This window comes from Prosopis cineraria, unplaced genomic scaffold (assembly GCF_029017545.1).
Source record: "Prosopis cineraria cultivar Desert tree isolate PC_DT_omini unplaced genomic scaffold, ASM2901754v1 PC3, whole genome shotgun sequence".
In the NCBI taxonomy this organism is placed as follows: Eukaryota; Viridiplantae; Streptophyta; class Magnoliopsida; order Fabales; family Fabaceae; genus Prosopis; species Prosopis cineraria.
The window spans coordinates 26,397,951-26,470,039 of NW_026555334.1; the positions used below are offsets into that span (position 1 = coordinate 26,397,951).

Genomic DNA, 72,089 nt, shown 5'->3' on the forward strand with positions numbered 1-72,089 from the left:
GCCCCAATAATCAATTGAGTACAAATAGGGCTGTTGGATAATTTTCTCTAAAATTGATTATTCCTTTACTCCAAACACCCTGTAAATCGTACTCCAAAATCATCTGAATGTAAAATAATATAAATGTAGGAAAATGGCCAATATATAGGCCAATTTGTCAAGACAATTTTTTTTTTTTTTTGGGTATCATGGAGATATATGATAACCTTACTATCTCAATTCATATAAACAAATGATAGTAAACAAAATAATGTGTGCATACCTGAAGAATCCACAATCGCTTACTAGAGACCCCTTGATTATATTGAGTATAGATAAAGGCACAATCCATTAGACCCCTTTAGTCTTAAAGCTCAAAGATAATGGAGTAAATGAAAGCTATTGTCTGCTGTATGGTTATCGACTGATCGGCTTATGTGGATCAAATCAATAACTGCTATATTAAATAAATTTATTAATTATCTTCTATTATCTCTGACTCGGTTAGTTAAGAGATAGGGAATAACTAACAACTATAGGGTTGTAGGTTATGCCTCTATCCATGGGGCTCACTTGTATGGTCCACCTATCACGATCCACACAATATCATAAAAACTAATATATTTGGACTTATTAATTAATGTAAATTCATAAATAAATATTCCAGCAATCTCCCACTTGGATTGTATTAATTAAGCAAGTTGTATAAACAAGCCACAGAAAAATTCAATAAATGAAACTTCACAAGATTACTGGATCCTATAAGAAAGTAAGTGATATAATGTCTCATAATCTAAATAAAATATGAAAGTTTATTCCTAACACAGCTCAATAAGATAACATCAATAAATCATTGATTCCTATAAGGAAATAAGTAACATGCAGAGCATACTATAACAAAATCATTGAATCCTATGAGGATACAAATGATATGGATGCTTCTAACTGAACTAAATATAACTCACAGAGGAAAACAAAGCCTAAAGAGAAATTGTAATACAAAAGATTATCAGACTTCTAATAAACTAAGGCATTAAAAGCATTCACAATACCCATACAAGTTACATGATTTTGAAAAACTTCTACAAGTAAACCTTTGGTCAGAGGACCTACAAGCATTTGCATGCCAGAAATGTGTACCACACAGGTCTAAGACTCAACAATTTTCTTTTTCACAAATATAAGTTTGATATCAAAATGCTTTGTACGATTGGAATTTTTATGATTGCTAGTATAGCATACTGCAGATTTATTATTATAGTAAATGGTTAGAAGATATGATATTGAGTCAACTAAGTGCATGCTAGATATCAACTTATTCAGCCATATAGTTTGACGTATAGTCTCAAAACAGGCAATATACTTAGCTTCAATAGATGAAACTATTGTAAGTGTTTGCTTTACACTTTTTTAAGAAATAACTCCTCTATACAACATGAAAATATAGCCAGTTGTGGATTTACAATCATTCAAATAAGAGCTAAAATCTAAATCTAAAAAGCCAATAATTTCAACATCTTCTTATCCTTTAAAATCAAAATCAAAATATCCAACAACTTTAAAAGAATCTAACCTTTTGTAGGTCAATATATAATCCTTTGTACCTTAAAGATACCTCATAACTTTCTTTGCAGCTTTCGAATGATCCGAACCTAGATCATTTAACTATCAACCCAGTACTCTAATAGCAAAGGCTATATCTGGTTCAATACATATTTGAACATATATAAGGCTACCAACAATGAAAGCGTATGGTATCTTTCTTATTTCAACTCTCTTCTCATCATCCTTGGGATACTGTAATTCTGTCAACAGTTCACCTTTTTGAACAGGAGCAAGTGAGGGAGAACATGAATCCATTTTAAATTTCGTAAGTACTCGCTCAATATAAGTGATCTGTGATAAACTAAAAAAAAACATAAGATTTATCATGATAAATCTATAGCCCAAGAATGAAAGAAGCTTCACTTGTATCCTTTATGTCAAAATGGCTAAACAATAGGTGTTTTATCTCATTGAGAAAATTCATTGAATTGCTAACTAACAAGATATCATCAACATAGAGAACAAGAATGGTAAAATTGTTTCCATCAAACTTTTGATAGATACACTGATCTAAGACATTCTCAATAAAACTAAGTGAGCTGATAACTTCATCAAACTTCAAATACCATTGCCTAGAGGCTTTTTTTAGCTCAAGATATATCTCTTTAATCTGTATACTAGATATTCTTTACCAGATTCAATAAAACCATCAAGTTGTGTCATTTAGACTTCTTTATAAAAGTCACCATTCAAGAATGTAGTCTTGACATCCACCCGGTGAAGATTAAGATCAAACTATGTAACAAAAGCCATTACCACTCTAAAAGCACCTTTGGTTGATACTGAAGAGAAGGTCTCTATGTAATCAATACCTTCTTTCTCGTTGTAGCCTTTAGCTATAAGTCTGGTTTTGTATCTATCAATTTCACTTGTAGCTCCTTGTTTTGTTTTAAAGACCCACTTGCAACCACTGAATCAAAACCCTTTGGTAGCTCTACAAGCTCTCATACATGATTATGATACATAGAGGTGATTTCTTTACTTATAGCTTCCAACCATTTAGAAGAATACGTGCTATAAATAGCCTCTTGATGAGATATTAGTCTAAACAACCAATTGCATATAAATCAAATTCCTACAAATACACTATATAATCATCTAGAATAGCAGACTTGGGAAACCTTTGAGACTGTCTTGGTTCAACAAGCAGATCCTTATCACCTTTTAAAGGTGGTTCATCTTCAGCTTCATCCTAATCTACGACATCATTTTGTCAACATGAGGGGTTGTCACAGTAGGCATAGGCAAAATATTACTTTTGTTATGTAAAGTAATATGCCTAGACACAAAGCTCCCACTGTCTAAGGCATCTTAAAAAAAAATAAGCTCGATCAGATTCAATAACCCTAGTAGTGTGATTTGGACAATAGAATCTATACCCACAGGATCTGATACAATATCCAATAAAGAAACCATCAACAGTTTTAGCATCAAGGTTCATCTATTGTAAATTGTAGGGTTTTACTTGTGCTTTACAACCCTAAACTCGCATATGCTTTAATGTAGGAGTCTTTCTCAAATACAACTCATATGGAGTCTTTGGAACTAACTTGCTGGGAACTTGATTCAAAATATAAACAGCGATTTTAAGTACATCACCTAACAAGAATTCTATCAGTGAGGAGTGATTGATCATGATTCTAAACCATATCCATGAGAGTATGATTTCACCTTTCTGCAACCCTATTCTGCTATGAGGTGCCAAGCATAGTATACTGAGCTTCAATGCCATTTTCTTGAAGGTACAACTCAAATGGCCTAAGGTGCTTGTCAATCTCAGTATATCTCTTGTAAAATTCTCCTCCTCTATCAGATCTCACACATTTGCGCAACTTACTAGATTTCAATTTGGCTACTATCTTAAAGGTCTTGAATGCATTAAGAGGCTTGCCCTTTTCACGTAAGAGTTCAACCCATCCATGACGAAAGTAATTATCTTTGAAGGTGATAAAATATCTAAAACCACCCATAGGCGGAGGTGTCATAAGTCTACAAATGTCAGGATAGATTAAGTCTAAAATATTTTCAAACCTTTTTACCACTTTGATTCTAGCTTTCACAGGGAATTTTCCCTTTATGCAATCAGCACAAGTGTCAAAATCTAAGAAATTAAGGTTTTGTAAGACATCTTGCTTGGCCATATGTTCCAATCTCTCTCTAATGATATGACCTAAATGACGATGCCATAACATAAAGGAATTATCATTGGGCCTTTAACATTTATGCTAATAGCAGCATTAATTTAGAGGTTAGGAAATTCAAGCAACCAATCATTCAATCAATATAAATAATATATCAAGAAAACACAACTGACATTAATGGAATCAAAATGAATATCAATTTTCACATTTCCTTCGAAGAATGAATAACCACAAATATCAAATGCAGAAGTTGAAATTAAATTCTTCTTTGTAGAAGGTACATAAACAACATTGTTCACATTTAAAATATGTCCAAAATTTAAACATAAAGAAATATAATTCTAATGCATTCAACTGATGCCTTGCTCCCTGCTATGCCAAAAATTAACCTCTATGCCTCACTTGAAACCTTCTATTTTTTTAGCCCTCATAGAAAATTCACAACATGCACAGCAGTGCCAGAATCTAGCCACCATAAGTCAAAGGAAGTTTCAATGGTGTTAGATTCAAAACAAACTAGAGCTAGAGGGGTAGTTTGAAGAATTGTACCTTTACTTTCTTATTTGTTCTTTAGTTGGATGCAATTAGCTTTAATGTGGCCGAGTTTCTTGCAATAATTGCATGACCCTTTTAAGGGTTTCTTTTTTATCTTCTCACTCTTATCACCATCCTTCTTAAAAGTTGGATTATTAGGCTTCGGGGCCTTTAAGGCCTCAGGCATCTTTCCTTTTTCTTTTTCCTTATACGACCCTCCAAATTTACTACTAGAACCATGAGAAACATAGTTTATTGAGTAAGATGAATTCTTTTTTATAGCTTCCTCTTCTTGAGTGACTATTGATATCATTTAGTCAACAGACCATTTAGCTTCTTGCGAATTGTATGAAGTCCTCAAGAATGCATCAGGTGGCAATGATTGAAGAACACGATTAACTAAGGTACTTTCATTCAAGTTAATTCCATATGATTTAAGCATGTTGTAGTAATGAATAAGTTTTAGAATATGCTCTCTGACATCAGGTACTCCATCATATTGAGTATTGTCAAGCAATGACAAATAGTAGTTCTTTTGAGTCTTGTCAAACTTCTTTATATTTGTTACCAATAACTTTTAAGTATTCCATTGTAGTATTTTTTTCAAGAATACTGTCCCTAATTTCCTTTTCAATTGTGTACTTGATGATTGTTGACAGATCTAGTTTCTGACTCGATTTCAAGGTCTCTTGCAGCCATACTACACAAAACCTAGAGCAACACCATGAGCTAAGGGAAGGTGACAATGCCAGCATCCGAAGAGCTATAGCAAATCACAATGTTGGCAACATAAACCAATAGCCCTCTCCGATGGTCCTGGAGTTCTTTCTGGTGATGGGAGCAAAGCAGGAGAGAATGATGCTTACAATCATAAAGACTCAATCTTCGTCCGACAACACATTCGTAGCATATTGGAGAGAGGTGTTCTAATGAGAGAAAAATACGTCCAGTGATGGCACAACAATAACTTTTGTAGAACCCAAATAGTGCTGTTTTTAGTGACAACACAACAAACGCAAAGACGCCATCTTGTTCAATGAAGAAGATGCAAGGAGGGAAAGAATAATGAACACAATAATAAGTCAAATTTTATATTTGATTGCAACAGTCCCTCAAACAGAATATTATGGTACATAGATGAATATATTTAAATCTCATATTCATACTCATCTTGAATAACATGAATATAAGGAAAAATATTAATATATGAGTATGAATCTCTATTAATATATCATTATATGCATTAGAATAATTGAAATATATAAATTTAAAATTCACAACCAGGCTCTAATACCACGTGATAACCTTAATATCTCAATTCATATAAACAAATGATATTAAACAAAGTAGTGTGTGTGTACTTGAATAATTCATGATCGCTTGCTAGAGACACCTCAATTACTTTGAGTATAGACAAACGCACAACCTACTAGACTCCTGTAGTCTTCAAGGTTCATAGATAATGGAGTAAATGAAAGCTATATATAGTTATTGACTAATCGACTTATATGAACCAGATCAATAATTGCTATATTAAATTAATTAATTAATTATATTTTATTACCTCTGACTCAGTTAGTTAAGAGATAGGAAATAACTAATGGCTACAGGATTGTAAGTTGGGCCTTTATTATTGGGCTCACTTGTGTGGTCTACTTATCACAGTTCACACAAGATCATAAAGACCAATTTGTTTGGGCTTATTAATTAATATAAATTCATAAACAAATACTCCAACAATATATAGTCTTTGCTCATGTTGCTATATTTGATCTAAAGGGTCCTGATTTCACAATATATTATTTTACATTTTAATTTTTTAATCTAATAATTTTGGCTCCGCCATTGCTCCTTGAGCATTCTAAATCAATCTATATGATGTATTGTTCGTTGCAATATATATTAGTATTTATTAGTTAGTTAGTCCTTCTTTCTTTCTCCCATTATATTTCAATATTCCATTTTGTGTATGAATCCTTGTGCATGTTTGGATAATACAAAAAATCAATATTTCAAAGGTAAAAATTGTGATGTTATGACACACACACACATATATTCTAATATGATATCTCTCCATGTCAAAATCAATTATAAATTTAAAATAATAATTTTTAATCCTCATCAAATATTTAATTTACAATACTCTATTTTCAAGGTAGCTAGGTTCATAAAGCCTCCTTAATTAGGTCTAACCAGTAACTACTATCCGTTTAATATCATTCAATTAATTCTAAGTTGTACATTCAATGTGAGCCACCAAAACCAGGGCAAGCAGGCCGCACTCGGCGTACCGTATTAATTATATGGGAAGACATTAAACTCGTCAACTCAGGTTGCTGATATTTTGGTTTACATTATTGGACAGTTAAGTAGTGATTGGCTAATAATAGAAAATAATAATAATAATAATCTTATTACTTGTAAAAAATATTTATCACAATAAAACTTTAGCACTAATTTACAAAGTTCCCCTAAATTATTTAACGTTGTTGTATATAACTTTTCTTACCTTTAAACATTAAAATTAACCTTCATAATATTTTATTTTTCTTTTCAAAGCCTCTTACCATTAAAAACTCACAACTTTAAATTTTTTGTCTTCATTTTAAACCTCAACTAAATACAAAATTTTAAACAATCTAAACATAAAATTTTAAATACATTAAATTTTAATTTAAGATCTAAATTAAATTCCAAATTCATAACACCACCTAAGAATTGTGCACTTTTGACAGGAAGTAAGAATGGGCCATGCCCATAAGGATTTTTCAATATAGAATTCTTGCATTCTTTCTACATAGATACTTCTCCGGCTCCCACTGAAAGCCCAATAAAAGCCCAACATAATGAGTTTTCTTTTTTCTTTTCCCTCTTACCTTTTCATTTTAATTTAGGGAAGGAAAACATATTAAACTTTGAATTTAGATTTGGTAATTATAGGTACTGAATACCTATATTATTTGAATCATTAAAATTCATATTAATGGTTTAGATAAACCCACACATTTATTAATTTTAAGTGGAGCATAAATTTAAAGCCATTGAATTGAATTTCAATGATTTTAATGATACAGGCACTTAGTGCATGTATTAAGCACGATCAATAAATTCAAATTCACAAAATTCTCAACTTTTCTCTCTATAATTTTCTAAATTTAAGAGAGTTGTTGAATAAATCAAATACCATGATGCTTCCACGTTATTAAGGATTCGGGACTATTTTTATATGGGTTTCTTTTTCATGCTTTTTTTTAACACTTGTAGCCTTCTCGATGGGTTTCTGATCATGGTCAAGTTTATCGGAGTTTCTACCGTTGTCAAAATGGACGAGGACCATCAGAATGATGAGGCTCAATCGTCCTCAAAAATTATATGAATGTAAAATAACATAAATGATTTTGGACCATTTATATTTTAGAGAGTAAAAAATTATTTTGGAAAAGCTACCTATAAAAAAAAACTAGTGAGAATGATGCGAAGTAATTAAAAAATAAGTTTTAATGCAAAGTCATTAAAATATCGTTATTAAAATATAAAAATTCCTCCTAAAATGGCGGTGGTCTTAGCAGTGAATTATTATGTTTCTCAATAATTCATACAATAGTATGTGTCCCGTCGCTGAAATAATAAATATTGATTTAAATAAATAACAATATACTCGCTCCGTTTAAAAATATACGGCATTTTTTGAAGAGTTAAATATTAAAAAATGTAATATTTTTAATTTTTTAAGGGGTAATCCTTGCCTTTGTTTTAAAATTTATTGATAATGATTTTATATTTATTATAGGCTGTGATAGGGGACGCGGAAACAACTCGTGCCAGTTTAGGGACAGAACCCTGAAACAACAAAAACACAAGAACAAAAAGAAAGGGACGAAATTTATGACAGAAATAAAGAAAGGTATAAAGTAAACAATATGATAATGATCAAGGAGAATATCCTCTAGAGCACTTGCCTCTAGGAACCTCAACCTTTGAAGACACCACAAGAGTTTATCACACTTTTGATTACGTCTGTTTCTCACACGGGATGCCACCATAAAGCACTATGGCTCACAAGAGTTATAAACTCTAAAATGAAAAATTTCATTCAACTTCTGTGTTGTTTACAATAGGGAGCATGCCTAATTTATATAGGCTCATAGAAAAAATATTTTCTAAAATTAAAACCCTAATTTCCTAATACTAAAAGGAGAAATAATATAAAATAATGATAAATATTCAGCCACATAATTTAGGAGATGTGATCCTAAAATTATGGGATTACAAAATTTAAAAATTAATACTATAATTAATTCTAACCTTTGACTAGACTCAAAATAAAAATCAAATCAAAGAATCATTAAAATAGGAAATAAGTTAGGAGACAATCAAGGGATCATAAAGATTTAAAATTACGCCACCCTTGACTTCTTTACTAGAGTTTCATGCCTCCTTGCTTGCAAGAGGCTCAACTTGTAGTCTTCCTTGCATTGGGCTAAGGTCTGCATCTCTTGGGCTTGACTTTTCATGAGTTTAGATCTTAAATACATTATACACGTATAGGTGCTCTCTTTTGGGCTTGAAAGGAGTGTCCCAATGCTCTCTAAGCTCTTGAACTTCTTGCACAAAACTGAACAAGGCTTGCTTCATGGCTTTAGTTCGGGCTCTTGTCATTGGACCTTCAATATGTTGTAATGGGTTTTAGGTACGTTGGATTGGAAGTATTGGGCTCCTTCTATATCACCATGCTCATGATTACCATCCTCAAGCTTCATTGCCATTAATGCCATGTCACCCGTGCCATGGTGTCCATCATTCCCTCCCAGTTGGAAAGGATTCGTCCTTGAATCTGCAGAATCATATAAAGATAATCAGAAATATTAAATGTGGCACTAACATTGCCATAAGAGTTAGGAAAATCAATCTTGTAAGCATTATCATTAATTCTTTCCAAAACTTGGAAAGGTCCATCTCCTCGAGCTTGAAGTTTGGACTTCCTTTGATTAGGAAATCTCTCTTTCCTTAAATGTAACCAAACCCAATCTCCAAGCTCAAAGATTACACGTCTCCTGCCTTTATTAGCTTGCTTGGCATATTGCTCATTGTTTCGCTCTATGTTTGCTTTAACCTTAGCATGTAAGTCCTGCATAAACTTAGCTTTTTTCTTGCCATCAGTGTTAGCAAGCTCAGAGAAAGACAAAGGTAAAATATCAATAGGACATAATGGATTGAAACCATAAATAATTTCAAATAGAGAATAAGAAGTAGAAGAATGAACAACCTATTGTAAGCAAATTCAATATGAGGTAAACAATTCACCTAATTCTTCAAATTCTTCTGAATTATTGCTCTTAATAGTGTAGTCATAGTTCTGTTAACTACCTCAGTTTGACCATCAGTTTGTGGATAGGAAGTAGTGAAAAAAAGTAACTTAGTCCCTAATTTATGCCATAGGGTACGCCAAAAATGACTAGGAAACTTCATATCTCTGTCACTTACAATAGTCTTAGGTAAACCATGCAAACGAACAATCTCTTTAAAGAATAAGTTAGTAATCTTAATAGAATCATTAGTCTTAGCACAAGCAATAAAGTGTGCCATCTTAGAGAACCTATTAACAACAACAAATATGGAATCTTTGCCTGCAGAAGATTTAGGCAATCCATAGAGATATGTTCCCAAGGGTGAGAGGGGACGAGTAAAGGAGAGTAAAGCCTATGAGGTTGGACCTTAGATTCTGCTTGTCTACATTTAATGCATTTATCACAAACAGATATGACATCTTTCTACATGTGAGGACAAAAGAAATGATCAGACAAAATAGCCAAAGTTTTCTCTACACCAAAGTGTCCATCAAATCACCACTACGTGCTTCCTTAGTAAGCAACTCACGCATAGAACAAATAGGAATGCATAATTTATTTTTCTTAAAAAGAAATCCATCAAATATAAAGAAATCACCGGATCCATGATTTTCACAAGATTTCCAAATATTTTCAAAATCAAGATCAGTTTTATAAAAAATTTTTAGAATCTCAAAACCAAGTAATTGAGCATGCAAATAAAAAAGTAATGTATACCTTCGAGATAAGGCATCAGCAATGACATTATCTTTACCTTGCTTATGCTTAATCATATAAGTAAAGGTTTCAATAAATTTCATCCAGCGAGCATGTCTCTTGTTTAACTTACCTTGAGACTTGATAAACTTTAAACTTTCATGATCAGAATGAATGATGAATTCCTTGGGCCACAAATAATGTTGTTATGTTTCTAAGGCCCTCTTTAGAGCATAAAGCTCTTTGTCATAGGTGGAATAATTCAAAGCTATGCCGTGAAGCTTTTCACTGAAGTAAGCTATAGGCTTAGAATCCTACATTAAAACAGCACCTATACCAATACCAGAAGCATCACATTAAATTTCAAATGCTTTAGAGAAATTAGGCAAAACAAGTAAAGAGGCATTAGTCAATTTATCCTTTAGGGTTTGGAAAGCCCTTTCTTGTGTTTCACCCCATTTAAATGTCACATTCTTCTTAACAAGTTCATTAAGAGGGGCAGCAATGCTGAGAAATACCTAACAAATCTCCTATAGAAGCTTGCTAAGTCATGGAAGCTTCTCACTTCACTTGCATTCTGAGGGGTTGGCCATTCACGAATAGCCTTAACTTTCTCCTCATCTACACGAATTCCCTGTAATCTAACAACAAATCCCAAAAAGATAACAAAGTCCATGTAAAAGAAACACTTTTGAAAATTAGCATATAGCTTATATTCCTTCAAGATGTCGAACACATTTTTAAGATGACTTATATGATCAGTCAAAGATTTACTATAAATCAGAATATCATCAAAGTAAACCACAACAAACTTGCCTATAAACTTTCTAAAAACATGATTCATTAATGCCATAAAAGTGCTAGAAGCATTAGTCAAACCAAAAGGCAAACTAACCATTCATATAATTCAAATTTAGTTTTAAAGGCAGTTTTCCATTCATCACCCTCTTTCATACTAATTTGATGATAACTACTTCTAAGATCAATTTTAGAAAAGATAAAAGCACCATGCAATTCATCAAGCATATCATCAAGTCCAAGGATAGGGTAACGATACTTTACAGTGATTTTGTTGATTGCTCTACAATTAATACACATCCTCTAAGATCCGTCTTTTTTTGACACCAAGATAATAGGGACAGCACAAGGGCTAAGGCTCTCACGCACAAAGCCTTTCATTATCAATTCCTCTACTTGGCGCTGGATCTCCTTAGTCTCTTCAGGGTTAGCCCTATAAGCAGGCTTGTTTAGAATAGCAGCTCCAGGCAAGAAATCTATCCTATGCTCAATTCCTCTTAAGGGAGGAAGTCTATCAGGAATTTCATCAAGGAATAGATCTCTATAATCCTGCAACAAAGAGACAACACTAGAAGGCAAAGTGGGGTCAAAAGTATTAGTAGAAAAATAAATATTCTTGGGAATTACAATAAAGGCTTGCTCACTCATCAAAGCCTCTTGAATCTTACTTTTCCCACACAATAATATTTTCTTTTCACTATTTTCCTTCACTCCCACCATTCTATTTTTTCTTTTCTCACCTTCTTACCACTCTTTTTCCTCTCTTTTGATTGATTTTCAAGTAAAGTAATACTCTCTTTCTTTTCTCTCTCACTCATGCCACAATCAAGGAGATCTCTCCTTTACTTGTAATCTTGAATAATCTTTAGTTGATCTTCATAGGCTTGGATGAGCCTAAGAGGATTTAATACAATAGTTTTGCCTTTAAAAGGCACCTTGTAACAATTTCTAAAACCATTATGAGTAGCCTTACTATCAAACTACCAAGGCCTACCTAATAACAAGTGTCCAGCAAGCATAGGGGCTACATCACATAATAAATCACAAGTATAAACTCCAACAGAGAAAGTAATCAACACTTGCTTAGAAACCCTAATTTCAATAAAATCATTCAACCATTGTAATTTGTAGGGCTTAGGGTGTGGAATTAAAGGTAAAGATAATTTATCTACAAGTAAAGTGCTAGCGACGTTAGTGCAACTACCACCATCAATTACCATGCTACATACTTTCTCTTTGATGAAGCATCTAGTGTGAAAAATATGCTCGCGTTGCTCATGCTTATCATCCTCCTTTGGTTGAATATTGAGAGCTCTTCTTGCCACTAAGATAGAGTCAACTACATCATTGCATTCAAGCTCATCATTTGATTCATGGGAGGTAGAATCATATCAACATTATCAGCATCATCTTTATCACTTTCATGCACACTATCATAGCCACCATCATCTCTCAAGGTCATAACCCTTTTATTGTTACAATCTCTCGCCATGTGACCCACACCATGACATTTGAAACACTTAATAGGAGAAGTGTTAGATAAATAAGAAGAAGGTTTAGGTTTAGAAGTTTTACCCTCATAGTTGGTCTTTATTTCTTCCTTGGCTTAGGATGTATCTTTGGCTTAGGAATCCTTCCATTTGGAAGTTGTCTTGGAGTCTTTCCAAGAGGATTTGGAACGTTTGTTCTTATTTCTCTGCTCCAACTTTATAGCCTTGTGTATGAGCTCTTCCTTGTCCACAAAAGTGTACAAGTCAAGCTTATCTCTCAACTCTAGCCTCAAACCATCCATAATTCTTGACATTGCTTCACATTCATTTTCTTGAATGTTTGCACAAAACTTCAAGATATTCAACTCGTGCACATACTCCTCTACTATCATAGATCCTTGAGAAAACATTCTCAATTTTCTATTCAGCTCTGTGTAGTAGTAGCTAGGGACATAAACCTTTCTCAAGTACCTTTTAAGCTTCTCCCATGTTTTAATGGGTTTTTTCGCAAGTTGGCTTCTTTTGTACTGCAAATCTTGCCACCAATAAATAGTATAGTCAGTGAAATTTAAAGAAGTAGTTTTTACCTTCCTTAACTCAGACAAATCAAGAGTCATGAAGATTTGGTCTATCTTCATTTCCCAATCAAGGTATTTTTCTGGATTGTTGCTACTTTTGAATGAAGGATACTTTACTTTTTGGTTCGATAAGTTAACACCACGCTTTAAGGATTTCTTTCCCTTAGGAGAAGGGGGTTCTTCATACTCCTCATTATCGCTGGGGATCTTATGCTTCTTTTCTTTAGAAGAAGAAGTCTCCGGCTCATCTTTATCCTCTTTATGGAACCTATGATCAAGTTCCAAGCAAAACTGCTGTAACTGTGTTTTGATAAGTTCTAAAACAGAGTTCATATCAATACTAGGGGATTCATTCTTATTACTCATGTTCACAGAAGCACTAGAAACCATATAAGATAAAAATAGGTCCTCACACACGCAAACTCACGTGTTTACTCTCAAGATAAATAAAGTCACTCGTGTTTTACAAAAAAAAAATTAATGGCTCTTTTTTTTTAATGATGAAAAACATACTTGCCTTTTATCACTCACAAAGCTTGTGGATAGAATCCAATGGTGAAACCAAACACAAATTAAGAAACTAAGAAACAATCAAGTGAATATCTTCTAAATTAAGAAACTAGAAAACAAGCACAAGATGAAAAGAGGATTTTTTTTTTGTAATTTTGAAACAAATAGAAATTAAGCTTGTGAAAGGAAAAACCACATGTGACAACAAAAATAAGAAAGAACGAAATAAAAGTCAAAGAGTCAAATACTCAAAGACAAAAATAGAAAACTAAATAACATAAGAGAGTAGCACAAATAGCAAATAAGAGAGTAGAGAATTTGAAAAGTGCTACCAAAAATTAAAAATAAGAAAGTGATCAACGTATAAGACTTTCTTATCACCAAGTTGACTTTTCTCTTTAGGAAACCTCTTGGTGACTTGAAGTTCAAGAATAGCTTTTTTCTACAGTTATAACTCACAGCAATATTTTTTTTGTTAATTTTTTTTTGAATTTTCGGATTTTTTTCTCTCTTTTTTTTTTTCTCAACACACTAACACTTTTTTTTGCCTTTTTTTTGCACGAATTTCTAGATATTTTTTTTCTCTTTTTTTGAGAAGGCTAATAAAATGAAAACTCACATAAGATAAAAAGTCACAAAGATGAAGAAGAAAAAAACCAAAAGATAGAAGTAGATGGGGTAGATAAGAGATAATCACAAAAAGAAATAACTCAAGATGAAAAAGAAGAAAGGAGGACAAGAATTTAAACCAAAACTAGCAACCAAAGCTCTGATACTAATTTGATAGGGGACGCGGAAGCAGAATCATGCCAGTTTAGGGATAGAACCCTGAAACAACAAAAACACAAGAACAAAAAGAAAAGGATGAAATTTATGATGGAAATAAAGAAAGATATGAAGTAAATAATAGGATAATGATCAATTAGAAGATCCTCTAGAGCACCTGCCTCTAAGAACCTCAACCTGCGAAAACACCACAAGAGTTGATCACACTCTTGATCACGTCTGTTTCTCACACGGGAAGCCACCATAAAGCACTAAGGCTCACAAGAGTTATAAACTCTAAAATGAATAATTTCATTCAACTTTTGTGTTGTTTACAATAGAGAGCATGCCTAATTTATATAGACTCGTAGAAAAGAATATTTCCTAAAATTAAAACCCTAATTTCCTAATACTAAAAGGAGAAATAATATAAAATAATGATAGAATATTCAGCCACATAATTTAGGAGATGTAATCCTAAAATTATGGGAATATAAAATTTAGAAATTAATACTATAATTAATTCTAACTTTTGACTAGATTCAAAATAGAAAATCAAATCAAAGGATCATTAAAATAGGAAATAAGTTAGGAGACAATCAAGGGATCATAAAGGATTTAAAATTACGCCACCTTTGACTTCTTCACTAGGGTTTCATGCCTCCTTGCTTGCAAGAGGCTCAACTTGTAGTCTTCCTTGCATTGGGCTAAGGTCTGCATCTCTTGGGCTTGACTTTTCATGAGTTTGGATCTTAAATACATTATACACGTATAGATACTCTCCTTTGGGCTTGAGAGGAGTGCTCCAATGCTCTCTAAGCTCTTGAACTTCTTGCACAAGACTGAATAAGGCTTGCTTCATGGCTTTAGTTCGGACTCTTGTCATTGGACCTCCAATATGTTGTAATGGGTCTTTAGGTACGTTGGATTGGAAGTATTGGGCTCCTTCTATGTCACCATGCTCATGATTACCATTCTCAAGCTTCGTTGCCATTAATGCTATGTCACCCATGCCATGGGGTCCATCAGGCTACTTTAATTGGGGTGAGATTTGGTTAAAAATATCTTATATTTTTAAACGGAGGGAGTATAAGTTAAATTATAAAATTACATTATTGTAAGAAAATCACTTTTAAATTAAAGTAATTGGTGTTTAATTTTTTTTCATTAATAATAATGAGTTAAATGTAATAATTATTTAAAAATTTTCATAGAACGTCACATTGAATGAATTTAAAAGCTAAACCAAATTTTATAAAGCATATTTAAATTAACTCATTCTCCTTGAATCGCCATATTTAAAACAATTTTACAAAGGTAAAATGAAACATCATATTTCGTTTTTATAAAACATATTTAAATATGTTTTATAAAAATAAATTTAAATTATAAATAATATATACACATTGCACAATCAAATTAGAATTAAGAATTAAAATTAATTTTATAATTAAGATTCAAGGTGAAGATTATGTACACAATTTTCTCCACTAAAGTACAATTTAGATTTAAAATGTTATTAAATTCTTTTTATAACAGAATATTATTTAATATTTTTATTCTTATCATAAATTATTTATCTTACGCCATGATCACTCAGTTTTTAAAATTAAAAATAAGAGTAGTATGATGGGAATTTACAGTGATGGGAGGGTCTGTGAAATAATGGGAGAGGAATGAGGAAATAGTATGAATTATGACAAATCTATAAATCATTTTAAAAATATATCGAGTGAGAAAAAAAATATTGGAAGAAGTGAGAGTCTGATAGTTGTGGAAATCATATCAGGAATTATGATTTTAACATTGTAATATTTGAGAAAATAAAATAAAAAATTTGATGTGGCACATTGAAATTGTAAATTTTATAAAATGATAAATTATATGAATATTCTATATAATTATATGCAAATTTTTTTTAGAATAAAGACAATATTTGAGTATATGTAGTAAAAAATATTCATCACCTCCCCAATAACATCAATGAAAATTCTTCCAAGAAAATAAACCTTCATTTTACTTTTCCTTTTTGAAATAAACTCAACTTCAACAGCTTCAACAACCAAGTGTGTAAGCAAAATTATGTTGATATGGCATCATATTTTATGTAACATAATGAAGGGAAATTATAAATATCATAATTGCATAAATGTGATCTAACTCTAAAATCAAACCAAAACACTTTAGACCAAAGCTCAAGAGAAGAACTATAAGAATAACCCAAAGTTAGTGCATTGGAATTTAAAAACCATGCTAAATACACCCTTAAGTAGCATTCAATTATATAAAACAAAATTTTGAAAATTATATCGTCTCTTAAAAGGAATAATATAAAATAATATCAAGTCCTTTATAAGATAATTAGTATGAAGGATGAATTATAGAAGGAGGAAACTAAGAAGCATGATTAATCGCAAATAATAAAATCACAGAAAAAAAGAGGTGAACTCTCTTAACAGGCTATCATTCCCCGAGCTTAAATTAGAAACATGATGCCATTAGTTGTGCCCAAAACACTTCCAATTTAATGAAAAGTAGTAATTTTGTGCACCAATTGTTGTAGCTTACCTCTCCTTTACATTTGAACCTTTGTTAGTTTCCAAGTAAACAAAACAATATAAAAGCTTGGATCATATAACCATATCTATCAATGAATGGTCAAAAAAATATATAAGACATTTATTTTATAGAAAATTCATACGGCCATGCTTGATCTCAAAGTGGCCAAGTAGAGAACAAAATTAATGCGTCAGAGCCCCAACACAGCCTCATTAGATTAGATGTGAGAAAGATATAGAAAATTATATGAAAAGATATGAATCAAACTTTTTTTCTAGAGAATGAAGAAAATGAATTAATGACCTAAGGAGCCAAGGAGGGGATGAGGTGACAATGACTTCACATATTAGACCTTGCTGGCAGTGGATATTTTATGCTTACGTTATATTGAATGCTTAAAAGGAGAAGGAGAAGACTACAAGCATGGGATTCAAGGAGGCAGTGAGTAGAGAAATATATCGAAACAATACGATTTTTTGTTAACATGAGTAGAGAGTTTATAATTCGTGAAAGTTTTTTAAAATTTTAAAATTTAAAATAAAATGATAGGATGTTATATTGATAATGTGAGATATCATGGGGGAAAAAATTAGAGATAAAACAATATGTGAAGGTTTTCAATATTTTAAAAATTAAAATTTAAAATTTAAAATAAAAGAATATGAAGTTATAATAATAGGAAAGATAATAAAAAATATTATAAATAAAATAAAATAAAGGAGTTAAAATAGCGGGAGAGAAAATAAGGGATAAAGGAAAGTAGTTTCTATAATTTTTAGAGATATTTCAATAAAATATTTATAAAAAAATCAATGTTAATGTGGAAGTTATGATAATGGTAGACATCATGGGAGAAAAGACTATATATATTTATATTATAAAAAGTAAAAGATTATAGTAAATCGAAATAAAGGGGAGAGAGAAATAAAATATAAGAGGAAGTGGTTTGGTTCGTTTTAGATATATTGTAATTATTATAATAACAAATTTTTTTTAAATGAAGGCTAGACTTGCAGTGTATAATGGAAAGTTAGAACTGGAGTGGGGTCATTTTGTAATTTTAAATTTGAATATTTAAAATTATGAATATTATGTGGCATCATTATACTGCTTATAGTTTTACTTTTAAAAAATTTAAAATTATGAATAAATTAAATTAAATAATCTAGGCATGAAGAACATGTGACATCATCATATTGATTGCAATTCTAATTTTTATATATAAAAAATATATAGTTATCCAATAATTTCTTAATTCATAAATCATATATATTTAATTAAATTATAAATGAGAATTCAGTTAATTAAAAATATAAATAGAATTTAATGTAAATATTTTATTAATTCACATGATTATAAGAACATTGGTATAAAAGTTTTAATTTATTATTTAATTTAATTTTAATTTGTCTATTTAAATGATTTAATTTTTCAAGAAAATTATTTAAATTATTATTCACAAAATGATAGTATTTGGGAAGTTATATTTAAGATCATAGAAAAGAATATCGAAGATAAAGGAAAATAATTTTTATTAATTTTTAAAATAATAATTTAAATAGGAATAAGTATTATTTATCTAGATATATTTAAGATTTTTTAAATTAAAATTTTAAATTTTAAATAAAATAGAAAATTATATTTGAGATTTTGAGGTCATGAAAGAAAAGTTATATTATAAAAAAATTTAATAAAAAACTTAAAAGAAAATTAAAAACTAAATCTCACGTGGCAGCAAAAAATTATAGGAAAGGAAAAAATAGGCATTTATCATCATTGTAGCTATATTTGTTATTCTACTGTTATATATATAGATATATTATTTTGACCCAAGATCCGCGGAGGTTTACTAGCTTAGAGTCTGATTTTGACTTTTGAGGTCTAATACATCAAATATAGCCTCTTGATTTGCAGGGAAATGCCAATAATTCTTTCGGGTCTTTCGATTTTTCTTTTGTTTGGGGTTCGATGAGTCTTGTTTTGTTATAATTGAGATTTCTATTAATAAAATTGTTACTTTTGGCACACAAAAAATTCATTAATTCGAACCAATAAAAATAAGTTATATCATTAAAATTATTGGTTAAGAATTTCTATGATTTGCATCTTTATTCCTAATAAATGTTAGTTGCACAAAATTCTTCAACAAATTGACCTATATATGTATTAAGACAAACTTTGTGTATTAAGAAAAAGTTGACACTACTTTGTTCATTAAGAAAAAAAATAGATCATCTACTCATTGTTGAAATCTATATAGATGATATAATATTTGATGCTATTGACCATTCTTTGTGTAAGGAATTTTTGAGTCATTGTAGGGAGAACTTGAAATGTCAATGATGAGAGAGCTGAATTTCTTCTTAGGTTTACAAATCAAACAAAGAAAAGAAGGAATCTTTATTTGTCAAACCAAATGTTAGAGGGAGATGCTTAAGAGGTTTGGAATGGATTAAGTAAATGGAATAAAGGCTCACATGAGTTCCTCTATCAAAATAGATGATGATGCAACATGAATAGAGTATGACTATAAATCATATAGAGGAATGATCGGGTCACTCTTATATCTCACTACAAGTCAGAGTACATTGCTGCTAGGTTATGTTGTTCTCAAATCCTTTGGATGAAGCAGCAAATTAAAGGCTTTGGGATAAAACTCAAAGAATTTTTCAATCAACTGTGACAGCACAAGTACAATATGCTTGAGAAAGAATCTAGTACAATATTCAAGAACAAAAGCATATCAATATCAGACATTACTTTACCATAGATTATATATAAAAGAAAGATGTGATGGTGGAGCTCATCCCTATAGAATTTCAACTAGTAGACATTTTCACCAAACCATTGGCAATTAAGCAATTCATATATATAAGGAGAGAATTAGATTTATTAAATCCTAATAAACTGTAAATATTTCTAACTCAACTTGAGATTATGCTTTTCAATTTCAATAAAAATTTAACTTAAGCTTCAAAGTGTTTTAAGTTGTTTTTTCAAGACTCCATCAGTATATTTCAGAATAACAAGTTTATATCATAATTAACTTGTTTTATAAGTGTCTGTAAGCTTAAAAGTGCTTATTTTGAAATAAACAACATATTCAGGAATAGTGGAGATTATTGCAGAGTAAAGGAATTATTCCATAATAAGGAAGGACGTTAAAGAAAAGCTCATGAGGAAACTATTGGGAAATAGCTCATTCACCTTCAAACAAGACATAGCTATTCTAAAATACTATTCTAAAATAAAGGCTCCTACTTTGGAATAAGTTATTTGGAAGGAGGCAAGCTACTTTGCAAACTACCACCACCACTACTACTACCACCACCATTACTACCACTATCACTACCACTACCATTGCTCCTACTGTTCTTGCTCCTGCTGCTACTCCTACTCTTGCTATTGTTACTGCTGCTACTGCTACTACTACTATGACTATTGCTGCTGTTGGTACTATTGTTGCTGCTACTACTGCTCCTACTACTACTCTTACTGCTACTACTTCTGCTCCAAATACTACTCTTATTTCTACTGCTGCTGCTCCATTGCTCCTCCTCCTACTACTACTGGTGCTCCTCCTACTGCTACTGTTGTTACTGCTCCTCCTACTACTACTACTACTAGTGCTACTATCGCTGTTGCTTTTAATACTCCTGTTACTGCTGCTACTGCTAATGCTACTGCTGCTGCTACTACTGTTGCTACTGCTATTGCTACTACTGCTACTATTACTATTACTGCTATTGCTACTAGTAGTGCTACTCTTGCCACTGCTGTGTTGCTGCTATTGCTACAACTACTTCTACTACTATTTTGACCACCACCACCACCTAGTACGACTATTACCACCACCACCACTCCTGTTGCTGTTGCTCCTACTACTACTACTATGAGTACCACTATTACCACCACCACCACAACTACTACCACTACCATCACTACCACTACCATTAATACTTCACTACTACTGTTGTTGTTGCTGCTGCTGGTACTACTACTACTACTATTTGGAGTTAAAATTTTAAAATCTGTCTCTTAAATTCCTTGACGACTAGTTGGTTAAATTGGATTAAAAGGTAACTTATTCAAAATAAGCTATTTACTTATATTCTCAATTCATTTTCTCCTACTCTCACCTATTATGAGGTAACCATAAACACTTTGCACCTGACAAATCTTTTTAGATCTCTTAGTCTTTCCAAATTCCTCTCAAAAGCTTTATGAACTCAACCTCTCGACTAAATCTCCTCATCTAAAACAACCAATTAACCTCTTGATTAGCTCACTCGATCATGTTTATGGAGGGCTATCTAATTGTCACGCCCTAAAACTTGGAGAGTGACTGGCACGAGAGATGAACCATTTCACACCTCCTTCTAAGCCTTAAATCATAAGTTCATTCTATTTCTTAAATGAAATCAGATTTATTTTGAAATTATAACACTTTTGACACTAATAATTATAACCAATTTTCAACGTGTTCGTAAAAATTTTGACAGAACCTCCCCCTATAAATGTGATCTCCCCAAAATTTTTACAATACATTGACGCAGTCAAAAAGTCAAATAAACGAGGAGCTTAGCTCCTTCCAGTCGACAGACAGTATATCTATAAAAATAAAAGTCCTGATTATAGCTTATGTGGAGCACCTAATTGTACTTTTCAAAAATAAAATAAAACTAAGATATATAAACATTAATAATTACATCAAAATAAAAATTTCAATCAATCCTTCACCTGTCTATAAATGCTCAAGGTTGATAGCAAGATCAACGTCAACTAAGGCATCTGAGACAAAAATAATTTTTTAGTGAATAACGTCCCAACAATAAATAAAATGAAAAGTTTGGAATAGTTATGTAAGTTAAAGAGACAACAATTTCTATAAAAATTTAATAAACTTCATAATAAAATGGCTCTATAAAATTTTAAATAAAATCTCAAATCATTAAACTATCATAGTAAATGATAATTTCACTTGACTTTAAGAAAGCACATAAATGAAATAAATATTTGTAAACAAATTACTAACTAAAAACCAATAGAATATGAAATCATCAAATGATTAAGTTCATAATTATTGAGACTTATCAGAATAATTTACAAACATGGACACACAGTCCATGAGGGTAACTAACCAAACGTGGCTTATGCCACGAAAACAAACATGGACATATGTAACCAAACGTAGCCGAAGCCATGAAACAAACATGGACACACAGTCCACGAAGATAATTCTAACCAAACGCAGCTTGAAGCCACAAAACAAACACGGGTACAAAGCCCATGAATAACCATCCTTCCATTCCACATGCGTTGGCCATCGCACGGGGTTAGCACCTCCTATAAGCACCATGCTAGCTAGGTGTACCATGACGCGCCAAGGGCTAACGGAACTGCCATTAGCAACCAGTGTTCTATATAAAGTCTCTTTTTAAAATTATTTTCAGACATGCGAGAAAATCATCACTTTCAAAATACAGTTCTCATTCTCAAAATCAAACTCGCATGAATACTTTTAAGTTTTAGAACTTGCCAGAATCAAATTTCATATCCAATGCTCATGCTTGCATTTATTGAATAAAAAAAATTTTCAACTTCGAATTCACATGAATCATTCTCTATATCTATCCAATATTTAATAGAATAAAAATCTCTCAATCAAAGTTCAAACTTGATTTAATTGATCAAATAATATTTCAAATTTGGTAAAGCTAATTTCTCAAAATAAAGTAATGTTAATCAACAAATATGCAATAATCGCATTAATGCTATAAAATGATTTTTAGAAAAATATAATATTTTAGTAAATGAAATTTTGATTAAAAAAAATTAGTTGGAACGCTATTTACTTACCTGAAATTCTCAAGAGATAAAATTTCACCTCTTGCAGCTTCAATCAAACTCATTTTCCAAATACCTTATATATCATATTAAGATTTTTATTAAACCTTCAAACAATACAATAGTTCCTTTTTAACATCATCCTTAACAAAATTAAACTCTAGTAAATTTCAAACTTTAGAACTGAAGCTTTACACAAATTTTTTTTTCATCATTAACATTTTATCAAACCACCAAATATACATCATTTCCAATCCATTCATAAAAACTCTAGCATCCAATTAAATATATATATATATATATATATATTTCAACAAACTATCCATTTTCAAGAATTCAAATAATCACATTATTAATGTCATAATGACAACATCCCTATAAAAATTCAGGATCAATGAAATTTTCAAAAAATGAAGAATCAACAAAGTTCTCCTAGTAGGAATTTCATCCAATACTCATGGGCATTAATTATATAGCTAATACTAATCTCATCCTCTTCAATTTCACTTTACTAACAATCATTTTGTCAGGCACCTTTATGTGCGAATTTTTTTTTTCTAAACCAAACTACTCCTTCTTCCTTTCCAACCTCCAAAATTTTACAATAAGTAATTTTAATCAATCAATCTCCTAATCTCCATTCCTCTAATATAAAGAAATGAATTTAACTCAAGAAAATAAACTTAAATCATCTTCAACGGTACAGCCAACAACTGAACAAGAAAAGGGAATCAAAAACTATTACCAGTACTAATCATAAATAGAGATTTGACACAAGAAAAAGAAAAAGAAATGAGAAAGATTTGAAGTGCTTGACCTTAGATCTCCATGGCATAGAGCAATGAGAAGGAGATGATTTAGATGGTTGAGCAGGGGAGAGGCAAAACTGATGCAGCACGCAATAAACGAAAGAAACTGGATCAACAGCACCAGTCGAAGCTAGCGATGGCACTGCCAATAGCTCCGACAACTGTGCTCCTCACCCATCCATAACCCAAACGTGAACGCTGAAGGAAGACAGACAAAGATGGAGAGCGAGCAGGAAGGAGAAGAAATCACACGAAGCATAAGAAGAAAAGGAAAGAGTGGAGCATCCCATGGCCACCAAAACAGCGACGTCACCAGACCACCCAAGAACAGGGCAACGTTGCTGTTTGAAGGAGATCTTACATCAACTATCACAGCAGATGAAGACCAGATGAGGAGACGCGGTGGACAAAGGGAAGATGAGGATCGACGTTGGACAGAGGGAACAAACAGCAACCACCGGCACACCCACTTCGATATTGATGACAGCAGACAGAGGAAGATGGTGAACTAGACTTAAAGCTTCTCGAAATATATTCTCTGCCTCTCCCTTAGATAAATGTGAGACTGATTGGAAAAGAAGAGGGAAGGAAAATATCTGATGGTTAAGTAGAGGGCATTTTTGTAATTTCACATAAGTTAAGACAAAAATAAAACCTAACTCTCCCTTGAGGATTCGAACCTACAACAAATGGGCAGCCACCAAGCAAGTTGCCATAACGCTAGCACCACCTTATCACATTTGTTACAAAATTGATATAAATACATTTGAAATACCTTTTTATAAACTTTAATATCAATTAAATTCTGGGTCACTATACTAATCAAGATATTGGATTTGCCTACTGATGGGTTAATTTTCATATTATCTAACATCAACTTCACCAAGCCAATAACGCAAAAGACTTTAGCACCTAACTAGGAGCCAATTGATCCACCTATGACCAAGCCAGCTATTATGCCTATGCTCCACAAGATTCTTAATCATATCTTAACTTGAGTCATCTTGGGGAAGCAAATTAGATTCAATGCTTTGAATTAGGAATACTATATCTATATGACTGCCATGATTAAGGGGATAAAGATCAATATAGTTGCAATTATCTTTGAGAAGATGAAATTTTTAGTCTCTCTGGATCATAAAAGGGCTAGGATATCTCTACTGTATAGATCTCTCATCTCTAGGATTCTAGATGATTTGAAAATCAAATACTCAAAGATAGGAAGAAGACTTATGTTGACATCATGGAACATACTACTTTAAAAAAGGTGCATCTTCTAGCGGAAAGAGAAGGTTAAGGGGAAGCTTCATCGTTGCTCCAATAAATCTTACTTCCTTTATGCACTCCTTTCACTACTACAAAATAAGTTTACAGGAGTACTTTTTTTTTTTTTACTTAGGGAGCGCTTTTGAAGCGCTCACATATCGAGCGCTCCGAAATGTACAGGAGCGCTTAAAAAAGCGCTCTTGTAAGTACCCTATATAGGAGCGCTTTTAGAAAAGCGCTTCCGTAAGAGTGCTGCAATTTCTAAAAGCACATGTCATGTACAGGAGCGCTCTATATAAGAGCGCTCCTGTATGATGCATACGGGAGTGCTCTCTATAGGAGCACTCCCGTATGCTAACACCTTACCGGAGCGCTCTTTAGAAGAGCGCTCTTGTATGCCCCTATACATGAACACTCTTTATAGGAACGCTCCCGTATGCTGACAACTTACCAGAGTGCTCTTTTAAAGAGTGCTCCCGTAAGTTACTTTACAAGAGCGCTCTTTAAATGAGCGCTCTCGTATATTATATTTATTTTTTAAAATTAAATTTTTTAAATTTTTCCTTTTAAATATCTTTAACAATGGCAATTCATAATATCAAAAACTAATTTAAAAATAATATCAACATAAAAATTTATATACAAGAAAAAAATTTAAAACTGATACAACAATTTCAATTTTCTAACTAACCTAGTTTAATTTCTAACAAGCCTAACAAATGAAACTATTGTCATTTTTTTAACATTGAAATCTAACTTCCTATCACAAACAATCAATAATATATTTTAACCATTCTTCAACTAAATCTTCTATTTGCTTCATAGTAAAATGCGAATATCTTGCTCCAACAAAATACTACACAAGATATAAAAGTAATATATAAGTAATTAACATTATATTACTTAATTTCAAAGCTTTTAACTTACATTTTCAGGAATGATCAACACTTATTGTGTGATTACTTCTCTCATAAACTTCATAACATAGTATCCACACTCCCAACCTTGTAATTGTGTAGGTACCTATAAAACAATAAAAGATGTCATTTATATGGTAGAAATAAATTCTAACTTAATTTAAAATACTTCAGTGATGAAGTTATATATATGATATAAGTATTTGCTGTCAAAAATCCGGCAAAGTCTCCCCTATAACTTGGAAGTTTCAGAATTTTTCAAAAATTCTACATCAATCCAGAATAACATATTGAGAATAACAAACATAAAATATCAATCAAACAATCATTTAGATATATACCAACTTTTTTTATTAAGAAAATAATACAAACCTTTATTCTTTTTCATGAATAAAACTCAACAGGATCAGGTCTTTTGGTGTTTGGAGGGAGACCTTTACCTCCTCGATAACGTGCTACAGCCCTATTATATAATGATTAAGCATACCAAGTAAAAATTAATTGTTATGATAAACATATATAAAGAATATAGAACTAAAAACTTACCAATTAAATAATATCCTCATAGATTTGTAGTTCTTAAAGTCACTATCTCTTAATAAATCAAGATAATAAATCACAGGGACGAATGGATTGATACAAACAAGCACCAATGTTGCCTGAAAAAATAAAATATTTCATTAACTAAAATATCAACTAAAGTTAAAAATAAACAATAATAACAATTTACCCTGAATTGTGAGGGGCTAAAAATAACATGTTTCGTTTGCCTTTGGCTTTGAATGCATCAGTAATCTTTTGAGAATGGTACTCAACACTATAGGTACTAGTGTTGTGCGGGCTAATAAATGAAAATTTTGTTATCAATGAGCCCGGCACCACAAAAGTATGATATAAGTACCTAAAATGAAAACAAATAGAATCATTCACAACTAAAATTAAATAAATACCACAATAAGTAATAAAATTGAGAAAGTACCTAATGTATAAACTAATTTGTGTGGTTTGTAGCCAATCTTTGGTCAGAATCTCGTTAATATTTTCAGCTGCTAATTTTCGCTAATTATTTCACCATAAATCTCCTTTTTAAATTCTACTTCACGGATCTCATTTTTAAATGTTATCCGTATAATTACTTCAAGTGCATTTTGATGAGGATATTTCAACTGAGTAGATTCCGTACTGGTCTTCCCTGCCTTAGTCACAGAGGTAGATCCTTTTGATGGCTTTCCCTTTACTTTGATTGGCTTCTTTATAACTTCTTTAAATTTTAAGGACTACAAGATGTAAAATGGATTGGTAAGGCCGTAAGAAAACATGAATAATTTTAAAGAACTATCAATTATTATACCTGTAACTTAATGAGCTTTGAAAGCCAAGCCACATAAGTTCTAACGGCATCAAAAATTGTGAATATATCCTCATCTTCTATTTGCACTAGCAACTCAGCATCATTTTCTATTAGAATAGTTATAGTCACCTTTAAGTGATTAGCAGGCAACGATCTGGAGTGTATAGTAACACTATTGTCATTATACACAAATCCGAGTGCCACAACACGACAATGTAGTAATTCTAACCATAATTGACATTGAAACTCGCCCTAAAAATTAAAAATTAATATTTTAAAAAAATGTGAAACATAATTTGTGAATAAAGAGAAGATAATAGAAAGAAAAATTATAACCTTAGGAAAGTCTTCTTTAGTAAGGAAGGAGTAACTATCTTTATCACTAGGGCTACCTTGTGACACATTTATAACTCTAATCATTTGCTCAATTCTCTTTTCCATTTGAGCTTGAAATTTTTTTTTTCCATTCTCGCCTCCATTTCTACCATCTTTGCATTAAAATCATCTTCAGTAAAACTTTTAGACCGACGTCCAAAGTAGCTGCCCTGAAAAATGCCATCCGACTCCTCTAACACGACTAGAGACCTCTGGAGCTCCCAATGCCCTACCAAGGACATCCACATGCTCCCCCACATCATCTTGTGATATTGATTATGATAATGCTTCCTGTTGAACAAATTGTAAACTAATTATTAAGTAAATAATGTAAATAAAGTAATACACTAAAATATTAATACTCATACAATCCTCCCAGACTTTTCGAGTGCATTCATTAGGTAATTTGCCTTCTTTATCTTCTCAAGCAGTCTTTCAAACAAGAGCTCGAGAAATTAGAGCATTAGGTCCAATTTCTTCCCTCTATTTAAAGAAGATATTAGAATAATTAAAAAAATATTTCCTTATATATATAAGTAATATCAACAGACGATATTAATTAAAACTTACCAAACTACATTCAATATCTGGATAGCTCTATCTTCCTGCTTTATATTGAAAAGGAGTAATAAATTCATCCCAATGCTCTTGCTGGATCTCTGGATACATTTTAGGAGGATGAGGATTGAATTCTTCATTTGCATCTTTTAGATGATATGTTGTGAGGGTAGCTCGAAACTTTATATGAGCATACACTACTTTTCTCATGATATAATGCCTATGACTCTCATCCAGGTCAAAAGATATACACAAATCTTCCCATATATTATTTTTTGCTTCTTCAAGCTGTGGGTCATTTTTCTTTCCCTAGTCTGCAATGCAACAGGGAACATAATGACCAGCTAAGATCCCTATGTAACTGGCCAACTGAGGAGACTTAACTAATTGAGCCCTACCATTCTAATTTATAGGTAATTTACGACCAGCTGCTCGAGCTCGTATTATTGCTTTCATAACAGTTTTACCCCGTTTAACCTCCTTGAATGCTTCGTCTTCAGTGGGTAGAGTATCACCACTGTTCTCAGATGGGCTAGTCATATACCTAAAAAGAAAAAAGTAAATTTTTAACAATAAAAAAAATTTAACAACTAAAAATAATTTTTTAGCAATTAAAAGGAAATTTAAATAAAGAACTTACAAGTGTTAAAATTTATTTATTTTTCTTTTTTTTTGTTTTTTTCTTTTGTGTGTTCTACATATCCCTCATCAATCCAAATCCCTTCTGCGTGATCTTCTCTAATATAGAAGGCATTATCCCCAGTTAAAACATCAAATGTCCGTGATGTTCCCATGAAAGGGTCATCCTCAACATTGAAATCTTCATCCTCCTCATTACCCACTATTTTATTTGTTAAAAAAAATCGACCAATTTTTATGCGCTGGATCTGACACATAAAACACTTGTTGAGCTTGTGATGAATGGTTTATCTTTATGAGCCGCCTTAGTAAGATCTACTTGAATAAAACCTAACTCGTCAATTCGAAAGCTGTTTTTATTGTCAACCTACGTGCAACAAAAGACAGGTTCGTAAAACTTGATATAATCCAATTTTCAAATGTGCTCTAATCCCAAAATATGACATCATTGCATAGATTGGATTCTTTTCTTTAAAACTACAGACATACATTAATTGAGCTTTAAGTGTTACACCACTATTTTGCATAGTGCTCCGAGCATCTTGGCTTTTTGTATAAAATGTAAAGTCATTAATTACATAACCTGTATAAGAAAATACTTCAAATTCGAGACCCCTAGCTAAAAACCTCAACCTTTCTGATGGGTGAGACTCCTCAGAGATACGAGCTCTAAACCAATATATAAAGTGTTGGTTGTGATATGTTGCTAGCCATATTTCATTTTTACCTTTATTTTGACTCTTAACTATTGCCTTGTGTTCGTTGATATATGGTTAAACTTCCTCAGTGTTGTGTAAAACATACAAGTGAATTTTCTCCCATTGTGTCTTGTCTATGCTAATGAGTTTCTTCCCAATGATTCCACCCTGTTCACCTATGGTGTCTTTTGTGTACTTTGGCAACCCAATGGCATCCACATTAGAGAGACATCCAGTACATAATTCAACTGCTTCTTTCATAATGTACCTCTCAAGAATACACCCCTCGGGCCGACTTCAATTTTTTTACATATCCTTTTAATACTTTCAAGTAACGCTCTACTAGGTACATCCATCTCAAATAAGCGGGGCCACACAACTTTATCTCTGTAACTAAGTGAAATGATAAATAAACCATGATTCAAAGAACGAAGGTGAAAAATACATTTCCAGCTTGCTTAAAATCTTAACTATTTCATATTCTAGTGTTGGTAATTTTTCCAGGTCAATCACCTTGCTACAAATTGTCTTAAAGAAGAAACAAAATCTAGTAAACGTGGCTCGTACCTTTTTTGGCAAAATGGATCGTATACCAACTGACAATAAATTTTCCATGATGACATGACAATCATAAGTCTTGAGACCTACTAGTTTGAGGTCTTTCATGGATACGAAGCTACTTACATTTGAAGAATATCCTTCTGGCACTTTAACTTCATGCAAGAATTCACAGAAAACTAATTTTTCCTTTCTAGACAAGGTGTGAGCTGTTGGAGATAAAGAAGTATGTTTTCCCTTCCTCTCTAGTGCTAACTCTTCTCTTAACCCTATGCTAATCAAATCCATCCTTACATTAACTCCGTCTTTACTCTTTCCTAAAATGTGGAGTAATGTGCCAACAAGACTATCGCAGACATTCTTTTCAATATACATTGCATTCAGGAAATGCCTAACATCTAGGGTCTTCCAGTATGGTAGCTCAAAAAATATGGACTTCTTTTTCCAACCATTCTTAACAATCTTACTTGCAAATGATTTTCCAAATTCAATATTTAAATCTTTGACGTTTTCAAAGAGTTGCTCACTAGTTAATGGCATGGGAACTCTACCCTTCTCTGGGTGGCCATTAAAGGCCTTCTTCAGTCGTCGGTAATGATGTGTTTGTGCCAAAAATCATCGATGACCAATGAAGACATTCTTCCTACAATGTTCCAACCGCACTGAACAAGTGTGCTCCTTACATACTGGATATGCATCTTGTCCTTTGATACTATATCTTGATAAATTGCCATAGGCAGGAAAGTCATTTATGGTGCCAAACAACATTGCTCGCAGGATGAAATGTTCTTCTCTATACCCATCATAAACTTCCACACCTGTCTCCCATAAAATCTTCAAATCTTCAATCAAAGGAGCTAAGTACACATCTATATCATTTCCTGGTTGTCAAGGCCTAGAAATCAACAATGGCAGCTTCATAAATTTACGTTTCATGCACAATGCTAGAGCGAGATTATAGATCATCAAAATAATCGACTATATACTATGAGTACTACTTTGCATGCCATGTGGGTTCATTCTATCAGTGGCTAGTGCAAGGCATAAGTTTCTATCTTCAACCCTAAACTCAGGGTATATAAGATCAAACCTTTTCCATTAAGGAGAATCTTCAGGGTGCCGTAGCTTGCCATCCTTAATTCTCTCATCAGCATGCCACGTTAAGTGTTTAGCATCTTCTGCAATGCTGTATAGGCATCTAAATCTTGGTATGATTAGAAAATACCATAATGCCTTCGCTGGGCTACATCCATTTCTTTTATACCATGATGCATCACATTTTGGACACTTATCTAAGGTTGAATACTCTTTCTAAAAGAGGACACAATCATTTGAACATGTATGTATCTTCTCATAGCTCATCCCAATAGAACATGGCACTTTTTTAGCTTCGTAAGTATTAGGTGGAAGCTCGTTATACTCAGGTAACATTTCATATAAGAGTTCAAGCAAATCCGTGAAACTCTTATCACTCCATCCATTCTCTGCTTTTAGGTTCTATAGTTTCAAAATAACAGCTAGTTTTGTGAATTTTTTACAACCAGGGTAAAATAGTTTATCAGCATCACTCTTCAATCTCTCAAACATCTTAGGACAGTCCCTAAGATCCTCTTTAATCACATCAATCATTTCATCAAGACGGTCAACATCATATGTCCTACTAACACGATCAAATGTTGAGTAGCTTACACTGTCCCTCCAATCACTTGCATTATTCCTTGTCTCCCCATGCATGGTCCAACAAGTATAAGTTGGATCAATCCCATTACATATTAAATGATCTTTCAATTCTATTGGCTTTACTCTTTTTCTATAGCAACATTTCAAACAAGGACATATGACTCCATGGGGGTCTTGATCACGACAAAATGCAAATTCAATGAATTCATCCACACCGTCCTAATATTCTCTAGATAGTCGATTAGCTGACATCCACGTACGATCCATATCACTAATATGATTACCAAAATTCAATAAACAAAAGACTCAGATTTTTATAAAAAAAATTAACAGCATCTTACTTAAAAGAACAATCTCCCAAATGATCAAACAACTAAATTTCACAACACATTTAAACTAAAAAAAATCAATTCATCCAAATAAAAATTTAGTAGCATAATGCATCTAAATTCTGTCAATCAATTGTAATTTAATTAATAATAATAATCTCCCTTAAAAGTATATTTCATAAATAAAATAAAAATGTTCAAGTAGTTTTCTCAACTTTAATCTAAATTATCAACTACAAATACTCCATAATTTTAATATAAATAACTTCAATTCATATATTATCTATAATATTGATTATTAAAAAATATTTAAAATTTATTCTCAAATATATATAAAAAAATACCTTCAAAGTGTAGTCTTCATGACAATAGTGACGTCGATTCCTCCACTGTACAGCAACGATGCACAATGGTCATGGAGGTCTTCACGGTGTCCCTTCCTCCGATGTACAGCAGCAGAACAGATCTGTAATAGTAATACAGATCTAGAACAGCAAATAGCAGATAGCAAATAGCAGACAGAAAATAGCAGAATAGATGGATGGTGATTTGCAACAACAATACAGATCTGGAATAGCAAACAGCAAAATAGATGGACGGCATGCTGACGGCAACACAGAGACAGGATAGTGACGGCGGTGGTGATGCAGGAGACGGACAACAAAGGCAGCACAGGAGACGGACAACGACGGTGATGTAGAAATGGATGATGATGGTGATGCAAAGGCGGACGGTGATGTGGCACAAAAATAGAGAGAGATGCGTGACATAGAGAAGAAACGAGCGGCAACAAAAGAGAGAGAGGTTTGAAAGAAACTAAGTGGAGAAAAGAAAACTGACGGATGGATAATAAGTACATGTGGAAAGACTCTTCTAGAGCGCTCCTTAAGGAGCGCTCTGAAAGACTTATTCCAGAGCTCTCTTTTAGAGCGCTCGTCGAAGAGCGCTCCGGAAGGGTAATCTTTTGAAGCGCTCGTTCTCTTCTAACGAGCGCTCCTGAAAGTATTTTTAAATTTTTTACAATATTTTATATATATTAATTAGGAGTGTTATCTTATTAAGAAGCTTGACATACAAGAGCGCTTATTTGGAAAAGTGCTCCGGTAAATTCCGCATTCACATTTTGGAGAGCTTATTTAAAAAGTGCTCCTAAATACCCGCTCCTAAAGATATATTCTGTAGTAGTGTTTGCCAATAAGAGGAGTAGGATAAATCTAAAAACTTCTTTGCTAGTTACTTCCAAGCCTATTGAGGAAGAAGAACCTTTGCCTAACATGGATGCTCACATAGTGACATGGCTAGATAAAAGGTTTAAAACTCTAATAAAGTGTCCATTATGTGTTTAGAAAGGCAAAATGAAGGATATATATTTGAGTTGCAAAATCTCAAATCTAATGTTGAGTTACTTAAAGATCAATTCAGTAGCTTAGTATAGCAACTAGAGGAAATTAAAAGAATGCTCAAAGCTAACTACCTTCAGATCCCTACGCTTGAGCATGTCTTTGTGCACATAATTGAGACCTCCTCTGAAGGCTCCAAAAAGAAGGATCTTGAAGAACTTAAGGGTTATAAGGATTTTGATGTCTCTATTGAAGGAGATTGCAGCCAACTGAGAATCAAAATAAGCAACATCACTTGTAATGACTGAAAAAACTTAAGGTTAAGGAAGGCTCTGTAGATGTAGACATTTGTCTTAATGCAATAGTTGCACTTGCTTAAACTTATAAAGACTTGGATGTGGAAGAAGTCACTCCCAGGCCAATTATGGAATTTCATACAACTATTTAGCCTTTTGGTCTCCTTAATAAAAGGTTTTTTTTATAGATCTCGTGTAGAAGAATCCTCAAGTCTTTGAGAATCCTAAGCCTCTCGGTACCTTGCTTGCTTTTAGTTAATTCGTTTAGTTAGCCCCTTAGTTCTCTTCTCTACCTACTTGGGAAGAATTTAAAGAAAAGGTTAAAGTTTGAGGACCTATAACTCTTATTACTCTACCCTCACATCTGTTCACTCCTATTAACTTGTCTCCCAAGCCTCTTGATAATGACAAAAAGGGGAGAGAAAAAGTTTGTAGTTTGAGCTTGGTTTCTAAACTGCAAGGTGTATAGAAGTCAAGGAAAAATGGTAAAGAAGTGGTTATGGATCCAGACAAGCAAAAAGGACAATTGATGATAAGAAAGAAGAGGAGTGCTAGGAAATTTAGACCTAAGGTTGCCAAAGAAGGAGATTCTAAGTCTAAGCTTATATCTACCATGTCTTTTAAATCCAACAAGCTTCAACTTCTTCTAAAATACCCTCAATGCCTCACATTTACATTATCACATATAATTGGGTGAAAAATTTTATGGTAAAAGTTGATTTTGGGATGATCAAGGAGAGCCCAATCATTTCTAAACCCCAAAATACCAATCCTTAGCCTTCTTTTCTTTGTTTATTTGAATTGAGCTCATATTTGTATTTATCTTTTCGTTAATAGTGACTTTTGCTCATAACTATTCTTGACTACAATTATTTAGATCATTGTTTGTGCAACTTACTTTTTTTCGCTTATTACTTGTTTAAGGGGATACAAACTCTCTTTGAGACTAACAAAATACATCTAGTTTTGTCATTACTAGAAAGGGCAAGAAATGTAGAACCTTAGTTTTGATTATTATAAAATATGAGAAGTTTGTGTTTTGTAAGTTTAATAATTAAGAATTAATGGCTTCTAAGGGAATTAATTGTCTTTGCTTAAAATTCTAGCTCTCGAGTCTAATTTACAAAAGGTACTCTTATTCCCAAGTAAGTAGCTTTGTTCCTAAATACATGTCTTATTCTCAAATAGCCAAGAAACCCTTAAACCTTTTTCTATTTCTATTCCAATTGAGTTTCTTTCTAAAAATTAAATACTTGACTTGATCTTAATTGTTGAAGGACCTTTTGTATTACTTGAAAGATATCTCAAATAATCTTGCAATCAAAAATCTAATTTTTGAGAACCTTTGTAATTTTTGTGTGTTAAGGCGCTTATTCTGGAATAACTTATTCTTGTATTTTTTCTTTATTCCTAGGTAAACACTCTTTTGCATATTTAGGGATAACTTATTTGGAAATAACCTCCCTTATTCCCAAATAAAGATCTTCAAATCATTATGTGCATAAACTTCTTCCAATATAAGAGAAATATTCTAAAAGAGATCATCTTATGCTTCTTGTTGTTGTGTCTTAACTATTTTGGAATGAGCTTGTTTATTCCAGAATATGCATGAAGATTCATGCTCTATTTCATGATATGTTTTGAGCAACATCAAAACTTTCTCTAATCATCCTAAAAACCTTTTAAACACAACTTTGAGTTGAATTACACACTTGTTGCTTATTCTAAAAACCCTTATTCCCAAAAAGCTTCGTTCTTTCAAAATAATCTCTGACCTAACTTTATCAAAACATTTATTGCAAAAGGTCATTATTTTCTTTACTTATCGTGAAAAAGAAACTCTGCCATAAAGCTTAGAAGATAGAGATGATGACTTTAATGTCTATATTCATCAATCTAACAGATTATTTATGAAACCTACCTAACTATAAATAGAAGCATTTATGAAGACAATGAAAAAAAAAGTGCACATGAACGATGAACAACGCAAGTTATCTCATTTATTATTTCACCAACTTTTTGAGTTTATATTCATTACAAATGAGTTTTATTGATTCTAAATCAACTTTTTAAGAAGGTATTTGACAAAAGAAGTTTATTTTTGAATTTACTCTATTTATTCCCATTTTTGACACTTGGGCTAGAGGATCTTATATATGCTTGGGAAGCTTAAGGAGGATTAATCATCGTTACCTTTGCACGTAAAAGGGAATGACTCAAACTTAGGTACAAGTTTGAGGTTGTACTGTGATAACCAAGAGCCTGAGTTAATTTTGGTGAAGTTAATGGAGAAAATATCAAGTGGTACTTAAGGATTGGATATAAGCTTTAGTGATTGGAGCCAAACCATGATAAATGATCTATGTAAGCTTCTCTTCTCTATTCTCTTAAGCATTTGATGATATATTTTCCATCTCATATTTTATTATTGCATTTATTACTCAAATTTTTATAATGCCTAATTTACCCCCTCTTGGGTGGACTTTCACATATATAATTATTTTTATTTATTTAATAAATAAAAATTATATAAATTCTTTTAATAAATATGTTTATCACCAATATATACATTCTAGATTTAATTTGGATAATTTAATTTAATGTTAAATTATTTTATAATTTTTATAAATTGACTATTCAAATGTGCTATGGACAGTCTACATTTAATATTTTTTTTTATATTTTTATAAATTTTTTATGAATAAAATGTTAAAAATAAATATAATATCATAATTGGAAATTTTAATTTTTTTTAAAATGTAACTTAAAAAATTTTAAATCTTTATAGTTTAGAGTAAATTTGGATAGTTAATTCATAAAAAATTTTAATATTCAATTTGAACTATCCAAATTAAATCTATACTATCTTAGATAGTGAATAAAATGTTAAAAATAAAGATAATATCATAATTGCAAATTTTAAATTTTTTTTAAAAATGTAACTTAAAAAATTTTAAATCTTTATAGTTTAGAGTAAATTTGGATAGTTAATTCATAAAAAATTTTAATATTCAATTTGAACTATCCAAATTAAATCTATACTATCTTAGATAGTGATAAGCATATATATAAATTTTTTAAATAATTTTATTTTTTTTAATTTAATAAATATGAAAAATTTAAAAATAAAAACATTCAGATCTTATCAGGAGTGATGAACACTTAAAGCTCTTCACTAAGTTTCTCTTCAATCCTTTGTCTTTAACTTATTCCATTCTTAAACTGCTTAAATCAATTGTTTTAACTATATTGTTAGGGGCAGAGCTAGGAATTTTTGTTAAGGGGACCAAAATGATAAATGTATATATGATAATTAAAAAAAATTACACATCACCAACATAATATAAATATTTTAGCATATATATTTATATCTAATTTTAGACATGTATAATATATATATATATATATATATAAAGTTTTTCTTATCAATTTTTTATGATATAAAAATCATTAATTATTATGTTTATGATAGATGTTTTACTTATTGAATTTACTATTTAATTTTTCAATTGATAATTGTAGTACAAATATACCAACACATTAATAATGCTCAATTATCATAAAATCTTTAAGTCAATGAGATCAAATTATATTAGAATAAAAATTATTCATATCATAAATTTCAATAGCTTGATTATTTTTTGACCAAAAAAATAGCTTGATTATTTTAAAAAAAATAATTAAAAAAAAAATCTTCACCATACCTCTTAACATCTTCACCAAACATCTTGACTTTTCGATAAGTGATTTTATGATAGATATCAAGCACGTAGCACTCAATATATTTTGAAATTTTTGTTGCAATGATTAATAAAGTTAGTTAATAATAATTCTCACAATTTATTTTATTAAATATAAAATGAAAACAAAATAAAATAACATCAATACTTTAAAAACATATATAACATTATCTTGTTGAAAATAAGTAGATCCTATGACAACCATATCTTCAAACTACTAAAATAGTTGCTCTGTACATATGTAAAAGACTACATATAGAATTTAAAAGAGAATTTTATCTAGTGTTTTATAACTTCTATAATGTGCTAATGTGGGAAAACAAAAAAATATATAACCCCTATATTTTATTAAAAAATTAGAAAGTTAGGGGCTGTAGCCCCTACTGGTCCTCCTCTTTCCACCATGTATACTGTTTAATTTATAATTTAAAAACCTATAAAATATATATGAATCATCAAATCTAATCCAACTACGTGATATATCACTGCGGTCTACAATTATAATTGCCTTAAGTGAAAATAAAGAAGCCACTTTTATAGAAGCAATAGGCTGTTCCTAATTATTCCATTTATCTGAGGCTGTGGCATTTAGTTTAACAAGGTGACTTCCTTTAATTAACTTCAGACACACACACACACACATCAATGATCAATTATTGCGAGTCCTAGACGGTGATGCGCTTTAAGGGATCCAAAGAGATGCGCCGGACATGCATCAATTTGGTGGGATAGAGAAGAAAAGTTATGAGATATATCATATAAATTAAATTTTGAAATAAAATTTGATTTATATTATACTTTCAAGTTTCATCAGTAAGAAATAATATAAGATGAGAGACAATTCTTCCAAATAGCATTTCCTGGGAATTAAATATTATCGGGATGTAATATCATTTTTTTTTTTAACCCTCGGAAGGATGCATTTTGCATCAAACCAAATAGCAAACACTGATGTTCAACATTACAATGAAATAAAGGCAGAAACTAGATAATTGAAAGAAACCATAATCAGCTAAATCCACAAAGTTAGCCAATCCCTTCCCTATTGGCCGCAACAATCTGCTGGATTAACACAGATACATGAACCTAATTATTTTTAGTGAATATTGCTTGGGAATTAAAGAAGGTTCTTATTGAGAAAAATGCTCTTGTTGGTGAACTTTCTCGCGCTCGATCAGGAAAGCTAGGAGGACAGCAGAAGAGATAGATTTTATTTGTTAGAATAAGAAGACGATTAAGGAGGATAGTGGTTTGGGCTCTGATTCTTCTAGTAAGAGGCCTTTTGGTGATTTGATTGAGGTGGAAGGTTCAAAGAGATCGTTCCCTCAGATTTTGAAGGGAATTTAATAGCTTTAGAAAATAAATTCTTCTCTCTCATCCTCCAACCCAAAAATAAGCTTACTTGCAGGTACATCAATTAATGCACACACAGTAAGGAGTAAAGGCCAGCCCAAAATTGGGGATTTGTCCATTTCTTCATGCAAGTCTATGACGATAAAATCAACAGGCATGTAAAGCTTTGCCACTTTAGCTAGAACATCTTCCGTAACTCCCTCAGGATATTTAATGGTGTGATCTAACATCTGAAGGGTGACATTGGGTTGCTTCAACTCCATGATCCCTAGTTTCTTGCAGACACATAAGGGCATTATAATGTCAGTCTTAATATGATCAGGACAAAAATATAAGACATATAATACCATTATAATAATTAGAATTAATTAAATTTTTTATATAAGGTTATCATAACTTAAGAGTTAAAAAATAGTTTAAAAGATTGGGATAAAAAAAAATTTTGAAAAGATGTTTGATCTCAAACCTATGTTGTAAAACGATCAAGACGAAATAACGAAAGCATAGAAACTAAACAACTCAATAATGTAATACGGGAGCACTTTGGACAATCTCCCAAAATGCACCATCTGCTGCAGTACATGCGTCATCCGCTGTAGCAGATGGCATAGAGAGATCACATCTCTTACTATATAATGTGCCGCGGCTCACCCCTACTGTCATGACAGCAAACATTTGTCATGATAGCACTTTGGGATCAATTTTTAGAGTGTGCTGTTTCTCCATCTAGCATCCAATTTGAGCAATTTAAGTGTTCACATGTAGCTCACTAAGCTACCTAGCTATTAATATATTTTATAACCGAACACTTTATCATTCAAAACTTGAACACCTAAATACAAAATTGTCTATTTTCAATTCAAAACTATAACATGGGTGACCAAACTCACTAACTTAGTGCCAATAACTTTGGAACCACACTACAACAAAATTGCACTTTTCTCCCGAATATTTTTCTAGAAAAAAGTAAAGATATTTGAGAGAAATTATGAGGAAAAAAGGTTTTCTCTCAGAATAGCCTAAGAGACACATGTTCTCTTGGATTATACTGAGGAAAATATGTTCTCTCAGAAAATTCTACGAGAACTTTCTCTCAGATTAATTCAGGAGAAAGTTCTCTCGAAACAATTCAGAGAGAAAATTCTCTTAGAATTTTTCGAGAGCAATTTTTCATAGATTTTATAAGATGTTAAGATAGAAATGTCCAAATAATTCAGCCTTTAATATAGCTTTATTGTCAAGACCTGATGTTTCTGTAATTTTGGGGAACAAATTAATTCCAATGGCTTTGAGACTTTGATAGCATGTAACTCATAAGTAGAAATTTTTAACAAGTATCAACTTGTGGAAATTGCAGCTTTCTATCAAAAGTTATGGAATTTCAAAAAATGCCCATAAATGTTGTCAAAATTAGAAATTGTCATTACTATTCATACCTAATGTTTCTGTGTTTTTGAAGATCGAATGAATTCCAATGGCTATAAAATTTTGCTATAATGTAGCTCATAATTATATCTTTTTAAAAAGTATTAATTTATAGGAATTGGATCTTTCTATCAAAAGTAATGTAATTTCAAAAGATACCCATAATTGCTATCAAAATAAGAAATTGCCATTACTGTCAAGACCTAATGTTTCTATCCTTTTGGGACAAAATGAATTCCAATGACTCTGAAATTTTGACAGCATGTTGCACATATTTATATCCTTTTCATAAGTATGAATTTGAGCTTTCTATCAAAAGTTATGTAATTTCAAAAGATACCCATAAATGTATCAAAATAAGACTTTGTCATTACTTTCTTTTGTTACTTTCCAGACTTGATTTTTAGGTGTTTAGGTGCAATGTAATATCAATTTGCTATTCTTGCTTATAATTAATTTATTTTTTTAGATACAACTCCAAAGTTAGGTTCAATAATATGTCACATGTAAATTAGGCTATCTCCCTTACTCATAACTAATATTTCTTATTAGATGGAACCTCCTGAGCATTGTCATTGGATATATAATAGAGTAGATGAAACAGGTAGGCATACCGATGAGCTCCTTTATAAGGTAAAGGAATTCATTAGGTTTGTCAACAAAGGGGATGAAGGAATGAAAATAAGGTGTCCATGTGTATCATGTAAAAATTTAAAGAACCACATACCATATGATGTTACAAAGCATTTTATAGGGAAGGATTTACCAAGGACTATTACTATTGGCATTATCATGGAGAGTAATGTCCCCAAGTGGCTCTAATAGATGTTAACATTCATCTGACTTCTAATTCATATGAGCAAATGGTTGTAGATGCTGCTAGGTCATCATTTGATGGGAACAACATTTTTTTTAAGAGGATCCTAATCTAAATTTTGCAAAGTTTTTTTTTTACATGCTTCGATCTTTACAATCTCCCCTATGGGATGGGTGTGAGAACCACATAGTTGTGTCAGTAATTGTGAGGTTGTTGAGTATGAAGTTTGATTATAATGTCCTGAGCACATGTGTTGATGAAATCATCACATTGATAAATGAGATATTACCTAGTAATCATTAGATGCCTACAAACTTATACCAAACTAAGAAATTGGTTTCACAACTTGGTTGTGGTTATCAAAAGATTAATTGTTGCGTAAAAGGATGTATATTGTACTACTGTGATTCAATTCAGGATAAATCATGTCAATTTTGTCAAGAACCAAGGTTTAAGGAGGAAAGAGTTGGAAAAGGAAGACTAAATAAGAAGATCCCAACTAAACGAATGTGGTATTTACCACTTATTCCAAGACTACAAAGGTTATTTTTATGTAATGCCTCAAGTAAGTATATGAGTTAGCACATTGACAATCATTATGAAGAAGGTGCATTATCCCACCTGTCAAATGGGAGTACATGGAAGGCACTTTTTTCAAGATCTCTATGCTCTAACTTTATATGTCGATAGTCTTAAAATGATATGGAACAAAACATTCCTATTATTTTGTGTAATCTTGAAAAGATATTTCCTCCTAGCTTTTTTGATGTTATGGAGCATCTACCTATTCACTTGGTTTATGAAGCCATTATTGGTAGACCTGTACAATATAGGTGGATGTATCCATTTGAAATATTTTTGTACACATTAAAGCGAAAGGTAAGAAATAAGATCCATGTTGAAGGCTCTATTTGTGAAGCATACATTCTTAAGAGACTTCAACTTGCTACTCTTATTATTTTGAAACACACGTTCAATCAAGAACTAGGAAGGTTCCTCGAAATGATGATAGTGGTGAATGTGATGATTATTCTTTTGTTTCTATCTTCAATTATATAGGGCAACCTCTTGGAAAAACTTAAAACACTCATCTTCTCATTGCAAAAGAACAAGCTTCTATAACATTGTATATTCTTCTCAATACTCTTGAAGTTAAACCTTTCTCAAGTATGAATATTTCAAACTTTGATATAGCATAGTTTTTACTTCACATTCTCTATTATATCATATAATTAATTAGTTTGTGCTCTAATATAGTTCTAATGAGAAATCAAGTGGAGATATTAATAAATTTCCTGATTGGTTCAAAGATTATGTAAGTTTTTTCTTTATCTTAAAAATGCCTCAATTATTCTCACATTCTAACAAAAAATATTTGTTGTATCTTTTTTTACAAATAGATTTTAAATCCTCAAAATGGGATACAAGATAAGTTGTTAATTTCTTTGGCTTAGGTTCTTGAGACATGTGTGCTTACATTCGATCAGTATTTGGTGAATAATTATAAGTTTCACATAGCTTCTTAGGCCGAAGGAAGGAAGACCAATAATGATGGTGTAACTGTCAAGGGCAATTGTAATGGAGTTGAGTATACTTATCATAGTGTGCTGAATGAGATTATACAATTAGATTTCACTAGTAATCTATCTTGGTACTTGACAGTCTTCAAATGCATATGGTGCAATCTTACAAGTTGTAAGACTTGAGTTCACTTAGACATGGCATTGTAGAGGTTCATTCTAAAAAAAGGTATACTGGGAATGATGATTTTATCTTTGGCCAATAAGTTGAACAAGTATATTTTACAAAATATCCCAAATCAACTCCTAGAAAAAAAGATTGGTAAGGAATATATTTGATGCCCCTAACTATCATGATGATATGCCATTTCAAGATGAAGCCTGTAATCTTCCTCAGTTGATTAAGGAATTATGATATGCCATTTGAAGTTCAGGCCAACCTCAAATATATTTCTAAATCTAAAAGATCTAGGAAGTTGCAAACATCAAGGTGACCAAGTGTTACTTTCATATTATAAAAGAAAGATGGTAAGCATTTGCCACATGCTCTTTAATTTTTTTAATTGTTTATGAATTTCCTTTTTTTTGTGTTTTTTTAGCAAGATGAGTGTGGCCATGAGATCTACTTCTTTGAGATGTTTAAAAAAACTCAATATGATTAAAACAAAGGCGGCTAGATTTTGAGAAAGCTATAGAAACATACGTGAGTTTATTTTATTTTTATTGATATAATTTCATTTGAAAATATTGCAAATTTTAACAATTAATAATTTTATCATTCTTGATTGATGTAGAAATGCTTTGAACAGCTCCGTGATAGTCAAGACCCTGCATCATCCGAGTCTGATTCCACTTTATGATCAAAGCTATGTGTGGATAGAGAAAAAAGAGGCATTGTTTTGGGCTAGGAGAGCAAGTTGGTCTTCTCAACTCATATGCCTCAACTACCTCAAATTATGGCAAGCTTACACAATTGAGGCACATCATGGACAACATACTTCAGCAAAAGTTAGATACTTCAGCAAAAGTTAGATGAAAAAGCCAAAAAATATGAAGAAAGGTTGGCCAATGTTGTAGCTAGAATGGAAGCCCAACAAAAAGAAATGAGACAAATGAGAGCCACACATGAAGCTAAAAAAAAAAAAATTTAGAGATGAGCTATCACAAAATTGAAAGTTCTTGAAGAAAATGATGGCTCAATTTAAAGCCTCCACTAGTCATAGTATTCCTGTAATTGATGCTAAAAAAGATAAGATGTCTTCTAGTGATGATGGGTCAGATGATGAGTCTAGTGATGATAGTGATAATGAGTAGATGTTTAGTATTTTTGTTATATGTTATAATTTTTAGTTGACTTGTAAAGAGTTATGGAAATATCTATTTAAAATGGTTGTCAAAAAATGGTGCTGTTGTATACGTACAGTTATGAAATATTGAAATCCTCCTCAATATGTACGTATGTTACAAAACTTTTATAAATTGACAATCCAAATTTACTATGGATAAACTAGATCTAGAGAACATCAGAATACTTAATTTATAAAAAAATTAATATTAAATTGGACCATCGAGATTAAATTGTATTGTCCAGATTAATAAAAAAACTAAATTTATTAAAATTTTATATTTTAATAAATATATAATAAAATATAAAAATAAAATTAATAAATTTAGACTATCTAAATTACTCATCAGATAATGCTCATCACTTGATGAGTATTGAAATTGAATGCCATTATAAATGGGTGGACCCTTAAGGCACGCCTCACAGCTCTCCTCTAATAGCCCTTGGAAATGAAAATGTTTAGTATTCTTACCTTTTGCTTTAATCACCTCTAGAGTAGGTAAATGAGGACCTAGTCCATGTGGGTTGGGTTCTTCACGTGGGTTCAAGTTCAAAAATTGGATTGCTTTAAAAATTGTTCAATTCTTCAATAATTTTTATATCATAATATTCTCTTTGATTCAAAATATAAATAATTTTTAAAAAATTTATATATTTATAAAGTCTTTATTCTCATAAATATATATATATATATTACTCTTAATTAATCTCAATTATCAATATATTTCATGATTAGTAAGAGATAAGTTTATATAAGGATTTAATTTAATAAAATACAAGAAATAAAATAAAAAATTCAGTTTGCATGTACTAGATTGCATATATTTTGAACCAAAATTAGTTAAAGAAAAATGCTTAAATATATGTATATGTGTGTGTATATATATTAAGGATATAACTTCCTATAATTTTTATAGCACGTGTTGATTAATGTTGTATTGACATTAAATTTGTCTGGTTTTGCCTATTTACCATGTTTAAATATTAAAAATATTTTTTCCAATAAATTTTTCTGTGGAATTTCAATCGCAAAATTAGTCACAATTTGTGATCTTGAGTACAAAAGGAGTATATTTTTACTATTTTTTATCTTTAATATATTTTATTTGTATTTTTTGTGCCTAAAAAATTGACTCGGTTCCTTTCTAAATTACTTGGAGAATATAGATCGGACGGAGGGAGGAGATGCAGTGGATAGTTTGGTTATCTTTTCAGTTTTTTATATTCTTAAAACATTTCTATAGAATAGTTTATTAGAACAAGTTTTAGAAATAAAAAAATTATATTTAAAATATTATTTTGAAAAACATCTATAAATTGATGAAATAGAGGGTGAAATAATAATTTGTTTTCTGAAAATAATCAAACATGATATTTTCTAACTTCTCTTTAGTTTTGTAAAATATAAAGTAACAAAACATTTAAAAATATTTTATTTTTTTAGTTATTTAAAACAACTTTTAAATTTTTTTTTCAAAACAGATAAAAAACACCTTTTAAACAAGTTTTTTATTTTTTTCTTTTAAGAACAAAAAATCATTTTGAAAATAGGGAATCAAGTAGGCCCAACTTGTCATTAGAAAAAAATGAATTTTCATGGTGACAAAAAAAAATTACCACCAAAGTTTACTTTTAATGATAAAAATTAGACATCACTTTAAAACTTGACCTTTGACAGTGCATTGTGTTGCCCTAAAATTTGTCACAAAAGTAGACTTCTAGTAGTGACTTTTAAATGTTGTCATAAAAAGCCCCCTTTTAGCAGTGACTTTTAATTGCCGTCGCTAAAAATCACTTTTAGTGGTGACAATTTGTTGCTGCCAAAAGTATTTTAAAAAATAGTTAAAAAATTAAAAATAATTTATACAATTACTTTTAGCAACAACATTTTTTTACTGTTAAAAGTATTTCATAAAAAAATTAAAAAATAAAAAAAATTTATATAATTACTTTTAGTTATTTTCATCAAAAATAATTAAAAATTTAAAATAACTTATACATTTACTTTTAGCAATGAAAAACTGTCACCGTCAAAAGAATTTTTATAAAAATTAATTAACAAATTATAAATAATTTATACAATTATTTTTAACAGCAACAAACTATCAATGCAAAAAGTATTTTCATAAAAAATAATTAATAAAATAAAAATAATTTATGAAATATTACCTCTAGTAGCGATAGGTTCTTGCCGCCAAAAGTATTTATAAAAAAATTAAAAATTATTTTTATAAAAATCAATTTACATAATTAATTTTAGCAGAAAAATTTATTGCCACTAAAGATATTTATATATAGAATGAGAAATAAATTATATATAAGATCAATAATAATTACTTTTAAAAATAATTATCTTGTTAAGCTAGTATTTTAATAATAATCTTATTTTATTAATTACATTTAATAAATTTCTTATGGATTTTTTTAATAATAAACTTATTAAGTTAGTATACATAATCAAGCTAAGTTATATATAAATTATAAATGAATTATTTTTTATAATTTTTTATGAATTATTTCAAAAAATTTCTTTAAAGTATAATTAGGATAAGTTATACATAGATACTTTCTTACTTGTATACATATACATAAATAGTATTGGAATGTTAAAGTTGTGAAGCTATTATAAGATGTAAGTGGTATTGCAAACTACTTGACACATTGCACACTTGATGCTCGACTTGATATATACATGGTGTCTATTCTGTCTATAGAGCTCTACTTTTCACTACTATAGAATTATTTAAATAAGACACTCTATATTTAATGATTATTTAACATAAACAATAAATAAAATAGGTGAAGAATACTTGATGGTTTTTAGTCAAGTACATTGTAAAATGCCTCACACTATTACTTGACCGTTAAAAACCATCAAGTATTAAAAAAATAAGCATCAATTATGGGGGTATTCCGTCGTAATGTTTCCTCATTCGGTTCTTGTTTTTAAATTACTCAAATTGTTTAATTTGTAATGTTAAATTTGTTCGGATTATTATTGTATGAGAATTGTAAACTTGATTGTTTAATTAATGTTAATATTTGAATTATGGATGAAATTATGTATAAACTTATTAAATTTTATTTATTTTAAATTGTAAAATTATCAAAAAGTATTTCTTATTATCTTGAGATTGACTTTGTTAAAAAGACTTTAATAGAAGTCTAAACTAATCTAGATTGAGTCATAACAAGATTCTTTCTATTTTGATTATAAAATATCCACTTAGATTTTTAATTTTAATTTTTTTAGCATCTACTTTTAGTTTATCACATGTCCAACATTTTCCTATCTCAAATATAATAAAAATAATTTTTGAAAATGACTATTAACAAAATTTACATAAAATAAATTTTTATAAAAATAATTTTTAACATAATTCAAAAATTGTAGATAAAATTTATTTTTAATAAAAGCAGGGGAAGCATTTAACTTGGGAAAAGATAAAATTTTAATCATTTATTTATTAATTTTTGAGAAAAATATGAAAAAAATTAAAAGTTATATATTTAACATAAACTAATATAATACATACTTATAAATAAAGTCTGTACTTAATTATTTTTATTTAAAAAATTAAAAAATTAAAGAATGGTTAAAATGTTTATAAAAAATTATTTAATATTTAAAAATTATTTCATTTTAAGTTTATTTTCCTAACAAAAATAATATTTTATTAAAAAATATAATATATATATATATATATATGCGCACAATCATATTAATTATTTTATCATATTAATAAATGAAAATAAAATAAAATATATATGTATATATTTCTAAAATGAAATTATTTTATCATATTGTATATATTATTTGATATATGTATATATAGTTAAATAATATATGTTTCATTTCGCATATAATAACTACGGATGTATTTCAGTTTAACTGAAAAAAAAAAGGACTTGAGGCTTAAGAGGTGGAGGTCATGAGCTCAAATCTTGATTTGGACATATTTCACAATGAATGTGTGACATATCACATAGTGGTGACATGGCACAAGTTGTCAGGTGATGTGGCATAATGTGATGTCATATCCTGGATTTTAATTTTGAAAATTTTAGGTGTTTATAAGGGTATAATAGTAAAATTAAGTGAATTTTTTTATTAATAATGTTTTTGGAAAACTAATATAGCTAATGGATCATTGGACAACCTTAGAAGAGGGCTAGATTATTGTTTGAGTAGGCCTTGGCATAGAGAGAGGTTCAATTCGAGTGTAGGGGTCTTTATGCCATGTGCCGTAATGGATAGGCCAATGCACTGTGACGCATAGGCAAAAAATCTACAATTGTTGTAACAAAAAATCAGAAGAGGGAAAGATAAAACACTAGGAGGCAATAGAAAATGATCAGTGACTATTAAGGCACGACCTTTAGACTAATTTAGAAGCATTTAGGGCAACATTTATCCTTGGGTAAGCTTCCTACACTTCTCCCTCTCCTACATTCAAATTTCTAAAAGTTTGGGGTAATTTGGGATTTGTTTTTAGTTGTTCTTAGGTAATGGATGAATTCGTTGGCTTAAACAAGGTCATAAGGAACTAGATCAAGCTTCTAACCCTAAGTTTATGAGTTTTGTTTGGATTTAGAATTTTTGGCTTTGAGTTAGATGAACCCTAAGTAGAATTGGGGAGATTAAGAGCATTGTGGCTAAATGAAATGGCATTGCTTATGGGTTTAGGTGTTAAATAGAATTAATGGAGTGTGTTGGAAGAATTGTTAGGATGAAATTGAGGTTTTGGATATAATAGATACCCAATTTTGTGTTATAAATGAGGTAATTAGTGTGTGAATTAACAATTAAAAGTTCAAATTGTAGATTAGTGATTGATCAGGTATTGTAGTGGTAGTGGATACATGTGGAACTGTTGTTTGACCACAATAATCCTTTTTATGGTAAAAGGGTTAAGGTAATTGGATTGTCTAAACTTTCTATTTGTGTGTCTGGATGGTGTTGTGATTTTTTTTAAAGTTAATGCTCTTGTTTTGTACTAGTATAGTTATTATGGAATGATTTTGGTTTGGAAACCCTATGTAAAGTGGAATGAAAAGTTGTTCTTAGTATTATAGTATTTGAAAGATAAATGCTATTTTAAGTATAATTACTTGGGAAATTTTGTGGTTTAAATAGAAATGAATACTTTAATAGAAATCATTTGTTGTGGTTATATATTGAAAACATTAAGCATATGTTTGGCATGACCATTATGAGAGGGTAGGAGTTCATCCTAGTGTATCATTGGGGACATTGTTCGAATATTCATATGATATATTAGCACCATAGAGGCCCCAATGTTTAGTATTATATTATTTGAAAGTTTCAGTACTATGTAAGGTAGCTTAGGCATCGACAACCCTAATATTCGTGAATAGGGAGAATTATGATCTATAGTAGGTAAAGGCACTTTTGGATGATGCTACCTCTTACTAATAGTGAGCTTAAGCCAATTTAATCACATAAATTTGGTCTTATTGAGTTGTCAGCCTATAGATTTAGTTGGGAAACATAAGGAGGGTATAAGGCAATGTGTGGATCATGCATATCATGCTATAGCCATATGTGTGGATTTATGTGACTCATTCCATGTGTTTAATGCCATTTCACATGCACACTATCTGTTTTCTCACTCAAATAATTTGATTAGACTATTTAGTTACTGAGTCATTGACACATCCTGTGGTTACATTTTATAAGGAAAAGCTGCAATAAGGGCAAGGGAAAGGAAGGTGTGACTGAGTATCGAGGAGATTAACCAATAATTGTATAATCCTTTCCATTTATTTTGGTTTTGTAATGAATCTTGTATGCATATGCCAACTTAGGACATATTATTTTGTGATGCATTTGCATGATTTCTATTGTAAACTATAGGTATCTCGGCCTGAGATGTTGTATTTGTGTTGTAATGGCTATAAGAGGTCAAGATACTAATACAGGTGTTATTTTTGTAGAAATTCACATGTCTTTCCTAGCCATTAGAAATGTTATTACATGTTTGTTAGCCCTATAGAATTTGTGTTGAATATAGGGTTTGAATGGTCAAAATTTGTTTAGGATGTTGTTAGGTGGTTTGAATGCATGTACAAGTTGTTTCTAGTCCATTTGAGTTAGTTTAAATGGTTCCATGACTATTAATACTTAGTTGATTTTGGGAAGAAAATATACCATTTTGAGTTTAGGTGTCCAAATCTCATTTGGCTCAATGTTTAGGTGTGAGACCAATGCCAATAGGTAGGTGGCTTTAAAAGCTACGTGTGGACACTTGAATCACTCAAATCAAACATCAAACAATGAATTGGAGTGCTCTAGAAGTTGGCTCAGAGAGCTGTCATGACAACAGTTTATTGTCATGACAGTGGACGCGTGCTGCGATGTATTAACAGTCACACCATTACGTGAGGCATAGAGGTGGAGACTTCATTCTATGAAATCTTTCATGGTGAATAAAGCATTGAACTGTGACACACTATGCCATTTTTGGGCAAACTTCTTGATGGTTTTAATATTATTTTAAGTGTCATTTGTGACTCCTTTGCTTTTATTGTCTTGTTTAATTGATTTTAAATTTTGGTTTAAGCTCAAACAAACTTTTAAAAGGGTTTCTTGAGATCCCATGTGTATGTCATGTGTAACATCATCTCTTGACATTACTAACACAGGAGACACCAAACACTGCATATCATTATGGCAAAGTGATATGGCACGTGTTATGGCATAAGGAGGTGCACATGGCGGGTGACATGACCTAAGGCGTCAATTGATGTGTCATGAAGAGACGCTAATGTGGCATGAGATGGTTGTTTTAGTTTTTTTTTTAAATGACTTTTCATGGTGACTTTTTGTTGAGGCCAAAAGTTGCTACTAAAAACTATTCACCATCAAAAGATCGCCATTAAAAGTCTAATTGCTAATGGGTTTTGACAGCAAAGGTATACTTTTGATGGTGACTATATTTGTCACAGTTAAAAATCATTAGTGACCAAACTTTTAGTGGCAACCCTTTAAAGATGAAAAGTTACTATTAAAAATCTTTAGTGACAAGTTTTGGGTCACCAAAAGTCATTTTTTTGTTGTTGTGTGTTTAATGTGAAAAGAATATTTTTTCTAAACGAACAAAAATGAATTGAATAATTAAAGTTCATATTTATTTTTACCAAATAAAGTATGCAGTTATTTTTTTTGTTGCACATATGTATTTTTTTATTAGATGTAATCTCATTTGAAATATGTTCATATAATAAATAAAGGTAGATATAGGGGAGAATTTCTACCATATGAAAGAGAGATATTTACCAGTGAGTCTCTAAAAAAAAATTTAAAATTTTCTGCAGGATTTTTAGAATAAATTGAAATTAAATGGGTAGCTGAAAAGACTAAGATACCCTTTTGTTGCAACTGATATTGGTAAATTGACAAGTAAAGTTAAAGAATTAATAACTAATGATTATGTATTTAGGACTAAATAATTGAACTAGTATGATTATTAACAAGTCATATAATTTATAACTGATATTGATAAATTAACAAGTAAAAGTAAGATAATTAATAGTTGATATTATTATGATTATTAACAAGTGAAGTCAGGTAATTTACGATTGATATCGGTAGATTAACAAGTGAAGTAAGAAAATTAGCAACTAATAATGGTGCTTTTAATCAAATTAAGTGAACAAGTCTTGTAAAGGATTCACAAGTCAAGTTAAGTAGTTAACAAGTCATATTGACGAATTAACAAATAAAGTTGTGAAATTAACAAGTAATGTTATTAAGACTATGGAGTTACAAAATTAACTAGTTAACTACTTGACAAGTACTATTAAGGAACAAATAAGTACAAGCAAATAATTAATAAGTAAAGTTAAATAAGTACACTTATTACTTTTGCAAAAAGGCATTTCAGTTTTTTAGCTACTTATTTTATGTCAATTGAAGTAAAAAAAAAAAAAATTTGTAGAGAATTTTCAAATTTTTTGGTGATCCATTAGTAAATATCTCTCTTTCATGATCTTTAATTAAAATTCTCTCTAAAAACAGTCTCAGTGATTCACACAGAGCACCATGGAGATACACTTGATTTTTCATTTCCTTTTCTTCTTTGATTTCTTCAAGAATCTTGGCCTCCACTGAAGGGTGTGTAGCGACAAGCCAAAAGAACCACGTGAGAGCTGAAGTTATGGTGTCTCTACCTGCGACAAAAAGATGAAAAGCAGTGTCTCTTAGAAACTTGTCATTCACATGTTCTTTACCTTGTTCCTCCCTCATCAAAGTTGTCAGCAAGTCCTCCTCTGTTTTCTTCATTTCATTGTTTTTGCTAAGCTCTTCTCTCTTTGATGCTATACTTTCATAGAGGAATTGGTCAAACAATTGACATGCTTCAGCCATCTTCTTCTCTGCTCCAACTCGAAGCCATCTCTGAAGTTTCCAGATGCATCTTGGTACTGAGTATCTGTAGAATATAAACTCCTCAGCCTCATTGAAAGCTCTCTCACATGTAACTTTTGGGGAATCAACAGCAACGCTTTTGAGGTCAGATCCTAAGACCATAGAGCAAATAATATCAAAGTTGAGGCGATTGAACACGTCATGCAGATCCACTTCAATTCCCTGCCTTTCTAGATGATCAAGAAGAGGAGAAAGACAGAAATCCACCTTCTCTCGAACGATCTTTTCCAGAAACTTCTCGAAGCTTGGGGTTTTAAACAAGGAATGGAGAAGTGCCCTGTGATACTTCCATGTGTCTGAATCTGCAGTGAAAATCCCTTCCCCGAAAGGTTCAAAAATCTCATGAAATTCTGGACCTTTTGTGTAGTGGGCGAAATTCTTACTCATCATATGATGTACGTTCATGGGGTCGCAAGTCACCAAACCGTTCATTCCAGTAAACCAAGGTCCAGCGAAGCTCCCTGTACCCTCTTTTCTTTGAAGAGCCTGAGTTATATAGTCATGAATCCGACCTAAATTGCTGAGAACTGGTGGTAGCATTCCCAATATAGGCCAGTCTTTAAGGAGGGGGTCTTTGTAGCATCGTCTCTGATAGCAATGAAAAAGGAAGAGGATGAGTGCTGCAAAACCTGCAACCACTACTTGTGCATAACTGAGCATGATGATTGTAGACTATTATTGGATAACTTTGCTTCTTCAGATATCAGTGCACTTGTGTTTTCTCCGCTTAAGTTCGATCGACATTAAGCTCTTAAATGAATACAAGTTGCCAATGTTTAGTAGTCACTGTCCTCCTGGCCACCTTTCGGCGACATTATATTCCAACTACTTGGAGACCTTTTCGCCACCTTTACGTAACCTGGGTTCTTGTCTTTTTGAAGAACATGGTAGGTAGTAACATTGTTATTGTGCATTTGAAGATACAGTGGTACAAAGAATAAAAGTATCATTCAAGCTACTTAAGACTAGATCAGGTTATAAGAACCAGGGTGAGAAATGAATGGGTGAAGGAAGGTTGAGGTTTCGGACTTCGGGCTCTTCCCGTAATAAACAAATTAGAGAGTATCATGAAAATTCTAAACCAAGAACGTGGTGACGTTAAAATTCGAAGTAATTTCTTGGAGCTCGATTAATGATTATCAAAACTAAATAAATGTGGAAGGGAGCTTCAGGGTGATTTTCATAGGCCCCATCCTCTGTGACAAGTCTACTTTCTTATCCTGATATATAGGCTCTCTTTAGTTTACTTGTTTTGTCGGCGGGGAAAATTAAGAAAAGCGACAGCAACAGCAACAATGGACCCGTTCATTCAAGCTTAAAAAATAAATAATTTTTACATAGTTTATAAATTTTATAAAAAAAAATTTATTTTATAGAAATTTTATAAAAACTATATATTATTTTATAACTGGTTATAATAATAAAAAAATTATTAGTTATTTTTTTTAAATATTATAGTGTGTTCCTTAATTTTTATTTTACAGTATTTTTGTGTATTTTCTCTCTTTAACATATACTTTCTTATTTGCAGCATTAAATTATTTTCAGAAACTACTTAAAGTAACTTTTTAAAATAACCAAAAATCTTTTTTCTTTCCCAGATCATTTTCAAAAATTTAAACAAACATAGTAGAAACTCACAAAATAATTTTTTTTAAAAAAAATAATTTTTTATTAAAATACATTAAAATTCTTGCTGACTAGATAAACTTTGATGATATTCTTTCATACATTATACTTTCTAGGTTTAAAAAGTCTTACAAAAGTACTCACAAATCATCCATTAATAAAATTCTTAAATCATTAATAAAATTTGATCTTACAATCTTGTGACTTATGAGTTACATTCTTACCATGTTGGGCCTCTTGTTTAAATTTTTGTTCTCCTTCTTCAGCAAAATTTTGTTCTCTTTTCATGGTTCACCATAGTTAAGGTAAGATTCATAGCAAAACTAACAAACAAATTAAATGGCTACAACAATTAGTCTCTCTAAACATAAAATTCAAAGAGACAACTACCCCTAAATAAGATGAATCTAGCACAATGGATGATATCTCTGAACGGATAATTTTCAATCTCATACCGCAAGAGAAGGTTCAATGCCTTAGGTCGATCTGTGAAAAACATTGACTCCTTGAAGTCTCATCCTAGAACATATAGATCCAGCCCTTGTGAAATGCCAACCATTTCAGTGATCGAAGGAGGAAAGGAAATGACAAAAGAAGCAAAACTAACAACATCTAGCAACTCCATTGTTTCTTATCAGCACTCCACCACAACGAGCCTGCCATCTTCTCCAGTAACCAGACGGATCCATGAGGATTTTAATTGTTAGAAGAATGAGAATCTAAAATATCTCTAGAAGGGGGTAAAAGAGAAAGAAGACTCATTATATTAAGCCTTTATCAAAGTATCTTATATTTTGTAACACCGAATTTTTTTCAAAAGTGTCTTATAATTCAAGACTAATGGAGTACATTTTTTTTCTCAATTGTACTCTTTCACAATTTCTTATAAATAGAGTAAGAGGCTTTATATGAGAGATAAAATATTTTTAAGGATGATGCATTTACTAAGAATAAACTAAAAAAACTTATATCTTTTTATAACAAATATTGATAAGTTAACTAGATTTTTTTGATTCTGATGAAATATTAAAAGTGACCTATATATAAGATCAAAAAGAGTATATAAAAAATAATAAATAAATAAATAAATAGTCTAATTGTGTGTATAATATAGAGAGGCAATATATATAAATATATAACGTACATACTCATCTAATCCTATTTATAGGAAAACGAGATAATGTTTTTGTTCTATTTTAAAGGCACCTCAATAATTATTATGTTCATCTTCACTATATAGCCACTATTAAATGTAGGAAATTTTATTGCATGTTGGAGTATTTTATTTTAAAATAAGTATATTTAATATAGATAAAGTTAAAACTTGTTGAATTTTAAACATATAAACAAGACAAGAGGCCTCATATGATAGGTTATAAAGCACCGATACTTTTTATTTTTTATTTTTTTTATTTTTGATGCATATCCAATATTTTTATATTATGAGTTGGTACTTTAAAGTTGATACTTGAAGAGTATTTTTTAAAAAATTAATTTTTTAATATTACAATATTAACCTTTTCTATTTCTAATTTTTGTGATTTTCCTTTAAAATTAAATATTAGATCTTCCTTAAAAATAAGTTTTAGATATAATAAAAAGATAAAAATTATTTTTTAATTATAAAAATGCAGGAATAAAATATTTTGGCATTTAAACCATAGGTGGGGAACTATTAGCATAGACTAGATTATAGTCAATTAGGTATGGATAGAATAAAAATACAAGTAATGATTATGTTTTGTTTCATATTTTACAGGATTATATATATATGCTATTTTGGATATTTTCTAAATTAAAATTATATTTTTAATTTTTTTTAAATATATAATTAGGTATAGATAGAATAATAGTAAAAATAACGGTTATGTTTTGCTTTATATTATTTTACAGGAATTTATATGAATGCTATTTTGGATATTTTTTAAATTGAAATTATATTTTTAATTTTTTTATTATAGTTTATATGTATGTATGTGTGTATGTGTGTGTGCATGTATAAAAAATATATCGTTTCTTATATTTTTAAAATAAAAGTATCGAAGTATCGAATATTTATCATATCTAATACATGTATTAGTATCCATGCATCATAAATAATAGACCATAGAAAGTTTTGAGTGAGCATTGTATGCTATATATACCTATCCTACCTATATATAAGGGATGGCCGAAGTAATTGAATGAATGCATTGATTATCTAAAGAGTGCAAAAGTAGATTTTACTAATTGCCAACAACATCATGCCATTACAGTACGATGATCTTTGCAGCAACATTATCAGGTGCAAGCCAATCAGTGGCTTGATTATATCCGTTCAATGAATACATGCATAATAACATTACCGAAGTAGAAAAACAGACACAAGCATGACAAAAGACTTCAAACATACAACACAAAATATAAATTACCTTCTTCTACTTTTATATTATATTGGTCAATGTCTTTTAATGATTCGAACCTCGAGAGCATATCTCATTTGATGCACTACTGAAAGTGTGGGAGAATAAGATGATCTTCCAGACTTCCACCATATGAAATTGGTAGTTACACAAGATAACAGAAGCTATCATCTTCATTTGAGTGAAAGATAAGTCCTTACCCAAGCATGTCCTTGAACATACAGTAAAAGTACTAAACTTATATGATGGCATGTGAACAATGCCCCCTCACTTTGAAATCTATCGTTTTGGTTTGAATTCCAAGCAATCTTTTTCCCATATTTCTTCATACCTTCGCATAGCATACAGAGAAGTCATTATCACATTACTAGGACTGACCTCATGCCCACTAGGAAGAATATCATGTTTGATCGTTTGCCTAAGAACCAAAGGTACGGGAGGATACAATCTCAAACGTTCACACAAAGCAGCGTGGAGATATACTTGATCTTTCACTTCCTTTTCTTCTTTGATCTCTTCATGAATCTTTGCTTTTACTGAAGGGTGTGTAGCAACAAGCCAAAAGAACCATTGAGAGCTGAAGTTATGGTATATCTACCTGCAAAAAGAAGACTAAAAGCAATGTCTCTTAGAATCTTGTCATCCACGTCATCTTTTCCTTCGTCCCCCTCATCAAACATGCGAGCAAATCATCGGTTTCCTTCTCGTTTCCGTTGATTTTTTGGAGCTTTTCTCTCTTTGATGCTATACTTTCATCGAGGAATCGGTCAAACACTTCACATGCTCGGGCCATCTTCTTCTCTGGTCCGATTCCAAGCCATCTCTGAAGCTTCCAGATGCTTTTAGGTATTGTGTGTCTCTAAAATATGAACTCTCCTACTTCGTCAAAAGGCTATCATGCATGCAACATCTTGGAAATCTAGTGTGGGGCTTTTTGGATCAAATCCTAAGACTATAGAGGAAACAGCGTCAAAGTTGAAGCGACCAAACACGTCTTGCACATCCACTTCAACTCCTCGCTTCTCGACATGATCAAGAAGAGGAATCAAACAACTCTCCACCTTCTCACAAATAATCTTCTCCCGAAACTTCTCGAAGCATTTTGTTTTGAAAAGTGAATGCTGAAGTGCCCTTAGTGTTCCCATGCATCTGAATCTACAGTAAAAATAGAATCACCAAGAGCATCGAGAACCTCGCGAAGGTCATGCCCTTTAATGTAGTTAGCGAAATTCTTGCTCATAATGCGATGTACGTTCATGTGGTCACAGGTCACCAAATAGTTCATTCCAGTAAACCAGGGTCCGAGGAAATTACCAGTGCCTCCCTTTCTTTGCAGAACTTGAGTTGTGTAGTCATGAATACAAACGGAGAGCTTTGCTTCTATAGATCATACGATGTGCTATACAAATACAATTATATAGCCAATGAATAGAGAAGGAGAATAATGTTCAAATTGTGCTCCTATAAGCCAATGCCGTTCAATCCTGCTTGCTGATATTCTGGTTTGCATTAGTATTGGATAGTAGTGAGGCAGTACTGGACTGTTAGGTAGTAGACTAGGCTAGCAGGAAAAATATGGTGAAGGGAAAATGCGGGGAAAGAGAAGGAAAAAGAGAGAGAAGTGATTTTCTCTCTATGCCTGATTTTTTATTTTTTATTCTGGCCAGCTCTCATTATGTTTGATTGAGCCAGTGAAAATAAGAAAAAAGTTGTTAATTCAAATAGATAATAATAACTTTATTATTTGTAAAAAAATACTTATATATACATAATAAAATTTAATATTTTAACATATTATTTATATAATTTTCTTATTGATCCTAATGAAATAAAAATATAATTGCAAATTAGTTTATCTAATTTTAAATTTTATGTTTTGAATTATTAAACATACAATAATCTAAAAATTTTAAACTACAATCAAATATATGGAGGGAAGCATATGCATATGCATATATATATATATATATAGAGAGGCAAAAGATAAAAAAAAATTGTGGAAAAATTTGAAAGTGGGGTTTTCCGTTCAAAACCTTCCCTTTTTTGAAAGAAAAGTTTAGGAAAATTATGTGCATCCTACGTATTTTTTTTTATTTTTCTCTCCCTCATTTTGCTTTCCTTCACTTTTCTCCCTCACTTTTCTTTCTCCCTTCTTCTCTTTCTTGCTCATGCAAAGTATTAGTTTCTTTCCATTTTGTCTCTTTTTTGTGGATATTTAATTTGGTTATAACATCGATTGGACCAGGAAAAGTTATTATTGCATTATAAGGATGCAATTGAACAAGTGGAGCAAGTTTTAATTGACGTAACATGAACCTATTAGTCTGAAGGCACCATCCAGAGCGACAAAAGTCCAACACCCACCAAATTGATACCATGTAAAATCTCCTTGTACTTCATTAGGACCCCATAGTAACAATAAAGTGTGTGTTAAACTATTAGTAAGAATACAGACTATAGCAGTTGGTTAAGAAGTTGCAACCTTCTAAATAATGGCTTGCCAATCCATATATACCATGAAGTTATAAAGGTTATATGTGTAAACCAACCTCCCAAGGCAAAATAGGCACAGAGAAAGAGTAATATACCAGAACAACCTACAATAACGAAACAGCAACCCTTCATAACCAATCATCCGGCATGTCAAATAAATCATTGTCATCTTTTGGCAAATTTACTAAGTGCTATAGTCATTCCATTGCTCTCAGTACTTCAAGGGAAATATTTTTTGCTATCAACAAAGCCTATTCTTTATACTTACAAAAAAAAAATTTAAAATCTTAAAATTTTAGAAAAAGACTATATATAATCCTTAATAGTGATTAAAATTTTTTAATTAATTTTTTTCAGTTCTCACCTCATACAATTTTAATAGTCATTTTTTTGACATTTTAGTACTCGGTTTTCTTATTCTTTTAAGTGGTCACTTTAAATGTCCTCAATACACATCTTACATGATTTTAGACCAAAAAATAAGGAAAGATAAGATCTTTTTATAGTCTTGAAAAAACATGGAAAATGATTATTGAAAACATCTTTGATGATTTTTAAAAAATAACAAAAAACTGAAAACTAAAAATGCTAAAGATGAATATTGAAATTAAAATACTTATGCTAGATGCTAAAAATATGAAAGATGAGTACCAAAAAAAAAATTAACTCAGGAAAATTTTAATGGGAGAATGTGTAACATCTTGATTTTGTGATTGAGTATTAAGAGTTATTTGGCTTGATTTGGGGACTTGATTAATGTTAATTTTAGAGCTGTTTCGGTGGGAGATGAGGTTAACAAGTGATTTGTGGGGGTTTAAGGGTTATGTGGTTGCCTGTCGGCGGACACGGCAAAGAAGAGCCATATTTATCCAAATGTCCATTCAATGCTCATCCATTTGCGGACGAACGTTGAGTAAGCATAATCGACCCTCGATGTTCACCCATGCGTTGATGCAAAATTAATAGGTACGACCACTCGTGAACGTCATTGCGGGCCTGTTTTCTAAACAAGTCTTCAGATAATGGAAAAAAGAGAGGAGAGGGAGAATGGTGAATAGAGAGAAGGAGCTGGGATTTGTCATTTTTGAACTTTGGATCACAATTTGAAGCTTCTTAACCCTCTATTAAGTAATTATAAACTATAATCTACTTCCACTTCCTCTATTTTTGTTGACTTGAGCTTGGTAGTTGAGATAAAACGTTAGAGTTTCAAATTCTTTGAGGTTTCTATTAACTGATTTTGGTTTAATTGTTATGAATAAGCTATTTGGAGATTTCTAAGTATTTAATCGATTTATTTCATTCATGGTTTGATGACTTAGGATCGATTAGAGTTAACCCTAGGTCCTAAATTGTTGATAATAGGATTTTGAAAGTTAATTATGGTTGTTAAAAGTTTATATGGATTGGTTATTGTTGAGAAAATTATAGGGTTAAATGGATAATTGTCGGGTGAAATTTTGTATTAGAGGACATGGCTTTGGGATTTAAAGAGGTCGTTTGAGATTGATTAAGAATGATATTGGAAGAATTGTTTTTTCTCTTTTATTTTTTATACGCATGCTCTCATTGAAAGTATTCTTGTTCGAGATATAATTGTCTATTAAATGTAAACATCTCTTTCAATTGAGATTTAAACCTTACCACATTGTGGATTATCAACCCTTTCTATTAGACTCAATCTCATTGGTATATTGGAAGAATTGTTAATCATGAGTAATAGAAGCATTAGGGTTAATATAATATTATTATTAATTATGAATTTAAATTTGATACTCAAAGGAGCCAGATAGTCTGTCGGCGTCGAAGATAGATGAGGATACGAGGCTAAATCGTACTCCAAAATCATATGAATGTAAAATAATATAAATAATGTAAGGAAACTGCCCAATATAAAGGTCAATTTGTTAACGTCGAAGATAGATGAGGATACGAGGCTAAATCGTACTCCAAAATCATATGAATGTAAAATAATATAAATAATGTAAGGAAACTGCCCAATATAAAGGTCAATTTGTTAAGCTCAAGACATTTTTTTTTTTGTTTTTGTATCATGGAGACATATACTATTTGCTTATTTTGCTATATTTTAACAATTTTGGACCATTTATATTTGATCTAAACGATCCTGATTTCACAATATATATTTTTACATTTTAAAAGTTTTTTTAACCTAAGGATTTGGCTCTGCCACTGCTCCTTGAGCAGTCTCAGTCAATCTATATGATGTCTTGTTCATTGCAATATATATTAATATTTATTAATTAGTCTGTCCTCCATTCTTTTCTCCATTATATTTCAATATTTCATTTTGTGTATGAATCCTTGTGCATGTTTGGATAATACAAATAATCAATATTTTAAAGGCAAAAATTATGATTTTATGAAATATATATATATATAAATTATAAATTTAAATTCATGACTTTTTAAAAAATATCAAACACAAATCAAAATCAATTATAAATATAAAACTATAATTTTTAATTCTCATCAAATATTTAATTTACAATACTCTATTTTCAAGGTAGTTAGGCCTATAAAGCCTTCCAACCAGAAACCACTTTACGTTTTTAATATCATTCAATTAATTATTAGTTGTAGATTCAATGTAAGCTGCACCAAATACATTAAAGCCGTCAATTCAGGTTGCTGATATTTTGGTTTACATTATGGACAATTAAGTAGTGATTGGCTGATAATAGAAAATAAAGAGGAGAGAAAATGATGGAAGAGAGAATGGGAGAAGAGAAAAGTAAGGGACTATGATTTTACCTCGTTATGCTAGGCTATGCAAGAAAAAACAGGGAGCAGAAAAAAATGTGTCAATTCATATAAATAATAATAATTTTATTATTTGTAAAAAAATATTTATACACAACAAAACTTTGGCACTAATTTACAAAATTCCCCTGAATTATTTAACATTGTTGCATATAACTTTCCTTACATTGAAACTTTAAAATTGACCTTCATAATATTTTATTTTTCTTTTCAAAGCCTCCTACCATCAATAACTCTATTATCTAATTAACAAATTAAAGTTTGCCATGCCAGGTAAAACTCACAACTTTAATTTTTTTTTAAATCTCAACTAAATGCAAAAATTTTAAACAATCTAAATAAAAAATTTTTAATACATAAATTTTAAATGTAAAATTTAATATCTAAATTAAATTCTAAATTCATTTTGTGCACTTTTGACAGGAAGTAAGAATGGGCCATGCCCATAAGGATTTTTTAATATAGAATTTTTGCATTCTCTCTATAAAGATACTACTCTGGCTCCCATTGAAAGCCCAATAAAAGCCCAACATAATGAGTTTTCTTTTTTCTTTTCTCTCTTACCTTTTCATTTTAATTTAGGAAAAATGACAATGAAGTCTCTAAGGATCAATTTTATTCAAGATAAGTCCCAAGACATTTTGAAAGGCTAATAAAGTCCCATATTGTTTTTCACAAATCAAACTTATGAAAGAAATGATGAAAATGCCCCTATGATTAAATATAACATGTACACTCATCAGCTCCAGCATTTCCCTCCCGATTTATCTCTTTTCTGCCATTAATAAGAGTTGCATGTAAGTGGTGGGGCTGCATGTTAAAGAATGCCCATTCTTAAAATAGAGTTGTGCTTGGAAGAGGTGGAGTTGCCTTAATTATTGATTCAAGGAAGCTCAAGGAGTTGTGCTGGTGCATTTAGACAGGTGTGTCTTTTTTTCTTTTTCAAATCCCTGTATCTAAACAAAAAAGTTTACTCCATTAAGGTCTGATTTTTTTCAAAATAGCTCTTGTAAGGAAAAAGATGGAACAGTTTATTGCAATTGAGCATGAAAGATTTTCTTTTATTATTATTTCACGTTTCTAAAGATTTGGTATGAAGATTTGACATTTTGCAACTGAAAGTGTAAGAATTTATCATCGAGTGTCCATATTTTAAGATGGAATGTTGTCACTGTTTTACTGATGCAAAAATCACTTTTGTCAAGAGTAACTTATTTCTAAGTGATATATTATTACATTTTATTTTGTTTATTGTAGGTTGATATTATTGGGTACAATGAAAAGTAGTTATTTTAGGGAAACTTTTTGTTATTTTCATTTTGGTGGAGATATTGTAAAAGATATCCATGGGACAATGCATTATGATGGGGGGAGTTATAATGAAAGAATGATTAGAGAAGGAATGTCTCTTGAAGGACTTTTTAGATTTGATTTCATCATGCTTAAATTGTGATTTAAATGGAATAAAGTTTAAGTACACAGTAAATCTTGATTGTAGTGCTCTTTTAGACTTTAAAGATGATGAAGGAATAAATCAATTAATGAAATTAAATGATAATTTTGCTTATGTGTACATCATTGGGAAGATACAGCAAAGTACAAAGGCAACAAGAGATTCAATTGATGGGAAAGTTTTTTTAATAGTTGCATGATTAATATTATGCTAATATGAATGTGAATGATAGCAATAATCATGATTTGAATGGAAATGTAGAGCAGGATGTTCAATTGGGAATTCATATGCTACACAAGATCTTGAAGTTCTACCATGTGCAATATAAAGTATCCCAATACCAATGCCTAAGCTAAATGCAACAAAGTGGAAGGATTTGCTAATAGGAACTAGGCATATTTTTGTGAGTGCTGATGATTGTAGACAAGCAATCTACAAGTATAGTATTGCACACAAGTTTTAATATAAATTTGTAAAGAACAACACAAATAAAATAATTACAATTTGCAAGGCAAAAGAATGTCAATGGAAGATAACAGCGTATTCATTAAAGAAGTCAATGCCTTTACATCGTGTAATAACTTTAAAGAATAAGCACTTACGTAGAGTGATTACACCTTGAAGTTTCTTATAGTTCAAAGTGCACACTGACTTTATCTATAATTGATGATGTAGTAAGGTCTAATGTGGAAAAAAGACCCAATGAAATCAAAGCTGACATATAGAGACTATGGCATAAGTCTAACTTATCATCAAGCTTTAAGAGCGAAAGAGAGGGCATTGGTAGAAATAAATAGGCTTCCTGACCAATCATATATGCTTGTTCCTTGGTTGTGTAATAGACTAATGGAGACTGATGTTGATACTATAGCAAAATGGGTGGCTTTTGAGAACAATAGATTTGAACGTTTATTTATTGTATATGGTTGTTCCATCAGAGGATTCTTACTTAGGGCTAGGCCTATTTTATATATGGATGGATATTTTCTCAGTAGGCCTTATCGAGGCACCTTATTGGCAGCTTCAACATACGATGCCGATAATGAGTTGTTTCTATTAGCTTTTGCAATAGTTGGTAGTGAAACTCATGATGATTGGACTTGGTTTCTATAAAATATTAAAGATATCTTTGGTTCGCTATAGGTAACTATTGTTTTTTTATAGAAATGATGCTATTATTGGTACTATTAGAGCTATATTTGGTGGCGATAGACATGCATTTTGCTATCGACATGTCAAGGAGAATTTAGCTCTGAGTTTAACAAAGCTTGCAGGGGAATGGGAAGGAACATCAAGAAAAAGGCACTAAAGTTGCTTGATCACATTGCCTATGCAAGGCATGAGTATGAATTTTGTATAGCCATGGGAAATTTGAGGATGTTTTCTCCATAATTAGCAAGATGGATTGAAAATCAAGGCGATGTTGATCGGTAGGCACTATCGTTCTTTTCATTTCGAAGATGGGATAAGATAACAACCAACTTGACTGAATCATTCAATGCATGGATTCTTGAGGAGAGGAGGCATAATATATGTGTTCTTATAAATGAGCATAAGGACAAGTTGAGCAAGAAATTTTTTATAAGTAAGGCAACCATGAGTAAGTGAAAAAGCATAGTTGGTCCAAATATTAAAGCAAAGTTGAAGGAAAATATTTTGAAGGCAGAAGTTATGATAGTTCAGCTGTATGGCTCACATATTGCATTGGTTCGAACATCATGTAGACATGTATGTGTGAATCTGATACTAAGGGAATGTACATGCAAAGTTTGGCAAATGTTTGGTACTCCTTGCCCACGTGCTTGTGTAGCCATTAAAGAAGTACATAGGTAATGTGTATAACTATGTCGATGAATGTTATTTTCATAGCTCATAGGAGAAAATATACAATGACACTATGCATTATGTTGAGACCCATGAGATGTCAAAGTCAAATGCATTGACAGTATCTGAACTCATAAACCATACCTTTTTGCTGCCTCCTAGAACATCTCAATTAGCTGGCAGACATTGTTGCGTGAGGATTGAGTCTCAATATCAGCAGAAGAAGGTTTATCATTATCCATATTGTCATGAAGCAGGTCGTACATGGAAGATGTGTAGAAATCCAAATCCAAGTTGATGTTATTATAAATGAGTTACCACATGAACTTGGATTTGGGTGATATACATATATGGGTAGTTTTAGATTAAGTTAGATTTGGTTAACATATATAGGTTTTTGTACATATATATTGATAGTATTAGGGAATTTTTTGGTACATAGCAACCCCTCTTTTATAAATCCAAGTTCATGCTTTTGTGTATGTGGACAACTAATATGTATAAATGCATTAGATGAATTAATACATGTAGCTTATATGTACAGTTCATATCTTCTGTAATCATTAAAAGTTTGTTGTCTTAAAATTTCGAACAAAAGTTGCAAATTATTTAGAAGGTTGTTGCAAAATTTGGTATGTCAGTTGTAAATTACTAGAGCTATGTTTTAAAATAATTTGGTAGCTCTGCAAGTTCAAAAATTCAAAAGTTATTCCACCCAAAATTTCGAGAAGGAGTTACAAATTATTAATAATAAAGTTGCAAAATTTGATATGTCAATTGCAAATTACTGGACCATTATCCTAAAATAATTTGATAGCTTTGTGAGTTCAAGAATTCAAAAGTTATTTCATCCAAAATTTCAAGAAGGAGTTGCAAATTATTCATAAAGCAGTTGCAAAATTTGATATGTTAGTTGTAAATTACTGGAGCCATGTCCTAAAATAATTTAGTAACTTTGTAAGTTTAAGAATTCAGAAGTTATTCCACTCGAAATTTCGAGAAGGAGTTGCAAACTATTCGTAATAAAGTTGCAAAAATTGGTATGTCAGTTGCAAATTACTAGAGCGTTATCCTAAAGTAATTTGATAGCTTTGTAAGTTCAAGAATTCAAAAGTTATTCCACCTAAAATTTTGAGGAGTTGCAAATTATTTGTAATAAAGTTGTAAAATTTGGTATGTCAGTTGCAAATTACTGGAGCCATGTCTAAAAATAATTTAGTAACTTTGCAAGTTTAAGAATTCAATAGTTCTTCCACCTAAAATTTTGAGAAGGAGTTACAAATTATTTGTAAGAAAGTTGTAAAATCTAGTGTCTCAAAGCATTGTCCTACAATAATAACTTTAAGAATTTAATAGTTCTTTCACCTAAACTTTTCAAAAGAAGTTGCAAATTATTTGTAAGGAAATTGTAAAATTTGGTGTCTCAATTGTAAATTACTAGAGCATTATCCTGAAATAATAACTTTTTTAAGAATTCAATAGTTCTTTCATCCAAAATTTCAAAAAGGAGTTGCAAATTATTCATAAGAAAGTTGCAAAATCTAGTGTCTAAATTACAAATTACTAGAGTATTGTCCTAAAATAATAACTTTTTTAAGAATTTAATAGTTCTTTCACCCAAAATTTTAACAAGCAGTGGCAAATTTGTCTCGAGATAGTTGCAAAACTGGGTACTTAAGTTGCTTGGCAACTTGATTGATTGGGTATAATGTATAACTTGAACATTACAAATACATTTTAATATTAGAAGTTGGGAATAAAATTGTGAAAACAAATTACAAAATTACAAAGTTGCAAACTTGATTAATTGGATATAATGTATGACTTCGAACTTAAAATCCATTTGAGTATGTCCTTACTTGTACAAACTACATAGTCCTCCTTTAGCTAAGACACTTAGGGAAAAAATTGAAGAAGAAGCAATTTCTGCATAGTCGGAATGGTGAATGTTGATGAGGACCAGACTCTTCAGCTAGGAAAATGCATCACACCCATCAAAGATTAATAACCAAAACAGATTACAGATTAATGACCTAAGCAACTAATCACTTAGGGTAGAGAAGAGACGTCAAATAGGATTAGGATAGAGATGACAAACAGCTTTACCGAACAGCCCAGGGAAGAGATGACAGGGAGCTTTACTCGCTTGCAATGAGGCAGGGAAGAGATGACGAACAAGGTAGGGTAGAGTAGAGAAGGAGCAACCTTAAATTTTCATCAGTCAAATAAGGGTGTTTCGATCATTTCTCATTATATTAAATGCTACTCAAGGACCTAGGGAGTTAACTAGCCTTTCAGAATGTCTTGGGACTTACCTTAAATAAAATTGATCCTTTGGGACTTAACTATCATTTTTCCTTTAATTTAGGGGTGAAAACATATTAAACTTCGAATTTAGTTTTGGTAACTATAGATACTGAGTACCTATATCATTTGAGTCATTGAAATTCATATTAATAATTTAAATAAACTCACACATTTATTAATTTTAAGTGAAGCATAAATTTAAAATTATTGAATTGAATTTCAATAGTTTTAATGATATAGGCACCTAGTGCTCGTATTACATATAGTTAATAAATTCAAATTCGCAAAATTTTCAACTTTTTTCTCTATAATTTTTTAAATTTAAGAGAGTTGTTGAATAAATCAAATACCATGATGCTTCCACGTTATTAAGGATTGGGGACTATTTTTATATGGGTTTCTTTTTCATACTTTTTTTTAACACTTGTAGCCTTCTCGATGGATTTCTGATCATGATCAATTTTATCGGAGTTTCTACCGTTGTCGAAAATGGACGAGGACCATCAGAATGACGAGGCTCAATTGTCCTCCAAAATTATATGAATGTAAAATAACATAAATAATTTTGGACCATTTATATTTTAGAGAGTAAAAAAATATTTTTGGAAAAGCTACCTTTAAAAAAAATTAGTGAGAATGATGCGAAGTGATTTAAAAATAAGTTTTAACGCAAAGTCATTAAAATATCATTATTTAAAATATAAAAAATTCCTCCTAAAATGGCGGTGGTCATAGCAGTGAATCATTATGTTTCTCAATAATTCATACAATTAGCATGTGTCACGTCGCTGAAATAATAAATATTGATTTAAATAAATAATAAGATAATCCCTCCATTTAAAAATATAAAGCATTTTTTTAGAAATTAAATGTTCAAAAATGTAAGGCCTTCTTCATTTTTTGAGGTATAATCTTTGCTTTTTTTTAAAAAAATATTGATAATAACTTTATATTTATTATAAGGTGTTTAATAGGGGTATATCTGAAAAGATAGAGTTAGTTGAAAAGTAAGTAACTATTTTATTGGGAGTGAGATTCAATTAAAAATGCCTTATAGTTTTAAATGAATGGAGTATAAGTTAAATTATAAAATTACATTATTATAACAAAATCACTTTTAAATTAAAGTAATTGGTGTTTAATTTTTTTCATTAATAATTATGAGTTAAATATAATAATTATTTAAAAATTTTCATGGAACATCACATTGAATAAATTTAGAAACCAAACCAAATTTTATAAAACATATTTAAATTAACTCATTTTCCTTGAATCACCATATTTAAAACAGTTTTACAAAGGTAAAATGAAACATCATATTTCGTTTTTATAAAACATATTTAAATATGTTTTATAAAAACTAAATTTAAATTATAAATAATATATATACATTGCACAAACAAATTAGAATTAAGAATTAAAATTAATTTTATAATTAAGATTCGAGGTGAAGATTATGGATCATAATTTTCTCCGCTAAAGTACAATTTAGATTTAAAATGTTATTAAATTATGTTTGTAACAGAAGATTATTTAATATTTTTATTCTTATCATAAATTATTTATCTTATGCCATGATCACTCAGTTTTTAAAATTAAAAATAAGAGTAGTATGATTGGAAGTTACAATGAGGGGAGGGTCTGTGAGATAACGGGAGAGGAATGAGGAAATAGTATGAATTATGACAAATCCATAAATCATTTTAAAAATATAGCGAGTGAGAAAAAAAATATTGGAAGAAGTGAAAGTCTGATAGTTGTAGAAATAATATGAGGAATTATGATTTTAACATTGTAATATTTGAGAAAATATAATAAAAAATCTGATGTGGCACATTGAAATTGCAAAGTTTATAAAATGATAAATTATATAAATATTCTATATAATTATATACAATTTTTTTAAAAATAAAGACAATATTTGAGTATATGTAGTAAAAAATATTCATCACCTCCCCGATAACATCAATGAAAATTCTTCCAATAAAATAAACCTTCATTTTACTTTGCCCTTTTGAAATAAACTCAACTTCAACACCTTCAACAACCAACTGTGTATGCAAAATTATGTTAATATGGCATCACATTTTATGTAACATAATGAAGGGAAATTATAAACATCATAATTGCATAAATGTGTTCTAACTCTAAAAACAAACCAAAACACTTTAGACCAAAGCTCAAGAGAAGAACTACAAGAATAACCTAAAGTTGGTGTATTGGAATTTAAAACCATGCTAAATACACCCTTAAGTAGCATTCAAGTTATATGAAACAAAATTTTGGAAATCATATCATCTCTTAAAAGGAATAATATAAAATAATATCAAGTCCTTTATAAGATAATTAGTATGAAGGATGAATTATAGAAGGAGGAAATTAAAAAGCATATATATAAATATTAATAACAAACAATAAAATCACAAAAAAAAAAAGAGGTGAACTGTCTTAAGAGGCTATCATCCCCTAAGCATAAATTAGAAATATGGTGCCATTAGTTGTGTCCAAAACACTTCCATTTTAATAGAAAATAGTAATTGTGCACCAATTGCTGTAACTTACCTCTCCTTTACATTTGAACTTTTTTAAGTTTTCAAGTAAACACAACTGTGAATACTATATTTTATTTGAATATTTTTTAAATTCAGCGAGAAATATAAAAATACAGAAAATAAAATTTAATCCTTTTTAGGATTGTATTTTCAAAATAAAAAAAATTAATTAATAGGGTTTGATTTTATTTTAGCCTAGGTAATCTTCTGTTAGCTAAGATTCTATTTTATTTAGTTAGTTAAAATAATTAGTTTGAAAAAAATAAAAAATTTAAAAAATATTTTGTCTTAAATTTTAACAAGAAAATCTAGGATTAAGAAAATATTTTTTATTGTAGATGATCTTTCTTTTTTAAAAAAATAAAAGAATAAATCAAAATTCAAAAATGGCCGGTAGTTAAAACAAACCTAACAAAATCCTAAAAATTAATTAAATAAAATTTTCTTTTGAATTTCAATGAAAAATCTAGGTTTGAAATAACAGATCCTTCATGCTAAATATTCTCATTTTAAATTAAAGTAATACATATATATATATATATATATATTTCATTTCTTTAAAAAAGAAAAGGGTAATAAAAAAAGAAAAAAAAAACACCGAAAGATTAAGGTTTTTCGGTTCATTCTGCAAACACACGCACGCTGAAAAGAAATGCAAGACGCACGCAGAAGAAGAGTAGAAGCACAGAAGACTAGAGATAAGGGGAACGTGCAAGCTTCAAAAGTCTACTTCCCTACTTCTACTTTCTAGAAAATGGTGAAGTTGAGGAAGAAGAAAAAGACCAGATTTGCACGTTGAAGAAGGGTGGCATTGCAGAGGAAATTTGGTGCCGTGTGAGGAAGAAGAAGCAGAATCAAGTCAAAGTCTGCAGATTCACGCTACCCAGGTATTTATTTATTTATTTATTTATTTATTTTCCCTTCTAGTCTTTGATATAAAGAGGAGACAGAGGTGGGAGCAATTCTGAGGGGGAAGAGTAGAGTTTTGAGAGCTTTGAGAGAGAGAAAACTAAGAGAGCACGGGAGAATTTGAGGTAGAGAGAGTTGAAGACAAGAGGATGATTGTTAGTTAGAGGAAGGAAGCATAACATGGCAGAGGGAAAGACCAAACATTCAATAGGGGAGAAGGAACAATTGAATATGTTCATTTCTGTTAAAAGGTTTGAAGCCAATCTTGAGTTTGATTTAATAAACATTTCGATTTCTAGACTATCTCTATATCCTATTTCATAGAGTTCATGTTGATGTTGGGATGCATAAATGGATCTATACAAACGTTGCCTAAACATAGAAATCCCTCTGTTCTTTTTCGATCTCTGTTAAAAAGTTGTTTGCTGTGAATTGATAATTGTTGGGTACATATTGCTCTGGATTTTGATGAATTGTGTGTACCTGTCATTGTTGAGATTTTAGTTTTTGGAATCATTCATTCTTGAAATTGTTATAGCTTAAGATAAAGGACATTTATGTGGCCATGATTTCTCTGATGAGTTTACCATTATTTTTTTTAATTTAATAAATATGAAAAATTTAAAAATAAAAACATTCAGATCTTATTAGGAGTGATGAACACTAAAAGCTCTTCACTTAGTTTCTCTTCAATCCTTTATCTTTAATTTATTCCATTCTTAAACTGCTTAAATCAATTTTTTTAACTATATTGTTAGGGGCAGAGCTAAGAATTTTTATTAAGGGGGCCAAAATGATAAAAGTATATATAATAATTAAAAAAATTATACACACGCACACACTCATATCACCAACATAATATAAATATTTTAGCATATATATTTATATTTAATTTTATACATGTATAATACACACACACACACATTAAGTTTAGCTTATCAATTTTTTATGATATAAAAATCATTAGTTATTATGTTTATGATAAATTTTTTAGCAATTTAATAAGTTATATTTATATTACTTACTTATTGAATTTACTATTTAATTTTCAATTGATAATTGTAGTACAAATATACCAACTTATTAATAATACTCAATTGTTATAAAATCTTTATGTCAATGAGATCAAATTATATTAGAGTAAAAATTATTCATATTATAAATTTTAATAGTTTGATTATTTTTTGACCAAAAAAATAGCTTGAGTATTTCAAAAAAAGTAATTTTTTTTTTAAAAACATCTTCACCATACCTTTTAACACATCTTCACCAAACCTCTTGACTTATTGATAAGTGATTTTATGATAGATATCAAGTACATAGCATTCGATGTATCTCGGAATTTTTGTTGCCATACTTAACAAAGTTGGTTAATAATAATTGTCATAATTTCTTTTATTAAATATAAAATAAAAGCAAAA

At 30.6% G+C, this 72,089-nt stretch overlaps 3 protein-coding genes across 5 annotated transcripts; all 3 read right to left on the reverse strand.

Moving 5' to 3' along the window:
• Positions 1-12,515: 12,515 nt before the first annotated feature.
• LOC129305110 (uncharacterized) lies at positions 12,516-24,193 on the reverse strand. 3 transcript variants are annotated; one of them, XM_054945038.1, is made up of 3 exons: positions 23,668-24,193; positions 21,744-21,794; positions 12,516-15,474 (listed from the first exon to the last, which is right to left on the reverse strand). In XM_054945038.1, exon 3 carries the CDS (start codon positions 13,557-13,559, stop codon positions 12,726-12,728), a length of 834 nt encoding a protein of 277 aa, XP_054801013.1. In that variant the 5' UTR covers positions 13,560-15,474; positions 21,744-21,794; positions 23,668-24,193; the 3' UTR covers positions 12,516-12,725. The 3 variants fall into 3 exon arrangements, with proteins under 3 accessions (XP_054801013.1, XP_054801014.1, XP_054801015.1); XM_054945039.1 differs by lacking the exon at positions 21,744-21,794; XM_054945040.1 differs by lacking the exon at positions 23,668-24,193 and having other exon boundaries at positions 21,744-23,658.
• A 27,431-nt stretch (positions 24,194-51,624) lies between these two features.
• On the reverse strand, positions 51,625-53,030 carry LOC129304350 (alkane hydroxylase MAH1-like). The gene has a single exon (XM_054943974.1). It carries the CDS (start codon positions 52,973-52,975, stop codon positions 51,791-51,793), a length of 1,185 nt encoding a protein of 394 aa, XP_054799949.1. The 5' UTR covers positions 52,976-53,030; the 3' UTR covers positions 51,625-51,790.
• Positions 53,031-56,625: 3,595 nt separating this feature from the next.
• On the reverse strand, positions 56,626-59,784 carry LOC129305490 (alkane hydroxylase MAH1-like). Its single transcript, XM_054945504.1, has 6 exons — positions 59,748-59,784; positions 58,896-58,943; positions 57,539-57,726; positions 57,312-57,434; positions 57,029-57,205; positions 56,626-56,940 (listed from the first exon to the last, which is right to left on the reverse strand). Exons 1-6 carry the CDS (start codon positions 59,782-59,784, stop codon positions 56,626-56,628), a joined length of 888 nt encoding a protein of 295 aa, XP_054801479.1.
• Positions 59,785-72,089: the final 12,305 nt, after the last annotated feature.

What these genes read in the sequence shown, in the direction of transcription:
- LOC129304350 (XM_054943974.1), bottom strand. Translation starts at nt 52,975, where the DNA reads ATGCTCAGTTATGCACAAGTAGTGGTTGCAGGTTTTGCAGCACTCATC.
- LOC129305110 (XM_054945039.1), bottom strand. Translation starts at nt 13,559, where the DNA reads ATGGTTTCTAGTGCTTCTGTGAACATGAGTAATAAGAATGAATCCCCT.
- LOC129305490 (XM_054945504.1), bottom strand. Translation starts at nt 59,784, where the DNA reads ATGGGTGAACATCGAGGGTCGATTATGCTTACTCAAC. An exon ending in GTCGATTATGCTTACTCAAC is followed by an intron (nt 58,944 to 59,747) that starts GTTCGTCCGCAA and finishes TCGTTATTGTAG; the next exon opens with GTTGTTCTGGTATATTACTC. An exon ending in AGGAAACCGATGATTTGCTC is followed by an intron (nt 56,941 to 57,028) that starts GCATGTTTGATG and finishes TTTTGCAGGTAG; the next exon opens with ATATACCATAACTTCAGCTC.